This window comes from Lissotriton vulgaris, chromosome 2_1, assembly GCF_964263255.1.
Source record: "Lissotriton vulgaris chromosome 2_1, aLisVul1.2, whole genome shotgun sequence".
NCBI lineage: Eukaryota > Metazoa > Chordata > Amphibia > Caudata > Salamandridae > Lissotriton > Lissotriton vulgaris.
Genome location: NC_141687.1, coordinates 1,367,878,425 through 1,367,950,513, shown reverse-complemented (window position 1 = coordinate 1,367,950,513; position 72,089 = coordinate 1,367,878,425).

Genomic DNA, 72,089 nt, shown 5'->3' with positions numbered 1-72,089 from the left:
TTATGAAAATTGCTGTCGCTTCCAGCATCTGCTGCTACTTATAACATACATGAGGACGTGGGTGTTGGCTATATTCAAGATCAGATTGGTGTGGCCCCATTATTAGGTTGTCTAAGAATTTGGGCACAGCAATCACCTAACCTAAACCAATTGATAATCCAGGACTGTATGTCCCTACACAGAGCCCTTGACATTCCGTGGTTCAGATATATTAAAACACAAATGGATATATTAGGCAGCCCGGACCTGTTTACAAATCTGAGGGTGCTAAGTAAGGTGGCCATTAAAGCCATAAAATCCCAGTTTCTAAACAGGTCAATGTTAATGAGGGAAGAAGGGGAGTTGGTCAAACCTTCAGTCAGGAGCTTTGTAATGCTGAGTACAGGAAGAGGAATTCAGCCATACTTGACTTATATAAACAAGCCATTTCATTTGTTTGTATTGACAAGATTCAAGTATGATATGCTCCCATGGCTATTATCCTTCCCAAAAGGTTTCTCCAAGAAGGGGGTTCTTGGGCCCTGCCCCTGTGATAATTTCTCAGAGCAGAACACCTTACATATGTTTTTTTTCTGCAATTTTTATGTTTTAATACGCAAGAAATTTATATTGCCATTTTTAAAGGGTTGTAACTTTGAACAGGTTAGGCCGGCCTTGGCATATTTGCAATGCCTGAGGTCCCCGTTGGTGTGCTTCGGGGTAGCTAGTTACATCACGGGGGCCATTAGACGATGAAATAAGATGTAGTAACTGCTACACCAATTCCCCACCCTTGTACATATAGTGACTTTATGAAAGAGGAAACTTTATTGATACAAAATTCAATAAATGTTTAGGGAATTTTATAAAGAATACTCAATGGGTGACAACGCTTTTTAAATTATTTATTTGAACTCCAAGTATTGTTTTAACGTGGGGTCAGGCAACTTAAATGTTTTTTTTGCATTAACTATAAAATATGTATATTGGCAAATTGTTAAATATATTCAATGATTGTATGTAGTGTATTTTCATTTTATGAAAATTGTGATGTACTGTGCTTTGATGGTTTTAAATATTTTAACCAAACAAAGCTTGCATTGACTTGACTTGACTTGAGTTTTCTGGAGACAGGTGCAGTGGAAGAAGGCCTCCTCACCATTCTTCTCTCCCTACCCACAGATTTCAGCTTGTGTTGTTTCCCCGGCTGCTGGGCCTATTGCCCTAGATGGTGAAATCCAGGCCTTGGATGCAGAGAGAGTCCTCGATAAAGGACCTCCTCAGAGACCCAGAGGTCCCTGCCTATGAATCCATATGCCATCCCTTGTTACTCACAGAACATCGCCCCGGTGCCTGAATGTGTTGACATGCAAGCCCTAGCCACGAAAAGTGACATTCACCAAATGCTGATTATGGCCTTAAAGGATGATCTGGAGTTTTTGAGCCAGGAATTTGTGAACTCACTCACAGACCTTGACCATACTTTCCAAATATTGGGCACAAGAACGGGTCAGCTGGAAGTGGTGGTGGCAGAGGGTGCCCACGAGAGAGACATACTGGCAATGTGAGTAAATGAGTTGGGAAAGAGATGCCAGTGGCTGACGGGCAAACTGTGGACAGAGAAAATTGAACTACATGGAACAACATACAGATCAGGGGTATCCCTAAGTCCGTCTCTGACTCAAAACTGTCAATATACGTCCAGGACCTGTTTTGCTCATTATTGCCAGAAAACAGCGACTTACTTATTGAATTTGATCTAATGCACAGGATCCTTAATGCGTACCAAGTGTCAGACAAGTTGATCCCAGTTGTCTTCACAAGAGCTCACCTCTTCCGACGAAAGGAGGAAAACTTGAGGGCTGCAGGATAGATGGATCCCCTGGTGTTTAGGGGATTATTCCTGGCACTGATTCAGGATGTATAGGCTATGACTCTGGCCAAGCGCAAACCACGTAAGAAAACAACGGCCAACCTCAGAGAGCATAAAATCACTCACTGTTGGAGGTTCCCGACAAGATAATTTTTCCCGCTACAAAGACAGATCAGTTACTGTGTCTACGTGTGAAAAGACCAGTGGCTGCTGGTGACACTTGAAAGTGGTAGGACGTAAAAGTTGGGGATGCGTGTCACGTGCCAGGGGGGATAGGCGGGTGGTGTTTGATGAGGAAAAATAAGTGGTGATTCCCAAAAATGATTGCCTGTGGACCCCAACTGCAGTCACCGGCTCAAATTAAGCACTGCCAGCAAGGGACAGCAGACCTCCAACCTTGCATTTGCATTAAAAAAAGGCAATTTTTTTTTAAAAGCATCCCACACCTTCAGACTAGAAGACTTAAATGGTCAGATCTCCTTCGAACACACCCACTGGGCTCTAAAGCAGTGCCTAATTAGACCAGGCATTCAGAAGCCACCAGCAGTCTCTAAGCACAGCCCACTTGGCTGCATTCTTCGGCTGTAGCTGTGATCAGCGCACCTGTCCCTAAAGCATACGTTGCACCTGTGCTGAGCACCTCAGCCCCAGTGGCTTCAAGGACGTCATTAATGGCATCCCCAACGATGTGATTTTTGATCTTACCTATGACAAGAAGATCGGTAGCCAGGAGCAAACAGTTATGGCTACCTAGATGACTATAACTGGCGAATTTCGGGGGCAATTTGGATTTGGATCGCAACTAAAAAGTACCCCAGTTTTATAGGGATCTACTATTTTTTATTAATGATGTTATTTTTCTGATGGGAGTGCTGAATGATAAACTCTCTTTAACAACGTTTTTCATTGATGGCGATAGTAATATGTGTGTGTGTATAAGTTGGCAAGTTCATAGGAAAAACATGTTTACGGGATGGTAACTTTGGCCTCGTTCCCCACATATGCAGGAAATGTATTGGAAGATGTAGACATGCATCTAAGACGTAGAAATGTTAGGGGTCAGGCACTAAAAGTTATATTTTCGGTTAACAAACCTATGCCTCTGACACCAAAACCTACTTGAGATGATTAGACCAACTTGGCAGGAAGAAAGCAACTTAGTCCAACCTAGTCCATCCGTTCGGTTTGGTTTATCTCTATTCAGCTGATTTAGTGAACTAAAAAAATTAAAGTAGAAATTGTTAAACTCTCTCATTGACCCTAAAAAACTAAAAGCTAATGACAATTCCAAGTTAAGCTGGTAGCATGCTGAAGGTGCTAAAGGGTGTGCACCACAAAAATAAATAAATCATCTGGATTTATCAAGAGCTGCACCCTGGTAAGGGACTGAAAGTTGGCAACACCCTGCAGTGTAAGAGAATGTGTGCAAATAAAAGAAAACCCTTCAGTAGAGCCCAGCAAATTCGTGGTGCAGCTGACATTCACTTCTGAATGTAGTTCAATAGGCTCTGAAGCGTGGGGCTCAATGTGTACATACAATGCCAATACCCAAAGTCCCCCATTCCCAGACTCTTCACGTAGACCCTGAACCCCGCACCCCATGGCTAACTCAGCATGGTCTTCAAGTGGACTCTGAAGGCAGTGGGGAAATCGCGCTCAGCAGCTGAAGAGTGTGGGCCTTGGCGCTCCTAAGGGACAGTCACGGCTCGCAATTCTCGGGGGCGGGTAAACATAAAAAACGCACCTGATCCCGATGCGGGTTCCACACCGCCTCTGTGTCTAGTCCCTGGACCGGTCCGGACTTCGGAGCAGGAGCAGGTCTGGATCGGTCTAGAGCAGCAACAACTTGAGACTGAGCGGTCGGTGTCTCACTCTGGTGGGCATGGGTAGGTCCCGCCCACTAGGAGACTGGGGGGCTGCGATGGCCTCTCGGGCCACTCCTCCCTCGCTCTCCTGAAGGTATAGTAGTGGCTGACAGTGCGCATGTTCGGGCTGGTCATAAAAATGACCAGCCCAAACCCGAACATGTGCACTACGCGCCGCTGTCAGCGACAGTCTGACTGTCACTCAAACTGCGTTGAGTGCTGCTGCAGCCCCGCTCCCACCCCTTCATCGCCCAATTGCTGTGTGCATGCATGTCCCAGTTATGAATATTACACAACCGAAGTGGAACTTAGTAGCATCTTTTTTCAGCGGCAGCGCGAGAGTGGAGGACTGAGAATTGCTTCATTTGCTTGCACAAATTTAGGGCGATGTAGCTAGTAGGGCAATGCCCCAGCGCCCCAATGGATGCACCGCCACTGGAAAAGACAGTGTCACTATTTGGCCTTGGACGATTCCTGCAGCGCTAACGCACAGCTAGAATGGAAATACCCAGAATGGAAGAGGTGACAAATGAGGAAGGAGAGGCAAGGCAGACTTGGAAAAATCGATCGTTTTTACTCTCTAGTGGGGAGATGAACCACATGTACAGTCAAATTGACTCACCTCAACGGGTTGAGCTACTACCAATATTTGCCTAATTGGACAGGTCCTTGCTGGGCTTTCTTTAACTGTCTGGAATTGGAACATTCATGTAATGATTCAAAGACATAGATGGCCAGGTAGGGCCCACCAGGATGGAGCCGTAGTGAGAAAGGATACACTTGGGCTCTGAGATCTAACTCTACCATTGATGCCAGTAACTGTTTGTTGCCTAGCTCAAACTTTGAATGTTGTTTATGTTAGTTTTATTGTTTGTGTATTTGATTCTACTTTCCCCAGGGTCAGAAAGCAACATTTTAAAAGGTAGTGCAACAATGAATACGCCTTCCCTTACTGTTTCCCAGGTGAATGAGCACCACAGCCCAGCACACAATTTATATTCTTCCTGACAGTATCCCCACCTCCACCTGTAAAGTTGTTGACAGTAGCAACATTGAATATGCAGGTTCTCACCTTGCTGGTCAAGATAAAGTCTGTGTTTCACTGGCTTGTTACAATGGGTGATGATCAGGAGTTCCACCTCTTGCCAGTTGACACGAGAATATGTACATCCCAATACTTTGCCCATTTTTTCTTTTCTTACACATCAACCAAGGTGAAGGAAGTAGGGATCCTAGTTGTCCCTTCCACTTATAAAAATGTGGAGGAGAGGGTTGTTTTAGTTAAGGGATTGATAAGAGATGAGATGATGATGATGACAGTCTCTATCCATTGGCCTAAAGGCCACAAAGACCACATTTATACCTAGCTTTTCCCCTTCTTGGTAGTTCATGCAGATGAAAACCTGATATTGGGGGGGCAACTTTAGGATGTAGTCTTACAGCCAGAGTGGTCGTCCTCTAAGGTAGGGAACTTGGTTCGAGTCTCGGCACTGACGCCAAACATCCTGTGATTCTGGGCAAATCACTTAACCTTCCAGTGCCTGACAAAAAAGTGAATGTGTCCATCTGTAACAAAACTGGTGTTCATGTAAAGCGCTCTGATACTCGATTTCTTGGGTCTAGTTTGCGCTGTATAAAACTCTATGAAAACAATTTGCTGTGGTGCCCAGTAACCCTCCTTGATTCAGGATCCCAACAAATTAAACCACAGATCCCATTCTCAGATCGATTATATCATTGTTTCCACACTGGTTTTCCCTTAGGTTGAGTCCTCAGCCCTAGGGACAAGGGATTTACCAGATCACACTCCACTTACAAGTCACTTGATTGTAACATTTCCATAAGAACCACCCCTTTGATTTTAGAAAATGAATAAGATAGCATTTAGGATCCTGTCTTACAGGAGAACGTGAGAGAGGCTGTTACAAGCAAATGTGGTCCATTGGGTGGGACACCGCAAAGGCGCTCATACTTGATGAATTTATCAGTCACACCTTGTTTTCTTTACTATGGGGCTGGGTGCAGCAGGCTGAGTTGGAGGCTGAGATATCCAGATTAGAAGTTGAGCTTAAAATTAAATCAAGTCAAAACAACCAGCAATCTCTTCATAGAGCAAGAGGAGAGCTGGAGGTGATCCTGGTTTGGGACCCCGGACATAAATTTGTTGATGTGAAACTATCATTTTATGAGAGGGAGACAAGATGGATCGGCTCTTCGTTCATAAGACACGCACCCAAAGGCTATGGAATTGCATCCAGAGGTGCTGTATTCTCAGGGTTCCCCTATAACCAGCAACTGAGTGATCCTGGACACTATCACACAGGATTATACTGAACTATATAGTCATGAGTATCATTCCCCAGAGGTCCAGGATGAATATTTGGCTGTAATTACTCTTCATGAACTGGATGGGGAGACTAGGGAGGAATTGACGAGGGAGATATCAGAGTAGAAAGTTCTGTAATCTATAAAATCCCTTCCCATTAGCAAGACCCCTGGCCTGGATGGATTTACTGATTCCTTTTACTAGTCCTTTGCTGGTCGATTGACACCACACCTCAGAAAAGTTTTCCAATCATATTTGGAGTCCCAAGAGTTGTCACCTTAGGTAATGCAATCCCTTCTCACGTTAATTCCTAAGCAAGGATCCTCTATTGTGTGGGTTTTTCCACCCCATTGCATTGCTAAATGGTGATGCAAAGATGTTCATGAAAATTCTGGCCCATCGACTAGTCGAAGTATGGCCGTGACTGATGTCTCTATAGCAAGTTGGCTTTTTTAGGAACAGACATACAGGTAATAACATCAGATTGGCCCTCAACATGGTCTATGAAGCACAGGTTACTGGAATGGCGGTACTCCTCTCTGTCAGGATCACAAAGTCTCGAGGTCTAAGAAGCCAGACAATCAATGAGCTCACCACTGGAATGATCCAAAGGCACAAGAAAACCTTCTGGGCTATAAAGGTGCATTCTCGATCTACTATCAAAATAGGGGAAGGGGTGGGGATTAGGAGGCCATTAAGGAGTCGGAAGAGGAGGAAACAGCCTCTTCATAACTCCTGAGCACCCAGGGAGGGTCTTGGCAAACTTTGTGGTCGGTAGGCGGGGGTTTTCGGGCAGGGGCCGACTGGTCGGTCGACGGGGAGTGGATTTCGTTTCTTGCTGCGGTTTGGGGGATATATGCGGTGGGGTTTAGGGGTATGGGCTCTGGCACCCTGTTAGGGTTTGCGTCTGCGGTGCGGGCGGTAAGGAGGCTGTTGCCAGCGCTGATCGGGCGGAGGCACCGGTGGGGGGGTCAGCGGAGGGCGTGCCGGGGGGCTGGGGCTCACGATGCGATGAGGGCTGTGTAAGCTGCATGGGCACCCTGTTCTGGCATCCGGCGGGAGTTGAGCGGGGGGTGGCAGGCCTGGTTTTCGCTTCAGCGGCCTGCGTGTTGCTCGGTTTCGTGGCGGGGGGCGACTTTGAGGCACAGGTGAGGCCGGCGCTGGGCGGGAGGTGGCCCGGGGGGGGCCTGTGATGTTCCGCATTGTGAGTGGGATGGCCGCAGGGAGGGAAGTGGTGTCGCCAGCGGGTGCGCCCCGCCCCCCACCTGCCCGGTATTGATGCGAGTTGGGCTGCCTTGGGTGGGGGACCTCGGAGCAGGGCCTCGCCCGTAGATACCCCTTCCCAATTTGCGAGGCTCAGCTGGAACGCACACGGGGTGGGGGGAGGGGCCATGCGCTGCTCGGCTCGCCCTGAGTTGCTTGGGCCCCCCCCATCACGGACCTGCACACGGGGGGGGCCTAGGGGGTTTGTTAATGCAGCCCCTTCTGCATACACTGGATACATAGCCAGTGTGGTTGCGTTAGGCCAGTTATGGCATGTGACACCGTCGGCGTGTGGTGATGCCGGTCATTGTAGGGGCTTGGTTGGGGTGCTGCGTGGGTGGGCCCGGGGGTGGTCGGGGTACGCAGGTGAGGTTTGGGGCACTGGGCATAGTGTTGAGGGACCGCCAGCACGGCGTGAGGCCCGGTGGTGCACGAGCCCCACCTGGTTGGAACGACCTGGTGGGGGGGGAACCAGGACCGGATTGTTCCGGCAGAAGAGGATGCCAGTGGGGCGCACAATGGCCTCCACACGCTGGCGTGAAGCAGTAGGGGGGTCCGCGGTGGCCTGCCCTCCATCGTGGGATCGGGCAGCTCATGCTTTGCGGCATTTTGAATTTATTGAACCAATGACCAGTGTGTGAATGTGGACGTGCGGCATGGTAGCCTGCTGAGGAGTGTAGGGTGCAGACGTGACTGTGGGGAGACATGCTGTGTGAAGTGGGAGTGGGTTAGTGGAGTGCAGAATGCAGTACAGAAGGGTTGCCGGGGGGGAGGGTTCTAGGTGATTTGTTTTTTGTGTTACTGCAGGAGACAAGTGTGGTTCCGGGCGAGTGCGGGGACGGCAAATGCGGGAACATCAGCGACTGGACAGGAGATGGAGGTCCTGGATGGACTCTCAGGTATGGATCAATGGATGGGGGCAAAAGGGGGGCCGCACGGATAAGGTTCTTCGGCTGGTTGGCGGGGGCATTTGGGGGGTGGTGGGGGAACGTGGGAGGCTGGTGTGTGGTTCACGGTCATGTGCCGGGTAGGCATAGGACTGGACGGGGGACTGGCAGGGCACGCCGGGGCTAGTTGGTTTGTTGAGGAAAGGGTTCAGCGTGTTTGAAATTTTATTGCCAAGGGTCACGGTGCATGTCTCGGAGTGGGGGAAGCGCTTGGGGGCTGGGGGGCCGACTGCTGAAACACAGTAATAGGTGGAATAAGCGGCCTGACGGGTGGGGGAATGAAGGGGCTAGGAAGTCCTGCGGTAGGGTCGAGGCCATGGGGCCCATGGCGTTTCACTGTCATTGGGAGGAGGCCGGGAGTCCGGCGCAGAGGCAGGATTGGATCCGGGGACGCTGGGGGCGGGAGTAGATGGCGGCACCGATGTGGATGACTGACACAAATGCTGCAGATACTGAGGTCCGGCGTAGGAGTGGTAGGGCGTAAGGTTTGTGCTAGAAGGAGATGGGTTTTGGCCTGATAGGCTGCCCCGGTTTGTTGTAGTGCTGTTTTCTATGGAACCTGCGCGCAGGGCGGTGGAGGGAAGACTCTGGCGCTGGGCTCTTCTCATGCATTACAGGAGACTTGGACGTGCATTAGTTTCACCCTGGAGGCGGTTTTTGCGGTGGTCAGCGTTGGGCAGCGGATGGAGGGGTGGCCGGCCTTGTGGCTGGTGTGCTTTGAGGTGCGTGCTGTGGGCACCTGATTCTCAAGCAGGGCGAGTTGGTGCTTTAGGCGCTTTGTGCGGATGGTTTGTCTGGGTGCCATGAATCTGGGTGGTTGTTAGGGGTTACGGTTGGGGGGGTGATCTCCGTGTGATCGGAGGCGTGGGACTGGGGGTGTTTGTTTTTCGAAGGACCGTGATTCAGGGTTGCAGGTGTTCGTCACAGTGTTTCTGTGTTGACGTGGCGACTGGGCAGTTGTGGGGCTATGGGGCGGAGGCCGCGCTTCATGCAGGACTAATTGTTCTTTTCTACTACAGGAGTTGGGAGTGGAGCAGGACCGCAGGTGGTCGCCTGGCGGGAGTGGTCCCCCTTTTTCTACTGGGCATGGACCGTCAGAAGAGGCAATTTAGCCAGTTGCCCAAGGGATGTAGGATGATGTAGGAATGTGGGGGACGTATTTGAGGGTCCGGGTTTGGATGCTGACAGTGTGTATGTGAAATGAGGAGTCGCCCATTCCAACGTTTCGATTGGGAGGCGGATGTCTGCTGGGAGAGTTTTGATATGGCTTGCTGTGATGGTGCACAGAGTGGGACATGGTGCGAGGAAGCAGAGGATGGTGACAATCAGATCGCTGTGCTGACGTTGGGCCTCGCAGCGCAATAAGTCGGCAAGGGGAGCTATCGCATGACGAAGGTACAAGTTGGGGTAGTGAATTGCACGGGGGTCACCTGCAGGGGCAGGGCGGCCCATCCAAATGTGTTACTGGAGCAATTGGGAGTGGGCTTCGGTGGTGGATGGTCGTTCACCGAAAGGGGGCTCTGGTCATAAACGAAGTTTGGCCTCCAGAGTTCTGAATGGTCTACACAGGATGGGGGGCGGGATGTGGACTGGTGGATTGAAGCAGGGGGGGGGGCAAGTGACAGGAACCAAGTTTCAGCCTGATCTACTTTTATCTGTCTACAATGGTGGCGAGCAGGAGGGTGGATGGTCGTCCATCCTGAAGGGTACGCTTTGCATTAGTAAGGTTTTGGGGTCCCAGCATCTTATCTATCTACATTGAAAACAAGCTAGAGGGAGGATGGGTACTCACCGATGAGGGGGATCTCGTCAACAGCACAGTTGGGCACGGATTTTTTCCGTTATACTGGTTGCAGGCAAGAAGGTGGATGGTGGTTCACCGCAAAGGGGGAGCTTGGCACAGGTTGAAATGGAGAACAAGAATGCTGTCTGTGTACACGGGAGGCTGCCTTGTGAGGTGGATGGTTGTTCAACTTGGAGGGGGTGCTTCTCGCATGCGGATTTGGTCCCGCATGAATCTTTGATACGCTGAATACAGGCATAGGGTGGACGGTCGTCCACCACGGAGGGGGCGCGCTTCACAAGTAAAGTGTCGGTCACATTGAATCACATAGGGTTACGGTGGAGGTGGACGAGAAGGTGGATGGCCGTTCACCAAAAAGGGGGGACTTGGCACTCACTAGGTTTGGCCTCAGAATCCTATCTGTTTCAATTGGGATGAGTACATGGGTATGGTCATTCGCCGCGGGGGTGCACTGACAAAGCGTACAGTTTCGGTCCCAGTCGTATTTGGTTGTAGTGGTAGACAGGCGATTGGTTGGATGGCTGTTCACTGTTCATGGGGTGCTTGACAGGAGCAAGTTTCGGCCGCGAGAGTCCTGGCGTTGTTCGATTGGAGGCAAGCACAGGGTGAATGGTCGTTCACCGCAAACGGGGCTCTTTTTTCTATGAGCGGGGTTGTGGTCCAAGGATCCTATCTGTTTAATTTGAATGAGCAAATGGGTGGGTGGTCACTCACTGCAGGAGGGGGGGTGCACTTGTGACGCACACAGTTTTGGTTCCTTCAAATTTGTTTCCCGAATGGAGGCACGCAATATGGAGATGGTTGTTCACCAAGAAGGGGAAGCCTGCATGAGCAAGGTTTCCGGCCCGAGAATCCTGGCGGTTCGAATGGGGGGCAAGCAAAGAGGTGGATGGTCGTTCACTGAGGCGGGGGTGTCTTGTTTGGAGACCGTGTTTGGCCTGTGAATTTTTCTCTGTTGCACTGGCGGGAAGCAGGCGATGGATGTCTGGCCTGTGAATTTTTCTCTGTTGCACTGGTGGCAAGCAGGGGGTGGATGTTTGGCCTGTGGATTTTTCTCTGTTGCACTGGCAGCAAGCAAGGGGTGGATGTTTGGCCTGTGAAAATAAAAAAAATTCTCTGTTGGACTGGCGGCAAGCAGGGGGTGGATGTTTGGCCTGTGAATTTTTCTCTGTTGCACTGGCGGCGAGCAGAGGGTGGCAGGCCGTTTTCACCTGGAGGGGTACTTTCGTCGTGCTCAATGTTGGCCAGAATTCCTATTGACTTACTTGAGGTGCAGGAATGGTGGCGGATGGTCAGTCACCTTGGGGGGGCACCTTTAGCAACGAATGGCCCGGAATATGTGCTTTGTAGCGGGACGCAGTAATGATCAGTGGATGGTCGTTCACCTTAACAAAGGCGGGCAGCTTCCTGACAACTGATCAGGAATGTGATTGGTGAATCTGGGGCACGGATACAGGTGGTGGATGGTCGTTCACCGGCGAAGAGGGACTCATGCCACTGACATGGTTTGGCCCGACGAAGGTCGGATTAAACGGATTACAAACAAAAGTGGGCTTGATCCTTTACTGCGAAAGGGGGGCATCTTTCCTGGTCGGGGATTGCCTCGCATCGGTTATTTGTGTGCCCGAGACGCACGGTAAGGTGGTGGCTGGTCAACCATCGGACAACACAGGGTGACGGTTGCATTCGTTGCACATGGGGGTGAGGCAGGGAACCGCCCTCCGGGGGTTCCCTGGTTGGCGGTTCTCTTCAGGGGTGGTGAGTCACATACGGGCGGATCCACCCCTCGGGGGGAGAACGGTACATAGGTGACTGATAGCGGGCGTGGGAGGCAATGAAGGAAATTCAACAGAGGATGCGCGGAGGGCAAGTGAAGGGGAGAACGGGTAGAGGAAGGAGGTCACCGAGTGAATAGGGAAGAGTCAAACAGGTGAGATGGTTTGAGAAAGTGGAATGGAGAGTGATTCGGAAGGAGATGGGGAGAGTATATTTATTGCATTTATGTACTATGTAATAAAGTTGAAAGGATTGCAACCTTGTCCTAATAAAATGGCCTTTTACACTTCAAGTAACAGCGTGGAGTGTGGTTCTTGCGCGATGCGGCCCCCAGGGTAAGTAAAGGTCGCAGACCAGTCTTCCCCTGGGGAATTCGCGCGGGACCGGAAAGACAAGGTGGAGGGTGGTATTAGAAGGGTCAAGGGGAAGTGGTGGGGATTAGGAGGCCATTAAGGAGTCGGAAGAGGAGGAAACAGCCTCTTCATAACTCCTGAGCACCACCGGGAGGGTCTTGGCAAACTTTGTCCGCCCACCCACCCTACAGGTCTTAAGACGTGCCAGTTTAGGGCAGGTTGCAGTGGTCTAACTGTTCTTTGGAGGGGTGGTGAGTCACATACGGGCGGATCCAACCCTCGGGGGGGGAGAACGGTACATAGGTGACTGATAGCGGGCGCGGGAGGCAATGAAGGAAATTCAACAGAGGATGCGCGGAGGGCAAGTGAAGGGGAGAACGGGTAAAGGAAGGAGGTCACCGAGTGAATGGGGAAGAGTCAAACAGGTGAGATGGTTTGAGAAAGAGGAATGGAGAGTGAGTCGGAAGGAGATGGGGAGAGTATATTTATTGCATTTATGTACTATGTAATAAAGTTAAAAGGATTGCAACCTTGTCCTAATAAAACGGCCTTTTACACTTCAAGTAACAGCGTGGAGTGTGGTTCTTGCGCGATGATCCAAAGGCACAAGAAAACCTTCTGGGCTATAAAGGTGCCTTCTCGATCTACTATCAAAATAGCAGTCGGAAGTCATGCACAAGAACAGCAGGTTGGCGTTCTAGCCTCCGAGTCGAATCAGCAAGAAGCAGGTGATGCGCCCGTGGTGTGGCTCACTTCACCTGAGTTACGACAGGATTAAGACGTACCTGAAGGGAGCGCCGTGTAGTGACAGGGAAACTCATGCGTCGCGCTTCAAAACTTTCATGGCATTTTCGGAGTTCAGCTTTCTCAAGAAGAAAAGCGGCAGCATTCAAGTAAGACTGTTTCAGTTTTTTGGCATGCGTGTTTGGTTCTGAAAAGGAAGGACAGTTGTGCACAGTAGCGGGAGTTGTAGTATTCCAAGCTGTGCATGCGCATTGAATTCAGCGCTTGGAAGGCTTCTGAGTCAGCACAAGTAAAAGTTTTATGACGAGATTTAGTTTCATGCTCAAAAGGAGAATGTTAATTTAAATTTGATTCCTGCATGGAAGGCAGCAGTCAGAGGGAGCTTTAGGCTTCAGTTTTTGTTTTTTCTATGAGTTCTTCACAGTGGCAGTAGTTCGAGAGTGCTCTTGGCAAGTGGAAAAGTAAAGTACGCTTATTTTTACTTGGAAGTGTTTTTGAGCTGTAGCATTTATTTTTTGACTAAAGGAAATAATAAGGAAAACTAGGAATAAATATTAACCCCAGGTGAAGCAATCATAAAAGTACTTACCTACATAGAATCCCTCTGGAGCGAGTGTTGAGGCATAATTAGGTGACGATACCTGTAAGAGAAAAAAGATTGTAGTTAAAGAGAGAGAGCAGAGTATAAAAGATTAATAAGGTGATACATGTCAGTTTCAGCATTCAGAAAAGAAGACAAAGATAGAAGAGAAGCATAGGCCACACCCAGGGCAGGTAGGGGTAATACATGTTTAAACATTAAGAACGATAGGAAGTTAATAGAGAAGTCATTGTGTTTCTATTGCAGCGAAATTACAAGCAGCCTGAGAAGAAGAGAATTAGAAGATAGAAGTCAGAAGGAGCAGAAGAACATACTGGCGTGTGTGGCAGTATCTTCTCTGTCCAATCCCCTTTCCACCGTGGAGCTCAATCAGCTTACATGCTAATATTGTGTGTGGCTGGGGGAGCTTCAGGGGAGATTTGGGAACTCGTGGCGTACTGCTCCTGCGTACAGTTTAAGAAGCACTCATCTGATTGAACCGTGAAACTCTCACTTGAAGTGGAAAAGGTCTTCAACCATGTTGAATGGTCATTTCTTGTGGGACTCTTGACAAGATCACTATGGGACCTGGGATCAAAATGTTTACTTTGGCCAGATATACCCACCCCTCGATGAGGCTTCAAATTCACTCTTGCCTCTCTGACTTGATGCCCATGATGAGGGTCTCCCATGTCATCCTGATCTTTTCTCTAACAAAGGATTTGGCTAACCAGTTGATCTCAGGGACTGACAAATCTGGTGCTTTTTCCGGATGATGTATTGTGTTTCTTGAAAAACACTGTGCATTCCCTACTGGCACTCTGATAAGTATTGGCTCATTTTAACCTTGCTGCTGGAGTCTGGGTTAATTTTCAGATGTCTACAGTGATGGGAGTAGAGGTCAGCCATACCCTTAAGAAAAACGTGTTGAAACAGGGACTAAGAATTTAAGAGTTGTGATTCCACCCACAATACAAAACGTTTTCTCTACCAATGTCCAACTACTCTTGGATACATTGTTTAAGTACTTTTACAAATGGGTCAGACTCAGTATCTCCTGGGTGGGTAGGATTAATTGTTTAACAATGAATCTGCTCCCCATTTCATTCCATTCAGTTCCACAGTAGATTCTCCCAGAAACTCTAAAACAGATAACCCAAAAAGTGTCGGCCTTCATATGGGGAGGGAGGGCACCTTGAGTGGTGAGGCCACTGTTGGTGAGGGGTCAAGAGGGGGGGATTGGAAGCCAAGATTAGCAAATGTTGTGGGATTCACCAGATGCGGATAAACCCTGGTGCGGGAGGAAACAGGAGTACAGTCCAATTTCCTACACCACTTGCTTTGGCCACCCCCACAAGTGGAGGGCATGACCTATACCCTGAGATGGACCAAAAGGACAACCCTGCACCAAAGATTGAGGACAAGAAGGACAAAGTCAATAACAACATATCCCTCCCCACTGACCGGGATCAGGAATCTGGATTTTCCACCATGGATTACAGACAAACACTACCAGACATGAGAGGGAGAGGAACCATTGTGCCTGGGGCAGGTAAATACAGAACCTGCCGCTAAGACCCATGAACAGTGTGCCAGTGACTTTATGCTGGGTCCACAACACTAGTATTGGATTAAGTAGTTATGACATTGGGGGCAACAGCTGCATGTCCGAATATTCAGGACATGTGACACCACCAAAGTTGAAGATATGTTCACTATCCACTATGGCTTTTGTACAAGCAAACATTGGCTGATTCCCTTGGCCTAGAACTGACTGAAGGCGAACAAATTCTCATGTGGAGACCTCTGCCTCCAAGATAGGGTAAATCTCTTAAAAATAATGCTCCATTGGTACTTGCCACTGATTTGATTAAAAGTCATGGTGAATGCCCCTGATGCGTGTTGGAGGGGATGTGGTGTGAATGGGTTACACTTGCATATGTGGTGGGTGTCTTCGTATATCGAGCAGTTCTGGGGTCGAGTGAAGGAGGTTGTACAATATATTACTACAGCATCCCTCCCAATGCAGACGGGGCTGGTCTTGTTGGGAATGATGGATGATGTGGGATTGTCACCACTGTCCTACTCTTTGGCCAGGCTCCTTACCCGGCTACTGTTGGTGGCGTGTTTGGTAATAAAATAGTATTAGAGAGTGTCAGTTCCACTCAGTCTGAGCATGTGGTGGACTAAAATCTGGCATCTACCTGCATCAGTACGGGACACCATGCTGAAATATGAAAAGATCTGGACCCCGTTCCATACATATATCAAATAAAACCATGTAACTGAGAAATCTCCTGCACGCAGGACTTGATACTTATGGGGGCTAATGACAAGGGTTGTGATCACCTTCCTTTCCATCACTGATGAAATGAATATTGTTCTTCATTATATAAACATATCAACCACCCATGTAAAGTAGAAAAATATTTTTTGACGCAATCTTTCACACCCTATAAAAATTACCTGACACTAATTCCATGCTGATTACTCTAATCTGTATTGTACTCTATCGTAAAACGATCTAAATTTAACTTATCTACCTAAGACACAAGACATATTACACATCAGCCCCCAGCCTCTTACAATATATGAATAGACAAAAGGCCTGCATGTACAATGTCTTACACATATACTATCTTGATACATAAATCTATAGTTTCATTTTTAAATATTTTTTCTAAACACATTTAACAATATCCACCTCCCACAAACTAACTTCTCTACCTAACTATTCAAGATTAAAAGTATACGACGTACAATGTACTACCGTGCACTATATCTACACTGAATTTACACTACACATAATTGTTAACTAACAACATATAAAAATAAACTTATACAACAAGAGGAAAGAAATGAGGGGAATTAGATAGAGGGAGAGGCAGTAAGTCCACCACGTTTTCCTCAGGGCTTGGGGGCATGCCTGTAGCAATCTATGATTTTTTTCTCATCCACAGATTACATTTCTCACATTGTACAGTGATCAGTCCCAAGCTCCCTTGGTTCATTCTCAGTTACCGCAGCTTTGTCAGTTTAAACCTCTGGACATTTATATTTCGTTCTAAGTCAACAATTTAGCTTTCGCATGGCTCCTTTTCTTTGTGCTTTGATTATGTCCATGTGGTGTGATGGTGCCGATGGATGTTGAAGGCATTGTGGGTGGTTGTGTTTGGTCCATGTGCCTTTTGCCTTCTCAACTTCATAAAACAGCCAATCCTCTGAAAACCTTCAGCCACCTTGCAGATTTTCTCTAACCAGGCTTTAAGTGAAGTACATTTCTTCTTTTCATCTGCATTCATGTCAAATCAAGGGAAACTTTATTCGATTGCTTTTTTAAACAATCATAAAAGCACATTTAAATAAAACACCTTTTGTTACACAAAATTACACATGATAAATATGCTAAAACAACAAACACTCCTTAAGATTTAATATAAAATACATGGTAAATATGATGAAACGCTATTAAAAAATAACAATATGCCTGGACGGTTTCAATCCTTCATTTGCAATGCATTTCCTGTGGTATAATACCTTCTTCAAAAACATAGCTACCCTCCAGGCTATATGTTCCTTCTCCATGAGCTGAAGTTTAGTTAAAGCTGGACGGCATTGCCTCAGCCCCTGGTTTTTTAAAAGAGGAACTATCCACACTTTCCTTAACTCCCAATAAAATGTACAAAATAAAACTAAGTGAATAGTGGATTGGGCCGAGTATTTGTCACAGGTGCATAATTGTAGATCACGAGCCGAGTCATTCCTTCCAGGGAAGGTCACAAGTCTATGAACAGTCCCCAGCCTAAACATGGTTAATAGTAGCCTATCATATCCAGCAGGGACAAATGCTATGTATGGTTGCATACTAAAAGTAGTTATGGTCACCTGGTGCTCCTGGACACCTTGGTTTTTAAAATCTCCCTAGATATTCTTAACACATCTAATAACTGGAGACCTTCCTTTTTAAGTTGCTTTCTTGTAATCAACTGTATGTAACTCGGATCCGTAATATAGTCTAAAGGTCCTAAATCACTCATAAAATCTCGGACAAACCTAATCCATGTTATTTTTAAGGCCCCTTCCAGGTTAAGGGCATCCAATAGGCTTGGTCTGTCCCTTTGACCAAATACTGTGCCAGAGGAGAATAGGTTCCATTTTTATGAGATCAGAAATATATTGGAGAGCTAACTCGGCGTGACAAACATATGAGGAGGTGCCTGATGGGACTGACAACATATATCAATAAAAAGTGTTTTCCACTACTTCTAATGGGTTTATGTCAACAAAACCTCACACCCCTGCCCCATACATTGCAGGAGGAATACATTTGGCTTTATATATTTGAATGAGGGGGTTGTGGCTTGCACCCAAAGAGTATGGCGGTGTCCGTGTAGGACTCCAGAGTCCGGGGAAGAGGAGACACGCTCCAAGTGCCGCCAGCGCCAAACTGAACGAAGAAATGCTTATATGAAGTGTGGCTCACCTTAAGGCGTCCTCGTCTGCTGCTCCTTAAAGCAGCTAAGAAGCGTTTTCAGTGTTAATTGCCCGGCGGCGAGGCTGATTTTACTGTGACCACCATTTTGGAATGCTCTTCGTGCTAGAGTCATTCCTCCTAAACTTACAGATGTATTCAATATATAAACAGTACTTTTTTGACATGGTTGCCTGATCAATGGTTCTCTTTCTGCCCTATGACAACCCTCATCAGCAGAATAGTTTGCAGCGCAATATCTTCATTTTACCTCACTATATGCAGTCTCTGAGGTAATATAGAGCAGACTCCATTTTGTGAGACTTTTATTTTTCAATACTGGATTGCTGATTCCCTCACATACAGAATGAGATCATTCTGGAACTTAACAATATTATTTGCATACGGGCTAACTGATAGTGCTATATATTTATGTGAGGAGAACATCATCTTCAAGAGGATGGATTAATAATTTATTTGTGGATAAGGGCACAGATGATAAATACAGAAAGTACTCCACTTGTTTGCTTCCCAGCTTTTCGTGGAGTGAATATACTGCACTTTTACTATTTTTGAGGGCACATGTCAATGGAAATTATACACCCTTGCAGTGTGAATCTTCTTCATTCGCCATTTTTGTCATTGTTACACACTCTGGGAGGGATAACTTGTGATAGCCTCTCACCTATTCCATAAATTGATGGGAAGGATAAAAGGAAATGTCTGCAGTACCTCTAAGCCTAAACGTTCTTTTATTAACCCCTTGTGTGCTTGTGACGGAACCGCTCCGTCACAAGCCACGGGTGAGCTGTGCTTGTGACGGAACGGTTCCGTCACGGCCCGCTCGGCGCGCCTGCGCGGCGCTGATTTCGCACCTGCGCGGCGCGTTCCATTGAGCGGGCGCGTTCCTGACGGAACCGTTCTGTCACAAGCACAGCTCACCCGCGTGCCATGACGGAGCGGTTCCGTCACAAGCACATGACCACCGCGCGACTGCCCTACCCCCTTAGCGCTGCGGCGGAATAGCCGCCGCAGCGAAGGGGTTAAGAATTCAAAACAATTTTCAAAACTTTCTAGACTTGAGGATTCAGGTGTGCTTCAAACAAAGGATTATTCCATTACAATTGGCTCCATACCAGTTCTCTCAGGTAAATGCAAACTTAAAACGCTTAAAAAAGGACCCTCCCTCACCACCAAACCCACTCTCTCCAGTCTACATGGAAATATTGCTACAGGAGATAAGAGCACTTAGACCTTTTGTAAAAGAAACTAACTCCAAATTACAAATTCTTTCTGACAATTGGTCCCTTCTCAATACCAGGCTGACAACAGTGGAACAAAATGTATCCTCTTTCACGGAAACTTCCAAAAGTGTGTCCTTCATGCAGACCCAAGTATGCTCACTACAGAAGCAGGTCGAGGATCTTAAAAATCGTAACAGGAGAAATAATATACATATTTATGGTCTGGTTGAAGGAGCAGAAGGGGCAGATCCTATCGGTTTCTTTAGGTCCTTCCTTCCCAAGATTCTTCACTTACCAGAGGATGTAGTGTTAAATATACAACGAGCCCATAGACTGGGTCGAGCTTCCATCAACATTCCTTCCTCTCAACGACCAAGAGGAGTCATCCTGGATTTTCTCGAGTACACAGATTTGTTGAAAGTATTGTCTGCCGCTAAAGCTATTCAACCTATTTCATGGTCTGGCTCTACATTGTATTTCGTGCAAGACTATTCCAAGGCTACAGCTGCCAGACGCAAGGCTTTCCTGAATATGAGACCCGACCTCCATTCTATGGGTGCCAGATACGGTCTTTTCCACCCATGCTTATTCAAAGTTACCTATAACAATAAAACTAGTCTTACGAGGATCCAGTTTGTTTACAAAGCTTCATCAATTCATATAAGTTGGCTCATATGGACTCTTCTGGTTCTTCCTCCTCAAGTATCACTTGATTTTTCTGGAATGAACTCCTGATATGCTATCATTCCTTACACTGCAGGTGTTATTTGGATATTTGACTTGCATTTATGCTTTGATAGTTCACTTTTAAAAAGTGTTCAAGTTTATGGTGGTCTGTATATTTATAACCTCTTATTGTTTTGGTCCTTCTATTACTTGTTCTCCGTTCTCTATTTACTATAGCATTAATCATGGTCCTCTTTTTTCTTCCCATAGTCATGTCTACGGTTTGTCGTGATGCTTCCCCTGCTTCCCTGGCTCTGTCCAGTCTATCCGGGATTGTTCGTCTACTCCATGTGGTTCTACCCACCCCCAGATTCGTGTTCCCTTTTTTCAGGTATGTTATTTGTTTTGCTTTGCTTTTGTTGCTTTTTGCTTTGTACTTAACATCTTTATTCTTCTCTGTTTGGATGTCTGTTTTCTCTTTCCTCCTGTATTCTTTTTTACACTTGAAATTCTATTTATCATTATATCTTTGAATCTTTCCTTTTCACTACTCTCTTACCGGTCACTAATAAATTCTCTTCTACTTTGTACTATTCCACCTGCATCTTTCCTTTGGATTTACTTATTTGTTTCTCCTAATATTTTTTGGCTTGGATTTTACTTACCTAATTACTTCTTATTTTTCTATTTATGTACTCTTATATACGATTTTATTGAAACTGACTTTTATCTTCGTTTTCTCTGTCAATTCTTCATTGATCTTTTATGTCATTAAAGTTGGTCTCTTCGAACGTAAGAGGATTAAATTCTCCCATTAAGCGACAGAGAATTTTAAGTCATCTTGCCAAATTAGGTGCTGATATTGTTTTTCTGCAAGAGACTCATCTTACGGTAATTAAAAAAAGGTTGGGTAGGGGAAATGTTTTTCTCTCATGGAAATGGTAAACTAAATGGAGTCATAATATTGTGTCGTTAGTCTCTCCCAGTTACGATTGTATCGCAAGAGTCAGAACCGAATGGCAGATGGGTACTTGTTAAGTTATCATTGAGGGATGTTCCAGTTTCTTTCCTTAATATTTACACCCCTACAGCAGGAGATGCTTCTTTTAGGCCTACATTAGTCGGACAAATTTCTCAAAGCATTAAGGACAATTTTGTACTAGCCAGGGACTGTAATCAAGTGTTTGACCCTTTTATAGATTGAAATTCCAAAACGCCTTTTGTCCCCCACAAGCCCCACAAATCCTTTGTTCATACTATAACCCAACATAAACTTTTAGATGCTTGTCGTCTTTGCAATCCAATCACTAGAGAATAGACCTTATATTCCCTAATGCACCTTTCGTATGTTCATATTGGTTTTATCCTTTTATCTGATCATGCTCCGATTTCAATTGGCATAGATATATTACCTAAGATTAATACTCCTAAAAGATGGCGTTTTAATAATGCACTTCTTTTAGACCCAAAATCACTGCCTCCTTCATTGAATTCCTCAATGATTATTTTGCGATAAATCAGACTGATTCCTTACATTTTTCCACTATTTGGGATGCTTTCAAGACTTCAGCTAGAGATTTCATCATTAGTTTCGTAGCAAGGAAACGGAAAAATGCACGTAAACTTACCAATGACCTCCTTAATGACATTAAGAAACTGGAGCACTCCTATTATGTTTCCCTTTCGCAAGAAACTCTAACAGCCCTGATAAAAGCCAAATTACAATTTAACAAAAACACAACTGATGATGCCTCTTTATACCTTTTAAAATGTAGTGCAACATTTTTTGGTCGTAAGAACAAAGCAGGGAAGATTTTAGCTAACTATCTCAAAGTGAGGCAAAACAAATGTAATATTGATTCTGTATATGGTAATCAATCTACTCTAAAATTCAAAGACACTGAAATTTTAAATGAATTTTCTCTCTTCTATCAGTCCCTATACACATCCGATGCAAAACCCTCCAATCATCTTTTTTCACAGTTTTTTTCAAATATTCAAAAACCTCAATATGACCCATCAGTAATGTCTTCCCTAGAAGCAAAAGTAACACAACAAGAACTCCTATAGGCGCTTCAAGCCCTCAAAAAAGAAAAAGCACCCGGACCAGATGGTTTTACAGTTGAATTTTATCTTTATTTCTCTAAACTCCTCTTGTCCAAATTACATACTTTGCTTCACTTTTTCTCATCAGCGAATGGTTCCATAGGCTCCTTTTCAGAAAAACACATATGTCTTATTCCCAAGGAGGGTAAAGATTCAAAATTGTTAAAAAATTATAGGCCCATTTCACTGGTCAATATTGATTATAACATTTTCTCCAAAGCATTAGCCATACGCTTGTACTCTTACTTACTGACTTTATTAGGGAAAGAACTATCCGGATTTGTTAAAGGCCGGGTTATAACAGACAATACACCATTGTTTTTTAATGTTTTATCCAAATCTGCCCACCTCAAAAATTCTTTAGCAGCAATAGCTTTGGATGCAGAAAAACCTTTTGATAGAGTTGAATGGCAATATCTATTCCATACTCTCGGATGGTTTTGTTTTGGCCCGAATTTTATATCCTTAGACTCTCTCCTTTATTCTAACCCCCAGGCTGTGGTTTGCCCTAATGGCTTGATCTCCCCCTATTTTAACCTCGGTAGAGATGTACTCCAAGGTTGCCCCCTTTCAATTTGGCCATAGAACCTTTCTTGTCTAAAGTACGTCAACATCCAAATATACATGGTTTTCACACCTCCAATGCCAATATTAAACTTGCAGCCTATGCTGACAATATTCTGCTTAAAACTGGATGAATCAATCCCTGTTTTTTTAGAAGTAGTACAGTCATATTCCCTAGTATCTGGTTATAAATTAAATATTGACAAATGTGAAATCCTGCCCCTAACCAAATACACTTTCAAAACAGATTTTGCTACCTCTAACTTCACTTGGAGTTCCACTCATTAAATATCTAGGTCTATATTTCACCTCCTCATTTTCGGATACAATAACATTATGTATGAATAAATATATTCATAAAATCTCAGAGTTAACTGCTAAATGGCATCCCCTATATCAATCATGGTGGGGTCGTTTAGACACTATTAAGATGATGTTAACACCCATAGTCTTATATACGATTTCCAATATCCCAATCCCTGTAACTGCTAAACTATTTGAGAAAGTTAATTCTATCCTCTCCTCTTTCCTATGGAGTAATAAGAAATATCGAATGTCTCTTTTACAATTGTCACGCTCTAAGATGGAGGGGGAGTTAACTACCCTGACTTCCTGGCTTACCAAAAAGCTTTTCTTCTACGACAAGCGTCCCTTTGGCTGCTTGAGTCCACAGACGAATGCCCTCTAGGGACCTTTATTGAACACCTCTTTTTATCTCCCTTTTCTTTTCATGTATACTTATCCTTTTCACGTAAACCATAACACTTCTTTACACATATAATAAAACATACCTCCAAACTCCTCGACTTAGCTTCCCCTTTACCTCACCTCACTATTGATTCTTTACTTTAACACCTTGCCTGCAGTGCCGATTCTCCCCCGGTGCTGAACAATCAATTCTCGGGTGTGGTCGTGACGGAACCATTCCGTCATCCGCACAGCCCAACCGTGAGGCATGATGGAAATGGTTCAGTCACAAGCATCGAAGGGGTTAATCAACAATTTGGCACAACAAAAATGTAACCATACAAGGTAAACCTTTTTATTGGAAAACATGGCGACTCAAGGGAATAATTTGAGTTCATCAGTTATTTTTAGACTCAAATTTTGTTTCCTTTAACTCGCTTAGCCACTCTTTCAGTTTGCCTTCCTCCTTTATTCACAAATGACTTGCTTAAGAAAACAATTATGAATGTGTATATTCAACCTCCAACTACGCACAACACTCCTGCCAGTTTTGATTCTTCATTATGACTGCATACTTTTTAAAAAACATTACCCAAAGCATCTACTATTTATAGATTTTTGCAAGATTCGGTTGTTGATAGACAAAAGTCCAAAACAGACGAGGCATGGTAATGGGATTTCACAACAAACTGGCCCAATATCCTTTTGGGGGAAAATATGGAATACATTACACAGATCATCTAGGGCAGCCAATACAAAACAAACACTGTTCTTTGTCTACAATAGGCTTTTATTTACTCCGGTTACTTTGAACAAAAGATTTCCGAATGTACCGGATTCATGTTGGACATGTAAGAAATCAATGGCTGATTTATTCCACATGCTATTTTCTTGTCCTTCTGTTTATAATTGTTGGCAACAAGTTTGGGCTCAAATTAATTTTATTTTTGGCACCAAGTTTTCTTTCTCCTTTCAACACATTTTCTTGGGTAGTCTCTCTTCCGTTTGTCAGAATGTTACATCTGATGTCAAAGTTATCGATTTATTGTTAGCAATTTCTTTTCAGCAAATCACTATTAATTGGAAAGACTCCAATAAAATTTCATACACGGCTTGGTGGTACGCCGTTTGCTATAATCACAGACTGGATACCACCTCTGTCTACCCTTTACGTATGGCTATGAAAACTCAGACCTATGGTCACCAGTTACATTGTATATCGATGTTTGTGTCAAAAAAATTCTAAACCTCTGCCATCCCAACAGAAAGTCTTGAAACCAACATGATTCCTCTAATATGTTCCAAATATATTTTATATTCTAATGCTATGCACATCATACTTAGTTGTTTCACGTGTTTTTTTTATTGTTAAGTCCGATTCATATGAATTAATTGTAACAAATGTATAATGTAATTGTATCTGAGATGATTTAAATGTTCTGTACTATATGTAGACATCTTATATTTCTTTAATAAAACCTTTTTGGAACTTAATATATTTGAATGAGTTCTCCTGGCGGTTTCCTACCCAGTTTTTTCGAAAAGGTAGTAAGGGCAGTTGTTGTCCTTAGAAACGCCAGCTTTTTAATAGAAACAGCTTGAACCTGTGAGTCATTCCGGCTGAATAAGTTACCAAGATATGAAAAGCTCTTTGTGGGGGCTATCTTCTGCCCCTCCACAAACATATCCCTAGACCACGGACGTATCTCATTATAAGGTCTTAGAGGTATTACTACTAAGACCAAGATCCTTCATAAATTTGAAAAACTATCTAACACCCTCTGTAGACCAATTTGCGTTTGTGACATCAACACTGCATCGTCCGCATAAAGGAGAGCAGGTATAGGACGCCTACCTATTTGGGGGAAGTCACAACCGTCCATAAGCAATGCCTCACACAACTCATTAATATAAAGATTAAAAAGGAAGGGGGCCAAGACACAGCTTTGCCTGACCCCCCTCCTAATAGGGAAAGGAGCAGTGTGCTCAACCCAGGCCAAAACGCACTTGTGCCATTGCACCACTGTAAAGGCATTTAAGAAAGTTTATAATGTGAGGGTCAACCCCCCCAGTCTCAAGAACCTGCTAGAATGTATTATGCCTCACAGAGTCGAAGGCCGCCGCTGTACGGTGCACGGTAAACAGACATAATATCGATTCCAAAATATCGATTGGACAAAATATCGATGAAAAAATATAGACTGGACAAAATATCGACTAGACAAAATATAGACAACAAAAATATCGACTAATATCGACTAGAATAGCAAAAATATCGAATCAAAAATATAGACTAGACATAATATAGACTAGAAAAAATATAGACTACAAAAATATCGAAAATAAGGTAAGTTATTAATATTTAATAATATTTGAGTAATATAAATCTGTAGCGGGTTGTGGGTTTATAGGGGAATAGGGTGGGAAGTAATTTAATTATAATTAATTAATTATGTAAATTTAATCTAATTGATAATTAAATAATAATTTGAAAATAATTAAAATATAATTGGTAATTGATTTAAAATAAATAATTGATATATAATTAATATTTTGTAATTTATTTTCTGTAGCGGGTTGTGTGTTTATAGGGGAAATGGGTGGGAAGTAATTTTATTATAATTAATTAATTATGTAAATTTAATCTAATTGTTAATTAAATAATAATTGGTAAATAATTAAAATATAATTGGTAATTAATTTAAAATAAATAATACGTTTTTGGGTAAAGGGGTATTTTTAGGGTTCAGGGTCAGTTTTCAGTTTTTGGGTAAAGGGGTATTTTTAGGGTTCAGGGTCAGTTTTTGGGTAAAGGGGTATTTTTAGGGTTCAGGGTCAGTTTTCAGTTCTTGGGTAAAGGGGTATTTTTAGGGTTCAGGGTCAGTTTTCAGTTTTTGGGTAAAGGGGTATTTTTAGGGTTCAGGGTCAGTTTTCAGTTTTTGGGTAAAGGGGTATTTTTAGGGTTCAGGGTCAGTTTTCAGTTTTTGGGTAAAGGGGTATTTTTAGGGTTCAGGGTCAGTTTTCAGTTTTTGGGGAAAGGGGTATTTTTAGGGTTCAGGGTCAGTTTTGGGTTTTTGGGGTACAGGGATATTTTTAGGGTTCAGGGTCAGTTTTGGGTTTTTGGGGTACAGGCGTACGCTTTCTCTACTGTAGCACCCACTGGAGTGGTTACATTAAATTTAAACCTTTTGCTATGCCACGGTAAATATATTCTATATGTTTTATTAATAACATGTATTTATATATATATATGTATCATTATTATTAATTTTTAAATTTACATTAATTATGTAATTATGTTACATTTATTTAATAATTTTAACAATGCTTATATTAAATATATGTAATATTATAATAGTTTTAACTTATTTTAAAGACATAAAAAAATCGATATTTTGACAGTCTATATTTTTAACACTCGATATTTTAAACTCAATATTTTTGTACTTACCTGTTTGTAGATAGAAAGTCGATATTTTGTCTGTCGATATTTTGGCAACGATATTTTTGCAGGTCGATATTTTGGCAGTCTATATTATTTCAGTGATCCACGGTGCACATAGGCTAAAAACATTCTGACTAGCTAGGTTAAGACTCTGCTCGGTTGTCCCTAGCCCCTCATGAAAACCATATTGTCTTTCGGATAGGACCTGACTAGCCTCAGCCCAGTCATGTAGGCGTTCCAGGATTATACGTCCAACTACTTTTACCATAGAATCCAGTAAAGAAATAGGCCTACAACATCCTGGATCCTCGCAGTCCCCTTTTTTTGAAAATGGGAACTATGATAGATTCCACTAACATCATTGGAAACTAGCCCTGACAGCTGGTCGTAATTACCTGAGTGATAATTGGCCCCCAAAGATTAGTGTTTGCCTTCAATAGATCAACAAGGACCCCATCTGGACCCGGGGCCTTGCCACCTAGACTGGCTGAGAGTTCTCTGTTCACCTCCTCTAAGGTGAACTCTAGGCCCAAATTGTTGTTGGTTTCCTCATGGGCATTGCTAGTTTGCATACTAAGCTCTACCTGCCCATTGTAAACCATAGAAAAAGGTTAAATCCAATGTTCCTCGGAAATAGCAATTTCTATTGAGGGTCCACCTCCAAGTGATAGAATTGGGGCTTTAAATGCTCTCCAAAAGGTGGCGCTATCTTTCATTTGTGAGGCTTTGTGTAGAGATTCCCAGGCTTCTTTTCTCAGGGCACTCTTTCTTTCATTTAGGGCCATTTTATAATCCCTTCTCGCCTGCCTAATATTATCTGGAATTCTTGGAAATGTATGTTGTTCATACTTAAATTTGAATATGCACGGGTACACTTTGAATCAAACCAACTCTGGGGCTTATCCATTTTTCTGTTTTGAACATACAATACTTCCCTAACCGCACCTGATATTTCTTGGAAGGAGGATAAAATACTGTTTGAGGTGGCTGACTCATTCAGACAAATGTCACAAGCCAATTTACATTTAGTTATCAACTGTTTTTGTGACCGCTGTAGGATCCACCATTGACCAGCTTAGTGAGTATCCATTCATTTTTATCAATTTTGACATCTGTCAATGCCTGTTCAACTTCATCATTCCTTCCAGGTTTACATGTTGGCAAGAAAACCGATATGCACAAAGGGAAATGGTCACTCAATGAGTTGTCATTAACAATGAAAGAATGCAACCTAGATGCATGACTATTTGACAATAATATATAGTCTAATGATGAACTTAAACCTCTACCATTAAAAGTACAGAGCATAGAAACCGGTACAGCACATAGTTCAAATCCCAGATCTGAGCCGAGAATCAATTTAATCAACAGCTCCCCATCTTGGAGTGACAAAAGTGTGTATTGTATATGCCTTCTTCAGCATTGAGACCACAAATGTTACCATCCTCATAGGAACACAAGGCACAGTTGAAATCACCAACCAAAATTAACATCATCTCTTTAGCACTGTCCTTACACAAATATTTAAAATCATTGTCCAATTTTTTTACCACATTATCGCTCTTATCAAATGGGATATTACTGTAAAAATTGGCTAATACAACACAGTGAGAGATGAAATTTAATCGATTGATAGTAACTTTCCCCTAAGTGTGATTCAATCTTTTTTATTACTAACTTATTAGATATGTAAGTACAGAGCCCACCCTTGGCTCTGCCATTTAGACCCCCCACTGCATGTATATTAAGGGTTTTAAACCTATTTAAATGGGTGGTTCATTGAGCCATGTTTCTAGGAAACATATTATATCAACGGGACCCATGTCTGGGCATAGCCTGCCAACTTAGGGCGAACAAAGCAAACACAAGGAGATGATGGACAGAGCGCTGAAACTTTTTAGACACTCACCCCCAGTCACAGATCTGGGTTGAAACCATCATTATTCTTTAGCTCACTTCGCCACCTCAGTTCAGACCCAGCTATATACAAATCAGTCTTGACCCTGTGCCTCAATGGAACAGTCAACTGGGACCCCATTACTTCACTCAAGGGCTAACATTGTTTCGTCCAAGGTAACGTGTAGGTTGCCCCTATATGTATACGGAGGCTGCAGAAGTGAATACTCGTTAAAGGGTGGACCATTATATAAGGCAGAGTAATGGCTTATCCAGTCCTTTTCCGAAATAGCCATTTTAATGGTAGGTCTCCCATCCCCTATCAAGGGTGGAGTTCTTAAGACAGCCCGAACTGCCAAGCCAGGTCTTCCCTGAACCAGAAACAAGCATCCTGGGACCGGTTTAGGGCAAACAAAGCAAACCCAAGGAGATGATGGACGGAGCGCTTAAACTTTTCAGACACTTATCTCCTTGTGTTTGCTTTGTTCGCCCGAAGTTGGCAGGGTATGCCCAGACATGGGTCCCTTGCTCACTTTGCCACTGGGTTCAAGCTAGCCTGGCTGATGAAGGGTGTTACCCAGAAACCGGTCCCAGGACGCTTCTTTCCGATTCAGGGAAGACCTCCTCAATGGCCTCAGTCTCCACTGAGTTTTAAACTTTCAGACTTGTTGTTAGCTATTGCTTTCCACTTAATAACCTCAAATTGGAAACAAGCTGATAAAGTTAATTTTAAATCTTGGTGGAATGCAGTCTGTTTTTATCACCGATTGGATACTAACTATATCTCCGCCATATCCCTTGTAATTAAAAGGGATCTTTTATGGCTCCCTTTAACAAAATATTTATCCATATCGGCCTTCTTTTCCCCTGCTTCTAGAAATAGATCAGACGAGGTACGAAAACCACCCTAATTTTCCCCCTCTGCCTCTTAATATAGATGATTAGTCAGTCTTCCTTCTCCGGTCCCTATGTCTACTACTTTTAACGGAAGAGGTTTATCCTCCATTATTGATTTTATTTTGGTTTCATTCACATTTGCTTCAAGTCTGTTGTCTTTTGATATAGGGACTGTTGTCTTGGGTGACCACTACCAGCTTTGCCTTAAGTTCCACCTGCAAGCTTTTGGGTCTGTGAGGAATAAAAATGTTAAAAGTACGGCAGGCTTATTAGAACTGAATAGAATCAATGGATATGCCATTCGCTGTCGACTGTCGATCCTGAGGTATTGACCAAGCGGCTTATTTCTTCCCATAAAACTGCCTTTGATACCTGCCTCAGTGATTCCTCAATCCCGGAAGAAATAACTTCCTCCTTCAATGAGATAACTAATGAGGGTAAGAAGTTACTGTCCGCCCAGTGTGGTTCTGCCCCTAAAAACACCTGGTTGGTTCAATAGCGCCTGTTCTAAGGTGTATTCCAACCTTAAACTGGAACATCATAAACAACCCAGATCCCAAATGGAGATAAGGAGGGCAAGAGCCATTTATAGGAAGGCAATAGCTGACAGAAAGAGATCATTGAGGGAGGAAGTGTGGGAGGAGTTACACAAGGCCGCCCAAAAATAAGACTCTGTGGCTTTTTGGAAAATCTTAAGAACTCCACCCTTGATAGGAGATGGGAGACCTACCATTAAAATGGCTATTTCAGAAAAGGACTGGATAAGCCATTACTCTGCCTTATATAATGGTCCACCCTTTAACAAGTATTCACTTCCGCAGTCTCCGTGTACATATAAGGGCAACCTACACGTTACCTTGGACGAAACAATGTTAGCCCTTGAGTGAAGTAATAGGGGCAAGGCCCCTGGTCCTGATGGGGTTCCAGTTGACCTGTTTAAGTCAAATGTTTCGTTTGGGCCCCTCTGTTAACACAGGTGATTAATGCTAGCGACTGTTCCAACTTTCCCAAGACGTGGTCTGAATCAATCATTGTGCCAATTTTTAAGAAGGGAGATCGTCAAGACCCTGTATGTTACAGACTAATCTCCCTTCTTGATTCTATGGTAAAGGTGGTAGGTCGAGTCATCTTGCAGCGGCTACAGGATTGGGCAACCGAATCCAATGTTCTATCTGACATGCAGTATGGGTTCCGGGAGGGCCTGGGCACCCTTGAACAAAGTCTTAACCTGGCTATGATCATCGGGAAATATACACAAACAAAAAATGGGAAACTATATTTAGTTTTTGTTGACTTGACTGCAGCCTTCGATTCTGTTGTCCATTTGAGGCTATGGGACTCGTTGATCTTGGAGTGGATCATGGCTTAATCGCTTTCTTGCATCGCTTCTATGAGAGAGCCTCAGCTAGCGTTAGATTTGGGACGAATGGGCAATGTACCTCGGGATTTCATGTTAGAAGAGGGATGTGTCAGGGTTGTGTGTTGGCCCCTTTTCTTTTCAACTTATATATAAATGGTATGGCCGACGAACTTCTTAATGGTGGCTCGGATTTTCCGCAAGTTGGTGAGAGAGGAATTCCTGCTCTCCTTTATGCCGACAATGCGGTTCTTATGGCGCGAATAGGTAATAGTCTACAAAAAGCCCTGACCAGTTTTAGTGCTTTTATGGGTGACCTGGGATTAAAAATAAATCTTTCCAAGACTTTCACAATGAATTGTGTTTCTGGGTCCCGGAGCACCGCTGGTCGAGACATATTTTTGGAGGGAAGCAAGTTAGCTAACACAAGGACCTTTTCTTATCTTGGTGTCCTTTTTAGTTATAATGACACTTGGACCCAAGCAATCGCCCCAAAAAAATTGCCTTTTAATAGGTCCACCAGTGCCTTGGCCACTTTTACAAAGAGATTAGGGAGGAAAGCCCCCAGCAAACTTATATATACTACTGCGGTTGATGGGGCAGGGGTTTGGGGCATTTCTAATACCTCTTCCTTGCAAACAGTAGAAAATTATTTTCTTTGTTATATTCTTAATGTTCCACCTGGTATGTCTTCTTTTGTCTGCCACGAGGAGTTGGGCCGTTCGTATATTACGGATCTTATTAAACTTGAGCCCATACTTCTTTGGCACAGGATTTGGGTTAGTGAACAGATCCAATTAAATTGTGATACCCTATGTGATTGCATGAAGCTATATGGAGCATTGAAAATTCCTTTGCTGTGGTATATTTTTCAGTTTGTCAAAGACCTTGGCCATCCTGAGTATTATTTAAAACCGAATTCAATGACTCAAATATCAAGGAAATATTTGAAGAAAGACTGTTTTGATATATTGGGATGTGCTAGATTAGCTGTTGAAGCCCCCAAACCCACAGTCATTTATCATCAATTAAGGCTTATAACCTTTGCCATGGAACCGTATTTACATTTTGTTTCCAAGGGCCATGATAGAATGTTATTAACAAGATTTCGATTAGGAATAGTCCATAGAATTGTATCTATTCCATTAATGAATGATTGGTCAAGAGAACTCCCTCAGTGTATGTGTGACTTTACATCCGAAAAGGTCTACCATTGATTTACTTTTCTTCCGTAAGTTCTTTGATGAACTAAGGAAATTTTAGATACTTCCCATTTTAAGGTTTTTTGGCCCAAGGAAATGTCGTCCAGCCCTCGTGCGACTGCAATATTTAGAGAATGAACTTGTGGCTTGGAGGGTTTCTGGTTTTCTGAAGAAAGCTGTATGGCTGAAGAAAAGTATGTCTTTCGAACCCTGATGGGTATTTTCCTTTTAAACTTATTTGTATAAATATTTTAAAATGTATTGTTCTATAATCCTTTTTTTACCTGTATTTTTATACTGCGACTTTTTTTTTTTTTGATGTCTGCTTTTATGATTATATGAATAAAGCTTGATTTGATTTGATTGATGTAGTTAGTCTTTCATTACTGAATGTTTCATTACTCTGCTGGTGTTATATTACCATTTGTTATGTTTACTTGGTTGACTATCTTTGTATATTGTGTTTCTGACCCTCCATTGTTGCTTATTTCATAGCATTTCTTTTTAAATAATGTTTTTCCTCCCTTTTTTTCCTATAGTTTTATATGATGCATTTTAATTGGTTCACCATGTGATACAAATATTATTATGCACCCTCACCCTTATCTTTTTCTTTTCATGTTTACATAATGCTTCATTCTCTGTAATATTGTTATATGTCTTTTCTTGTTACTCTTTAATAAACTGCCTTTGATGGTTCATGCATTGTCTCGGCTTGTGCAAGTGCACATTCTGGTAACTAGTGACAACACATATACACTTATGACATGGTTCATGTATGGGCGGTTTACAGGCAGTATTAATAATTTATATCAATGGGACGCATGCCTCTCAGGGTTAATTTGAGCCATGTTTACTAATTCCAATGTGTAACACTCTGTTGGCACTGTGCATGGTGAAAAGTCAAAAGGTGTGGATTTATTAATACACCTATGCGGCGCCCATTTAATGCTTCCCTTAAGCTGAGTTAAGCAAACTATCACATAGGTCAGTATAATGTTGCTCTACATTTCAAAACCTAAGCTGGACCATTGTAGGTGGGCTGGAAGGCCTGGTACATCTCACATGAGCCTTCCTTTGCTTTGCTTGTCATGACACAAGAAAAAAGCAACCCCTGCATAAAAGGCTCACCCTGTGTCACCAGTACAAATGGTGTGAGCTTTGTAGGTGATAGTGCTACATTGCATTTATCCGTTATATAAGTGCACCATTACATTATTGATTTAAAATATCCACATATATGCAATACTGTCTACGTTTGCTCGCACATGCTTACTGCGCTGCCTTGCACCAACATGGCCAACCAATCAACATGTTGTAGGTGTGCCAGAGTCATAGTAATCATAACATTCTCTGACCTTATAGTAGGGGCCTACCAAGAGAAGATACTTAACTTGGTTATGGTATTGACTCATGCATGTGTATTAATCAGTCACCAACACATGTAGCAAGAGGAACATGACTTGAAGGATATGTGATGCTCCCTGAGTTATCCATTCCAACACACATTCTCTGTGTTGAAGCCACCCACAGTAGCACCCTCTTGATGGGGTGTTTGGCTTGACCATCACATCCACTCATTTCAGCTATGTAGTTTGCAGGCATGAATACAGCTTATGTACTCTGATATAGTGCAGTCCTGCACTTGCTCTGTGACAGAACTCCACCCATATATTGGCCTTGATGTGTGGCATTCATTCACTGTGTACTACATCAGGAGCTTATAGTCTAGCAATAGTTCCACACAGGCAGCACTTAACTATTTAGGATACTCATATATTACTGTATACATGGTACACCTTCAACATCAGGGCTGGAGAAACTTCCTACTTACGCATCATCAAATGGATGGTGTCCACCTGAAACATATCATATGTGTAAAATGTTACATATTGTCTGAATATACAAGTTGTACAGTAGGTATATTCATCTCCTGCAACGTGTGACAATGGTAACATGTTTATAGGTATGACATTTTATTTTTTTACTATTTCACACTTTACATTTGCATGTATAGATGAGCATTTGCAACTATGTCATTCAACACTAAGCTCCAAGAGTACCAGGTTTTGGTGACTGCATGAAGGTGGAAGTAATGTCTACAACAAAAACATATATGCGCAATACCTGATCTGTCTATGATTTGAAGGAAAGTTCCTATCTATGAATGCTGTTGATTACCAGGTTATTGGTGGAGTTCTTATTTTAAAATGACCTATTTGTGCCTTTATGGGTTAATAATAATAGTATTTAGCAGTTTGACTGGTTGCATCACGCACGGAACACTTTTGAAAGGTGTGTCTTGCTCTAACAAGGACAGTGTGCCCTATCAAAAAATATATAATTTCCATTGGGTTGACAAAATACTCAAACTGAATTTTTAAAGGCAAACCACATAGAAATATGGTGTACCTGCTTGAATGCCAGACTGCGTTTTAAACTGCAGCCGACAAGATGCCTGTACTTTAAGGTGGGGAGAGAGACCTCCTTGCAACCAGGTGAAGTGATTGCTTCTGTCTGCAGGGTGTTGTTTGTGGGATCCACGGGACACGTTTCAGCTCTCATGAGGCCTGCCTGGGGAACACACTCACACGCAAAGTGCAGTCCATGTTATTATTTTAATTTTTAGTGTGAATCACAAAGTCATATTTGAATGCTAACAGTTACATAATACATATAAGGTGCATAATCATTTCATTTCATAAATCTTTATTTCGGTAATTTATCACCATAAAAGATATACAGAATCCATTTAATAATTATTAAGACGATAAAACATTAAAAACATCACAAATCCATCAGGGTACATAAAAAAGTTTTTCAATGATACAGATTTTCAGATTTATGCTACAGTGAAAATCAATAATCAATAACCAGCCTTAAGGCACTGACTTCTCAGAAACCACATTGCACCTAGATATTTAGCCACAGCAAAGACAATGTGATCAGACAAGTCTGTTTTCAGTACTCTAAACACGGCCAAGCACTCCGCAAACCCCAGGCTCCTGCATATAGGGACGATCCATTTCTTGCGGGAGACATTATAGGCCGGACAGAAAAAGATTATGTGGAGCTCAGATTCATTGGCCACTCTAAAAGCTGGGCATAAACTAGTTGCTGGTTCACTCCACTTACTAGTTAGAGCTCGAAGTGGAAGGGTCCCATGCCTCCATTGCAAGTAGAGTTTCCTGAGTAAAGCAGGATATAGTTTGTCCAGGGCTGGTTCAAACCTGTAAATGTCCTTAATGCGTAAAAATGACTCCGTAAGTGTCCCCAGGGTTTGCTGACGACAGAGTGCCGCTAGTTTACTGTCGTAGTTGACCTTTGCCAGTCTCTTTTTGGGGATTAGTGGGCATGCAGATGAAGGATCAGACCAGAGTGTCGATAGGCCTAGAACCTCCAGCTCAGTTTTAATAAATTTAAGCCATTTAATTTTTCCAGCGTTAGGCATGGCTAGCACCTCCTGTAGACCCTGCCTATAGCTAATCAGTTCTGGGACTGCCCACAGCCTACGCCAATAAACCAAGGGACGCAGTGCCAGTTCTTCACTTAGAGGTCGCAGCTCTAGATCTAACCTTAGTGGAACAAGGGTCATGCTGGGCGGAAGTCGTACCACCCGCCTAATAAACTTGTTCTCCTCTCTCACCAGTTCTGGAGAAGCTATGTGACCCCATACCTCACAACCATACATGGCGGCCCCCCTTGCCTGTGCCCTATAAATTTGGAGGGGTGGGCCGACGGGTTTGATGGATGACCTGTTATTTCCCATGAGCCTCATAACCCCTCCCGAGTACTGGGCCAATTTAAGTAGTGCTTTCTGTTGGTGTGTGCACCAGGTCATATTCTCATTTAACATGACTCCAAGGTACTCAAAGGTGGGCACCCTTTCAAGTCTGCTCTGGCCGATGGTAGGGGTAGATCGTAGTTTTGGTGGGGGATTAAAGACCATAAATTTGGTCTTTAGGGTGTTGATTTCTAAACCGTGTTCCCCACAAAAATCCACAAAGCCATTTAGGACGCGCTGTATCCCCATTGGCGACTTTGAGAGCAGCAGGGTGTCGTCGGCGAACATAATCGACGGCACCCTGCCGCCTGCCAACTTGGGAGCGTCAGAGTTGGCAACCCCATTGAGGTGGGAGATTACCCTGTTGACGTAGAGGCAGAACAGGGTCGGTGCGAGCACACAACCCTACCTTACCCCTTGTCAACGGGGAACCGGTTCGACAGCGCCCCCTCCCTACCACACCTCACCTGAGCAAAGTTGGCAGTATGGAGACGGATAATCATCTCCAGCAAGCCCCTAGGGACCCCCAGTTTGGCCAGCACCTCCCAGAGTTTTCTGCGGGGGATCAGGTCGAAGGCCGCCCTCAGGTCCACAAATACAGTGTAGAGGCTGCCACCCTCCAGCTGTACCGTTTTCCAAAAAATGAGGGCGAGCCGGAAGACCTGGTCTGTGGTGGAGATCTTCCTTCTGAATCCCACCTGGAATGGACTCAGAATATCATAATCCAACATCCATTCCGACAGACGATCCAGAAGTAGCCTAGTGAAGAGTTTCTGGGAAACGTCTATCAGGCTTATTGGCCTATAGTTGGCTGGGAGAAGAGGCGAGCCCTTCTTGAATATAGGGACTATCTCTGCCCCCAGCCAAGTTGGGGGGCTCATCATGCCGTTCAGAATTGCGTTGAACAGCACCCTCAAATACGGGGCCCAGATCTTAACTTCATGCCTATAAAGGTCACCTGGAAGCTTATCCAGGCCTGGCGCCTTTTCAGCAGCGAGACCCAAAATTGCCATATTAAGTTCTTCCAAGGTGAACCCATCCATCTGGGATGCGCTTTCGAGGGGTTGAGCCATTGCTGGTTCGGGTGGGTACCCTGATTGACCCTGGTCGGGCGCGCTATACAAACATTTAAAGTGGTCCTCCCACACAGCGGCTGCAATATTTGCATCTACTGCCGCTATAGGTTCAGCTGAACCGTGCTTGACGATCTGCCAGAATTTACGGGCATCTCGAAGTGCTAGGGCAGCCGTCATTTCAGACCAGTTATTCTGGTCCCATTCTATTTTGGCATTGCGGATGATAGACTTGTAGGCCATCCGCTTATCCCTAATCTTGCTAGGAGTTTCCCGGATTTTAAGAGACTCCAGGAGGTCGGCCTTTGCTCTCCTACAAGAAGCATTGAACCATGAGGCTCTTCTCCCCTTGTCCTTTTTCGTCCTGGCCACCGGGTTCAATACTTCTGCTAAGTTGGAACAAAGCTCGAATGAATATCCCCAAGCACGCTGAACTTATCAGGAGTGGGTGAGTGAGGGAAGAGATCCCCAACTATTTCAAGGGCAGGGACCACTGCCTCATATAGCCTCTGGATATTTTTTTTGGGTTCTGCACTAGTCTTGGCCATCTAATTCTACGTCTGTTGCTAGTTGCAACTAGACCATCCGGAAATGCTAGATTTTTATCTGTGGTTGCCGTAGGCATACCCTGGACAGCGAACCTCAATGACAAAACATTATGGTCACTGTCAGTCCTTTTGAGTATCGTAAAGTCCCTCACTTTGGCCCAATCCTTCGTTGAAACCAGGATATAATCTATCCGTGATTCGTGCCCTGGTCTATTGAAGGTGGGCTGGGGTGGGATGTCTCCCTTGAGCCACCCATTGCAAGCCCTCAATGAGTGGGATAAAGTGAAAGATGTCATTTGAGTGGCTAGGGGTAACCATGATTTTAGTGGTGGGCCCGGCAAGGTGGGTATCTCTCAGAGATCATCCTCTTCGTTAATTACCCCTTCCAAATGATCCGGGAGGGGCTCATACTGAATGTTAAAGTCCCCTCCAATTATAAGTGATGGGCAGAGGGTGGCAGAGTCGAGGAACACAGCTAAGTCCTCAGTTGTCCCCGAGGTGCCCCTAATCCCAACCGGTCTAGAGTATACATTTATTAATGCTACTCTAACATCGGATGGCCACTCCAAAACAACACACTGAAAGTCCGGTGAGTTGGTTTTGAGGTTTCTCGCCCTGCATCCAAGGTGGGAACCTACCCAAATCAACAAACCACCGGACAGTCGACCCTACCCACCCCATTTTGCCACAATCTCAAAGGTAGCGTACCCTGTGCGGGACTGTTGTTCTCTAGCCCACGTTTCCTGGAACAGACATATGTCATATTCCTCAATGAATTCCACCCACTCTGAGGAATCTAATTTGTTAGCCAACCCGGCAACGTTCCAAGAAAGTATTGAAAGTGTTCTGGGAGCCCCCACCTCCTCAATAGATTTAGAAACCAAAGGGCACCTGCTTATCCTACACTGGCTGTAGTTGGGACAAGACAATCCCTCTATTGCCAGTGAGCATGTTGCATTAAGCACCTCAGGGAGGGCATTATCCTTGTTATTATGACCAGCTAGGCCTGGGTTGGTGATATCATCTTCTTCTTTTGTGTGCTCAGTGAGTGTGCCCCCCGCGGGATGGTCAACGGCCTGCTCCTCTATGTGCCTAATCTCACCCGTGATTTGATTGCAGTCTCCAGGGAAATATAGTGATGGTGGTGGGGCAGGGCGCGATAAAGAGTGAGACGGGGAACAATGTGAATATGCCAGGGACAGTGTGTCGGTAATCCTGTGAGGTATTGGTGGAACAGAGCACGGTAAAGGGTTAGACAGAGAACAGTGTGAGTCTGCCAGGGACGATGTATCGATAGCCCTATGGGAAAGTCAGTCCACATCCTCAAGACATCCAAATCTGTTGTGAGTGGGAACCCCATTCCACCCTCCATGTGTGTCTTGCCAGTAGTTGGATGGCCCACCCTGCACTCAGTTTCGCACCGCGATCGTATTCCAATTCCAGTTTCCCCCCGTGTGGGACTGAAAGCGCAGGGGATAAAAGTAAGTTAATGGTCTAGTTGCTATGGGCAAATTAGCTCCGTGATTGCTCCATGAATGAATAAAGTGTGCAGTGTTGGGATCTTCGAATGAGACAATAACACAATCACCTGAGACGGATTTGTGCGAGGTGCCTATCCAAGGGACCCGTCGCACCATGAGAATTTTACTTCTCAGGTGATTGGGTAATGGCCTGTTTACATTGAGCCAGTGGATGACCTTATTTTTTAATGACCCAAAGTCCTCCTGCTGTTGGTATGGAATTTCTGGCACCCCCGTGAGGACTACTACATATGGTCTTACATCTGGGGGAAGATCAAAATAGCCCCTATAGTGGTTTTTAAAAGATTTTTGTCTCTGTGGGGTGGAGTAGTAAGTGTTACGGTCTTTAGCCCTAGGGGCAGCTATTACTTTCGGAGCTGGTACAGAGGGAGCCGGCAACTCGTTTGCGCTTCCCGCTACTCTAATGACGGTGGTGCTTGCAGGGACCTTATGCAGAGGTTTTGGAATGGGTTTAATCACCGGAGGTGCTGGTGGAATGGCAACAGCTACTGATGGGGTGTGGGTCGCAGCTGGTTGGCTAGTTGGTTTATTGCCAGGTATAGTCAGGGTGGCAAGATTTAGAATACTTTTTTCTGTCTCGAGGAGCTGGGTTTCTATTCGAGAGAGTCTAACTTCCAAGGGGAATAGGAGTTTTTTTAACGTTTCCCACACAATCGTTAAAAATTCCACATCCTTTCCTTCAATCGTACAGAGTGGTACCCCACCGTTCTCACTTTCAATTACGAGATTCTCATATTCCCCCATCGACTTCGCTGGACTAGGTTCTGATACTGAGGGGTAACTATTTACCATGGGAAGGAGTGAGTGGGATGGCTGAGCTAGTACTTGGGAGGGTAACTGAGCCTTTGCAACCCTGGCCTTTTTCCTAGAATAGGCGGTGGTGATGTTACGCTTTCGTTTCTGGTTGGAACCCTTTAGGGGGGTAGGGGAGATCCTTGCACTCGAGACCTTACAGTTGGCGGTTGGTAGCGTCTCCAAGGGGGGCCCCTCTACCCCTCCCACCCTACATAATGATGAACTAGGGATGGGGGGGCTACACATGGAGACCCGACCTTCGATACTGGGCCAGGAGGAGGTGAGGCAGGTGGGTGATGGATGACTGCCTGCGTTAGAATCGATGCTGGTCCCATTGTGCGGTCCGGTGTTTTGGCAAGGGCAAAGTGACCCAAAGAGGATTTTTTGGCGAAGGCCAGCTCCTGGGATAGCCTTCTAGCTGCATCAAGTTCAATGGAGACCCTATGCTGCATCTTACTGATCTCCATATCTATGGCGGTATTAGTTCTAGTGATGAAGTCATCAAGTGTTCCATTTTGCAACTTCCCCTTGGCTGCCCTGCTTCTGTACTCATGTGTGAACATTGCGCCTTATCCTCATCGTGCGCCGCTAACAGGTGTATTTCCAACGACAAGAATGGGGCCAAGGGGTATAGCCCGGACCAGACTCTGCCGTACTCGAACGGCCTCAAACGGCCCGCTATTTGCCCGGTCTTTGCCCCAAGCTCCGTCCCGCGCGCGTCCCGCGTCGTGGTGGAGGTTACGTCAATAATGTACGTGGAGGCGGTGGGCGTGGCCGCTGGGGGAAGAGGCACCAGCTGCGCTAACTGAGGAATGCTGGTCCTCGCAGTCCCCCGGTCGGTACCCTTCTCTTGAACTCCCCTGCAGACCTCAACCCACACGGCTTCCAGCTGGGAGCGATGTCAAGTTCTGCTGATTGCAGAACGCGCTCACACCAGCAGAAATGCTTCGGTGGGGAGGCGTGCTGTTCTCCAAGGCAGCTGTGCAGAGGTGCAATCCAATGATAGGCAACAGGAGCAGTCTGTGAGCGGCACCCACGAAGCGGGTGTCGCGAAAGGTTAAGAAGCGGGAGGCGGTGGGCGTGGCCGCCGGGGGAAGAGGCACCAGCTGCGCTAACTGAGGAATGCTGGTCCTCGCAGTCCCCCGGTCGGTACCCTTCTCTTGAACTCCCCTGCAGACCTCAACCCACAAGGCTTCCAGCTGGGAGCGATGTCAAGTTCTGCCAATTGCAGAACGCGCTCGCACCAGCAGAAATACTTCGGTGGGGAGGCGTGCTGTTCTCCAAGGCAGCTGTGCAAAGGTGCAATCCAATGATAGGCTACAGGAGCAGTCTGTGAGCGGCACCCACGAAGCGGATGTTGCGAAAGGTTAAGAAGCGGGAGGCGGTGGGCGTGGCCGCCGGGGGAAGAGGCACCAGCTGCGCTAAATGAGGAATGATGGTCCTCGCAGTTTCCCGGTCGGTACCCTTCTCTTGAACTCCCCTGCAGACCTCAACCCACACGGCTTCCAGCTGGGAGCGATGTCAAGTTCTGCTGATTGCAGAACGCGCTCACACCAGCAGAAACGCTTCGGTGGGGAGGCGTGCTGTTCTCCAAGGCAGCTGTGCAAAGGTGCAATGCAATGATAGGCAACAGGAGCAATCTGTGAGTGGCACCCGCGAAGTGGGTGTCACGGAAGGTTAAGAAGCGGGAGGCGGTGGGCGTGGCCACCGGGGGAAGAGGCACCAGCTGCGCTAATTGAGCAATGCTGGTCCTCGCAGTCCCCCGGTCGGTACACTTCTCTTGAACTCCCCTGCAGACCTCAACCCACACTGCTTCCAGCTGGGAGCGATGTCAAGTTCTGCCAATTTCAGAACGAGCTCACACCAGCAGAAACACTTCGGTGGGGAGGGGTGCTGTTCTCCAAGGCAGCTGTGCAAAGGTGCAATCCAGTGATAGGACACAGGAGCAGTCTGTGAGCGGCACCCGCGAAGCGGGTGTTGCGAAAGGTTAAGAAGCGGGAGGCGGTGGGCGTGGCCGCCGGGGGAAAAGGCACCAGCTGCGCTAAATGAGGAATGATGGTCCTCACAGTCCCCCGGTCGGTACCCTTCTCTTGAACTCCCCTGCAGACCTCAACCCACACGGCTTCCAGCTGGGAGCGATGTCAAGTTCTGCCGATTGCAGAACGCGCTCACACCAGCAGAAACGCTTCGGTGGGGAGGCGTGCTGTTCTCCAAGGCAGCTGTGCAAAGGTGCAATGCAATGATAGGCAACAGGAGCAATCTGTGAGTGGCACCCGCGAAGCGGGTGTCACGAAAGGTTAAGAAGCGGGAGGCGGTGGGCGTGGCCGCCGGGGGAAGAGGCACCAGCTGCGCTAACTGAGCAATGCTGGTCCTCGCAGTCCCCCGGTCGGTACACTTCTCTTGAACTCCCCTGCAGACCTCAACCCACACCGCTTCCAGCTAGGAGCAATGTCAAGTTCTGCCAATTGCAGAACGCGCTCACACCATCAGAAACGCTTCGGTGGGGAGGCGTGCTGTTCTCCAAGGCAGCTGTGCAAATGTGCAATCTAATGATAGGCAACAGGAGCAATCTGTGAGTGGCACCCGCGAAGCGGGTGTCACGAAAGGTTAAGAAGCGGGAGGCGGTGGGCGTGGCCGCCGGGGGAAGAGGCACCAGCTGCGCTAACTGAGGAATGCTGGTCCTCGCAGTCCCCCGGTCGGCACCCTTCTCTTGAACTCCCCTGCAGACCTCAACCCACACGGCTTCCAGCTGGGAGCGATGTCAAGTTCTGCCGATTGCAGAACGTGCTCACACCAGCAGAAACGCTTCGGTGGGGAGGCGTGCTGTTCTCCAAGGCAGCTGTGCAAAGGTGCAATCCAATGATAGGCAACAGGAGCAGTCTGTGAGTGGTTCATAATCAGCATGATTACCTGATTCCCATGGGGTCTGTAGCACACACAGATTTGAGGGAAGGCCTTCTCATTATGGGGATGACACAAATAAGATGATTACATAAGGGGGTTGCACACGCATCAGCTCCACCTTCTGTAACACCCTTATGGCAAGGGGTTTTAACAAGATGACACACCAATGATGTGCACCACCAGGGCACAATATAGTGAATGTCTCCTGGAGGCAATCTCTACCTCACTGTAGCATTTTTACTTGTAAAGTGTTATGTATGATCACATCATATACTTCATCAAACCTAAATTTTGTAACTTACCTAATCTTGTTATAGTACAAAGTCTGCCTCGCTGGCAATCAGTCCATCAGTGTTGCAGCTGGTTGATGCTGCGCTCCATGGACGTGACAAGGGACATGCATTTGTAAACTTGCTCCAACCTCACGCGTCTCGCTTCCAGACTGTAGCCTTGGCTCACTCGGCCTACAGCCCCAAACGGGTGAGGAAAATAGTGGTTTGAGCCAGATTAATGCTCCTACCTCAGTCTCCTCAAAGTTGCTCCCTCTTCCAATCCGAGACATAAGCTTAATACACCCAGTAACTAGGAACAGGAAAAGAAAAACTCTAAAACCCATGCACATACCTACATAATTAATCCCCAAACTCTCACAGACAGACAAATATGAATGGCACACAATGACAAACATATTGCTATACAAATAAGACACAGGCAATACATATAACAGACTAACTGCACACTAGTGACAAGGCACAAACTCCACAAATCTCTCCAAAATCAATAAACACCTCCAGACACAACCAGGAAGTACCAAACACTAAGAGAAAGTGGAAGTAACTTTCAGACTCTTCCTGGTATGCTGCCACACCCACTGCATCATTTCCTGAGTGTATCCACCCTATTTGTGCAGCGTTGAGTCATGGTTCCTAACACAAGTTTCACGCAAAACATGTTTGCGCTCCACACCTTGCCTTTTTTTCCCACACAGGAGCCTCAAAAGCATTTTTTACACAATGCACCGTGCCATTTGTCCACACAAGGGTATTGATAAGCATTTGTGGGATACCCTGCATAACATTTAGCCATACAGAAGTCACATACACCTTTACAATACTTAAACATTTCTATTATTCACACACAAGCAACACTCAAACATTTTTGCCAAGTGCATTGTTATTTGATTGAAGCATGGACAGTCCACAGGCCAGCACAACTACTACAAATACCCCCTAATTATAAGGTGCATTAGGTAGGTCCCTGCTCCTTTGTGTACAGTGTTGTGTCTGAAATTCAATGCAGAACTACAATTTGTGTACAACAAATATTACATTTTAGGGTCGTCATAGTGGGTTACCATTATTTTTTCAATTGCACCAACTGAGGAATTGTTGCACCATGGGGCTAGGGTGCCTGTCTATGAGCCACATTTCGACCTTAGATGGAAGGAACAACTACCATTACAACAGTCATGATTTTACTGAATGACCTCTCCTAATATGTATTGCCCTATTCAACACAGGAGGAAAGTATTCATTAGACATATACCATCAATGTATATTCCACTCTACACTTAATTTGATACAATTTAACATTTGTCCACAAACTCACAATTAGTCATTATTTGTTAAGGTTTTTCAATGTCCACAATTGCAGTCTATTAGGTTGTTATAAGGCTCATTAAGCTTCTTTGCATTGCTCTGCATAACATGCCAAATGGGTAATGGAACAAGTGTGTGCAAATGAAAACCTAACGTTAACTTGCCCTGGGAACGTGTAACATGTGTGGTTTTTGTTGATTCCCACACATGCATCCATGCAATTTTTTCAACTGACATATTGACCTCAACACTTCAGCCTAGAACTTTCTCAGTGACTGATATCTCCCAAGCTCTGTAGTAATATCAGCTGCTACATTTGTTCCGGCAAAGCACTGCCGCTCTTCATGTATGTTAAATTCTGCAATTTTTAAATTGGGTCAGGGACCTACTTAATAGGAATGTGTTCCTTCCAACACTGTGGGCCAGATTGAACACACTTTCATGCAGTGAAGGTCAGCAGGTCAGCTTGTTGAGCTGCACTGCATTGCAAAAAAGAGGGAGGACCACCACTGTGCCAAAGCTTACAGATGCAGCACAGCAGCACGCAAACTCCACAGATGAAGCTCTAACTGCGTTGACACCCTGGCAGCTCCACCAGGGATGGTGTCAGCAGACACTTTGGATGTTATTCTAGGCTCTGTACAAAGGGACGCATCTAGGCATATGCGTGACCTTGTGAACATCTATGCCACAGTCTACCTGCGTCGGGAGGATGTATGCCGGGTGGGCGTTCCCACCAGGAAAAAAGCCTCATAGGAGAGGTGGAGTGAAATCTAGAGATTTCACTGCGACAATTCTAGGATGCCTCTGCGTCAAAACCTTACGTCTGCCTCATGGCGGGCTTGAGGGTGATGCAGTGCCATAGGGATAGGCCTGCCCCATGCAGTGCTGGAATTACGTCATACTTGGGACAAAAGTGCCACAATGCGTGATTTTATCGCCGACAGATACTTGCGACATTGAGCGCCGTACAGTAAATACGGCGCATCCATGGTGTCACAAGGAGGGTACAGTGAAATGTTTACCAATGCTGTTTTGTTTCAGCAATGGAACACTTTTTAGGAATTAGGTCCAGGACTGTGTCCTATCTTATTGTAGGGCGCATTCCTGAGCTTTTGTTTTGGCGCGGGGAAGCGCAGCAATATTCTTTGCTGCGCTGTCCAGCACAAACACTTCTGAAATGAGGCCCCAAGTATTTTCACCAATTTTAAGACCAGCTATTTTCTGGTCTTAACCACTTCCAAGCCCTTGACCGAAGTACTAGGGGCAAGGTCCCTGGTCCTGATGGGGGCCCAGTTGACCTGTTTAAGTCAAATATTTAGTTATGGGCCCCTCTGTTAACACAGCTGATTAATGCTAGCGACTGTTCCAACTTTCCCAAGACGTGGTCTGAATCAATCATTGTGCCAATTTTCAAGAAGGGAGATTGTCAAGACCCTGTATGTTACAGACCAATCTCCCTTCTTGATTCTATGGTAAAGGTGGTAGGTCGAGTCATCTTGCAGCGGCTACAGGATTGGGCAACCAAATCCAATGTTCTGTCTGACCTGCAGTATGGGTTCCGGGAGGGCCTGGGCACCCTTGAACAAAGTCTTAACCTGGCTATGATCGTCGGGAAATATATACGAGCAAAAAATGGGAAACTATATTTAGTTTTCGTTGACTTGACTGCAGCCTTCGATTCTGTTGTCCACGTGAGACTATGGGAGACACTCGTTGATCTTGGAGTGGATCATGGCTTAATCGCTTTCTTGCATCGCTTCTATAAGAGACCCTTAGCTAGCGTTAGATTTGGGATGAATGGGCAATGTACCTAGGGATTTCCTGTTAGAAGAGGGATGCGTCGGGTTGTGTGTTGGCCCCTTTTCTTTTCAACTTATATATAAATGGTATGGCCGACGCACTTCTTAATAGGGGCTCGGATTTTCCGCAAGTTGGTGGGAGAGGAATTCCTGCTCTCCTTTATGCCGACAATGCGGTTCTTATGGCGCGAACAGGTAATGCTCTACAAAAAGCCCTGACCAGTTTTAGTGCTTTTATGGGTGATCTGGGATTAAAAATAAATCTTTCCAAGACTGTCACAATGAATTGTGTTTCTGGGTCCCGGAGCACCACTGGTCGAGACATATTTTGGGAGGGAAGCAAGTTAGCTAACACAAGGACCTTTTCTTATCTTGGTGTCCTTTTTAGTTATAATGACACTTGGACCCAAGCAATCGGCCAGAAAAAATTGTCTTTTAATAGGTCAACCAGTGCCTTGGCCACTTTTACAAAGAGATTAGGGAAGAAACCCCCCAGCAAACTCATATATATATTTATATATACAAGGCTCAGTGTATTTCTACTGCAGTATATGGGTCTGGGGTTTGGGGCATTTCTAATCCCTCTTCCTTGCAAGCAGTAGAAATTTATTTTCTTCATTATATTCTTAATGTTCCACCTGGTAGGTCTTCTTTTGTCTGGCACGAGGAGTTGGGCCTTTTGTATATTAGGGATCTTATTAAACTTGAGCCCATACTTCTTTGGCACATGATTTGGGTTGGTGAACAGACCCAATTAAATCGTGATGTACTTTATGATTGTATGAATCTAGATGGAGCATTGAAAATTCCTTGGCTCAGGTATATTTTTCAGTTTGTCAAAGACCTTGGGCATCCTGAGTATTATTTAAAACCGAATTCAATGACTCTAATATCAAGGAAATCTTTGAAGAAAGACTGTTTAGATATATTGGGATCTGCTAGATTAGCGGTTGAAGCCCCCAAACCCACAGTAATTTATCATCAATTAAGGCTTACAACCTTTGCCATGGAACCGTATTTACATTTTGTTTCCAAGGGCCATGATAGAATGTTATTAACGAGATTTCGATTAGGAATAGTCCATAGAACGTTATCTATTCCGTTAATGAATGATTGGTCAAGAGATCTCCCTCGGTGTATATTTGACTTTACATCGGAACAGTCTACCATTCATTTACTTTTCTTCCGTAAGTTCTTTGATGAACTAAGGAAACTTTGGATACTTCACATTTTAAGTTTTTTTGGCCTAAGGCAATGTCGTCCAGCCCTCGTGCTACTGCAATATTTAGAGAATGAACTTGTGGCTTGGAGGGTTTCTAGTTTTTTGAAGAAAGCTGTGTGGCTGAGGAAAAGTATTTCTTTCGAACCCTGATGGGTATTTTCCTTTTAAACTTATTTGTATAAATATTTTAATACTAGCAGCCCGTCCCACATTGTCCGGGTATGAATTGCTGCCGGCCAGTAGTATATTGTTTTGTAGGAATTTGTTTTGATAGCATTTCTTATCTGTGACAGGCCTGTGAAACGCTCCGATTCACGGTGCACTGCTGATGCACTTAAGAGTGCGCGTTCAGTAGTGTGTGAACTCGAGTTTCCCTACTTTATTTTTTCTTGCAATATTATATAGCGCGAACTCGACAACATGACATGAGCACAATTTACATTACAGAAGAACACATTAATTTGTGGTAGGCACGGGGAGACAAAGTGATTTGCCTGGAATCACAGGATTTTGAGCTGATGGTGAGATATGAACGTAGCTCCCCAGCTCTAAAGTTCGCAATTCTAGAACTTGTCGCAGAAGTTGTGTCTAAAAGTGTATGTAGGTGCTGGCCCATCAATGAGAGAGACCTGTGCATTTTTCAAATCGGTGGTGAAAAAATATGAGAATGTTGCTGGAGATGTGGGCCGCCGTGCCACCAATGTACTTACCGGGGGAGGGTAAACACCCATTATTCCGCAACTTTCTTTCCGCATACCATCACTTCGCATACTTTCATGACGAAAGTACCATGACTCCGCAATGCCATTATAATGCATGGCATTACATTTTATATGCTTTTACCACGCATAAATTTACAACGAAATTCGTTGTAAATGCATGAATGGTAAAAGCATGTTTTTTTTTAATGTTTGGATAAGGTAAGTATGGGTATAGGGGTATATGTTTTGGGGCACTGAGGTATATGTTTTGGGGTGTTTGGGTATTTTAAGGGTTCAGATATAGTTTTGGGATATGGGGTACAGGGGTATTTTTAGGGTTCAGGCTAAGTTTGGGTGTTGGGGTATAGGGGTATTTTTAGGGTACAGGGGTAGGTTTGGGTTTTGGGGTACAAGCGTATTTTAAGGGTTCAGGGCTCGGTTTGGGTTTTGGGGTACAGGGGTATTTTTAGGGTTCAGGGCTAGGTTTGGGATTTGGGGTACATGGGTATTTTAGGGTTCAGGGGTAGGTTTGGGTTTTGGGGTACAGGGTTATTTTTATGGTTTAGGGCTAGGTTTGAGTTTTGGGGTACAGGGGTATTTTTAGGGTTCAGGGGTAGGTTTGAGTTTTGGGGTAAAGGGATATTTTAAGGGTTCAGGGCTAGGTTTAGGTTTTGGGGTACAGGGGTATTTTAGGGTTCAGGGGTAGGTTTGGATTTTGGGGTACAGGAGTATTTTTAGGGTTCAGGGCTAGGTTTGGGTTTTGGGGTACAGGGATATTTTTAGGGGCGCGGGATTACGAAAAAAAAAGCGCACTTTTTTTCCGTAATCCAGCGCCCCGCACACGCCTATGCCCCCAGCACACGTCCACAGCACACGATCTGAGACATGGCATGAAGGGCGGAACGTACCACATGCCCCCAGCGTTTGTCACGCCCCCAGCACACGCCCACAGCACAATGCAGACATGCCCACAAGGGACTACTTTGCTGGCACGGTTCTTTTACCTTTTAAATGTATATGGTGGGCGTCTGCATAGCCTATGTCGTTCTGTTGCAACTGCCCTTTCCACCGCTGTATTGGGTGTTGTGATTGAGGCGGGTAATCTCAGGAACCACAGCACCAAAGGTTTGGGCTCTCTCTTTATTATATTAGTATAGATGTGATTGTTCTTATCGTCCTTTTTTTTACCTGTATTTTTATACTGTGACTTATTTATTTTTTAGAATTTGATGTCTGCTTTTATGATTATATGTATATGATCGAATAAAGCTTGATTTGATTTGATTTGATTGATGTAGTTAGTCTATCATTACTGATCGTTTCATTAGTCTGCTGGCTTTATATTACCTTTTATTGTTATGTTTACTTGGTTGACTATCTTTGTATATTGTGTTTCTGACCCTCAATTGTTGCTAATTTCATAGCATTTCTTTTTAAATAATGTTTTTCCTCCCTGTTATATGATGTATTTTAATTGGTTCACCATGTGATACAAATATTATTATGTACCCTCACCCTTATCTTTTTCTTTTCATGTTTACATAATGCTTCATTCTCTGTAATATTGTTATATCTCTTCTCTTGTTACTCTTTAATAAACTGCCTTTGATGGCTCATGCATTGTCTCCACTTGTGCAAGTGCACATTCTGGTAACAAGTGACAACACATATACACTTATTGCATGGTTCATGTATGAGTGGTTTACAGGCAGTATTATTAATTTATATCAATGGGACGCATGCCTCTCAAGGTTAATTTGTGCCATGTTTACTAATTCCAGTGTGTAATACTCTGTTGGCTCTGTGCATGGTGAAAAGTCAAAAGGTGTGGATTTATTAATATACCTCTGCAGCGCTCATTTAAATCTTCCCTTATGCTGAGTTAAGCAAACTATCACATAGGTCAGTATAATGTTACTCTACATTTTCAAACCTAAGCTGGGTCATTGTAGGTGGGCTGGAAGGCCTGATACATCTCACATGAGCCTTCCTTTGCTTTGCTTGTCATGACACAAGGAAAACGCAACCCCTGCATAAAAGGCTCACCCTGTGTCACCAGTACAAATGGTGTGAGCTTTGTAGGTGATAGTGCTACATTGCATTTATCCGTTATATAAGTGCACCATTACATTATTTATTTTAAATATCCACATATATGCAACACTGTCTACGTCTGCTCGCACATTCTTACTGTGCTGCCTTGCACCAACATGGCCAACCAATCAACATGTTGTAGGTGTGCCAGAGTCATAGTAATCATAACATTCTCTGACCTTATAGTAGGGGCCTACCAAGAGAAGATACTTAACATGGTTATGGTATTGACACATGCATGTGTATTAATCAGTCACCAACACATGTAGCAAGAGGAACATGACTTGAAGGATATGTGATGCTCCCTGAGTTATCCATTCCAACACACATTGTCTGTGTTGAAGCCACCCACAGTAGCACCCTCTTGATGGGGTGTTTGGCTTGACCATCACATCCACTCATTTCAGCTACATAGTTTGCAGGCATAAATGCAACTTATATACTCTGATATAGTGCAGTCCTGCACTTGCTCTGTGACAGAACTACACCCATATATTGGCCTTGATGTGTAGCATTCATTCACTGTGTATTACATCAGGAGCTTATAGTCTAGCAATAGTTCCACAAAGGCAGCACTTAACTATTTAGGATACTCATATATTACTGTATACATGGTACACCTTCAACATCAGGGCTGGAGAAACTTCCTACTTACGCATCATCAAATGGATGGTGTCCACCTGAAACATATCATATGTGTAAAATGTTACATATTGTCTGAATATACAAGTTGTACAGTAGTTATATTCATCTCCTGCAACGTGTGACAATGGTAACATGTCTATAGGTATGACATTTTATTTTTTTACTATTTCACACTTTACATTTGCATGTATAGATGAGCATTTGCAACTATGTCATTCAACACTAAGCTTCAAGAGTACCAGGTTTTGGTGACTGCATGACGGTTGAGGTAATGTCTACAACACAAACATATATGCGCAATACCTGATCTGTCTATGATTTGAAGGAAAGTTCCTATCTATGAATGCTGTTGTTTACCAGGTTATTGGTGGAGTTCTTATTTTAAAATGACCTATTTGTGCCATTATGGGTTAATAATAATAGTATTTAGCAGTTTGACTGGTTGCATCACGCACGGAACACTTTTGAAAGGTGTGTCTTGCTCTAACAAGGACAGTGTACCCTATCAAAAAATATATGATTTCCATTGGGTTGACAAAATACTCAAACTGAATTTTTAAAGGCAAACCACATAGAAATATGGTGTACCTGCTTGAATGCCAGACTGCGTTTTAAACTGCAGCCGACAAGATGCCTGTAATTTAAGGTGGGGAGAGATACCTCCTTGCAACGAGGTGAAGTGATTGCTTCTGTCTGCAGGGTGTTGTTTGTGGGGTCCACGGGACACGTTTCAGCTCTCATGAGGCCTGCCTGGGGAACACACACACACACACGCAAAGTGCAGTCCATGTTATTATTTTAATTTTTAGTGTGAATCACAAAATCATATTTGAATGCTAACAGTTACATAATACATCTAAGGTGCATAATCATTTCATTTCATAAATCTTTTTTTCGGTAATTTATCACCATAAAAGATATACAGAATCCATTTCATAATTATTAAGACGATAAAACATTAAAAACATCAAAAATCCATCAGGGTACATAAAAAAGTTTTTCAATGATACAGAGTTTCAGATTTATGCTACAGTGAAAATCAATAATCAATAACCAGCCTTAAGGCACTGACTTCTCAGAAACCACATTGCACCTAGATATTTAGCCTTAGCAAAGACAATGTGATCAGACAAGTCTGTTTTCAGTACTCTAAACACGGCCAAGCACTCCGCAAACCCCAGGCTCCTGCATATAGGGACGATCCATTTCTTGCGGGAGACATTATAGGCCGGACAGAAAAAGATTATGTGGAGCTCAGATTCATTGGCCACTCTACAAGCTGGGCAGAAACTAGTTGCTGGTTCACTCCACTTACTAGTTAGAGCTCGAAGTGGAAGGGTCCCATGCCTCCATTGCAAGTAGAGTTTCCTGAGTAAAGCAGGATATAGTTTGTCCAGGGCTGGTTCATAACTGTAAATGTCCTTAATGCGTAAAAATGACTCCGTAAGTGTCCCCAGGGTTTGCTGACGACAGAGTGCCGCTAGTTTACTGTCGTAGTTGACCTTTGCCAGTCTCTTTTTGGGGATTAGTGGGCATGCGGATGAAGGATCAGACCAGAGTGTCGATAGGCCTAGAACCTCCAGCTCAGTTTTAATAAATATAAGCCATTTAATTTTCCCAGCGTTAGGCATGGCTAGCACCTCCTGTAGACCCTGCCTATAGCTAATCAGTTCTGGGACTGCCCACAGCCTACGCCAATAAACTAAGGGACGCAGTGCCAGTTCTTCACTTAGAGGTCGCAGCCCTAGATCTAACCTTAGTGGAACAAGGGGCGTGCTGGGCGGAAGTCGTACCACCCGCCTAATAAACTTGTTCTCCTCTCTCACCAGTTCTGGAGAAGCTACGTGACCCCATAGCTCACAACCATACATGGCGGCCCCCCTTGCCTGTGCCCTATAAATTTGGAGGGGTGGGCCGACGGGTTTTATGGATGACCTGTTATTTCCCATGAGCCTCATAACCCCTCCCGAGTACTGGGCCAATTTAAGTAGTGCTTTCTGTTGGTGTGTGCACCAGGTCATATTCTCATTTAACATGACTCCAAGGTACTCAAAGGTGCGCACCCTTTCAAGTCTGCTCTGGCCGATGGTAGGGGTAGATCGTAGTTTTGGTGGGGGATTAAAGACCATAAATTTGGTATTTAGGGTGTTGATTTCTAAACCGTGTTCCCCACAAAAATCCACAAAGCCATTTAGGACGCGCTGTTTCCCCATTGGGGACTTTGAGAGCAGCAGGGTGTCGTCGGCGAACATAATCGCCGGCACCCTGCCGCCTGCCAACTTGGGAGCGTCAGAGTTGGCAACCCCATTGAGGTGGGAGATTACCCTGTTGATGTAGAGGCAGAACAGGGTCGGTGCGAGCACACAACCCTACCTTACCCCCCTGTCAACGGGGAACCGGTTCGACAGCGCCCCCTCCCTACCACACCTCACCTGAGCAAAGCTGGCAGTGTGGAGACGGATAATCATCTCCAGCAAGCCCCTAGGGACCCCCAGTTTGGCCAGCACCTCCCAGAGTTTTCTGCGGGGGACCAGGTCGAAGGCCGCCCCCAGGTCCACGAATACAGTGTAGAGGCTGCCACCCTCCAGCTGTACCGTTTTCCAAAAAATGAGGGCGAGCCGGAAGACCTGGTCTGTGGTGGAGATCTTCCTTCTGAATCCCACCTGGAATGGACTCAGAATATCATAATCCAACATCCATTCCGACAGACGATCCAGAAGTAGCCTAGTGAAGAGTTTCTGGGAAACGTCTATCAGGCTTATTGGCCTATAGTTGGCTGGGAGCAGAGGCGAGCCCTTCTTGAATATAGGGACTATCTCTGCCCCCAGCCAAGTTGGGGGGCTCATCATGCCGTTCAGAATTGCGTTGAACAGCACCCTCAAATACGGGGCCCAGATCTTAACTTCATGCCTATAAAGGTCACCTGGAAGCTTATCCAGGCCTGGCGCCTTTTCAGCAGCGAGGCCCAAAATTGCCATATTAAGTTCTTCCAAGTGAACCCATCCATCTGGGATGCGCTTTCGAGGGGTTGAGCCATTGCTGGTTCGGGTGGGTACCCTGATTGACCCTGGTCGGGTGCGCTATACAAAGATTTGAAGTGGTCCTCCCACACAGCGGCTGCAATATTTGCATCTACTGCCGCTATAGGTTCAGCTGAACCGTGCTTGACGATCTGCCAGAATTTACGGGCATCTCGAAGTGCTAGGGCAGCCATCATTTCAGACCAGTTATCCTGGTCCCATTCTATTTTGGCATTGCGGATGATAGACTTGTAGGCCATCCGCTTATCCCTAATCTTGCTAGGAGTTTCCCGGATTTTAAGAGACTCCAGGAGGTCGGCCTTTGCTCTTCTACAAGAAGCATTGAACCATGAGGCTCTTCTCCCCTTGTCCTTTTTCGTCCTGGCCACCGGGTTCAATACTTCTGCTAAGTTGGAACAAAGCTCTGAATGAATATCCCCAAGCACGCTGAACTTATCAGGAGTGGGTGAGTGAGGGAAGAGATCCCCAACTTTTTCAAGGGCAGGGACCACTGCCTCATATAGCCTCTGGATATTTTTTGTGTTCTGCACTAGTCATGGCCATCTAATTCTACGTCTGTTGCTAGTTGCAACTAGACCATCCGGAAATGCTAGATTTTTATCTGTGGTTGCCCTAGGCATACCCTGGACAGCGACCCTCAATGACAATACATTATGGTCATCGTCACTCCTTTTGAGTATCGTAAAGTCCCTCACTTTGGCCCAAAACTTCGTTGAAACCAGGATATAATCTATCCGTGATTCGTGCCCTGGTCTATTGAAGGTGGGCTGGGGTGGGATGTCTCCCTTGAGCCACCCATTGCAAACCCTCAATGAGTGGGATAAAGTGAAAGATGTCATTTGAGTGGCTAGGGGTAACCATGATTTTTCTGGTGGGCCTGGCAAGGTGGGCATCTCCCAGAGATCATCCTCTTCATTAATTACCCCTTCCAAATGATCCGGGAGGGGCTCATACTGAATGTTAAATTCCCCCCCAATTATAAGTGATGGGCAGAGGGTGGCAGAGTCGAGGAACACAGCTAAGTCCTCAGTTGTCCCCGAGGTGCCCCTAATCCCAACCGGTCTAGAGTATACATTTATTAATGCTACTCTCACACCGGGCGCCCACTCCAAAACAACACACTGAAAGTCCGGTGAGTTGGTTTCGAGGTTTCTCGCCCTGCATCCAAGGTGGGAACCTACCCAAATCAACAAACCACCGGACGGTCAACCCTACCCACCCCATTTTGCCACAATCTCAAAGGTAGCGTACCCTGTGCGGGATTGTTGTTCTCTAGCCCATGTTTCCTGGAACATATTCCTCAATGAATTCCACCCACTCTGAGGAATCTAATTTGTTAGCCAACCCGGCAACGTTCCAAGAAAGTATCGAAAGTGTTCTGGGAGCCCCCACCTCCTCAATAGAATTAGAAACCAAGGGGCACCTGCTTATCCTACACTGGCTGTAGTTGGGACAAGACAATCCCTCTATTGCCAGTGAGCATGTTGCATTAAGCACCTCAGGGAGGGCATTATCCTTGTTATTATGACCAGCTAGGCCTGGGTTGGTGATATCATCTTCTTCTTTTGTGTGCTCAGTGAGTGTGCCCCCCGCGGGATGGTCAACGGCCTGCTCCTCTATGTGCCTAATCTCACCCGTGATTTGATTGCAGTCTCCAGGGAGATATAGTGATGGTGGTGGGGCAGGGCGCGATAAAGAGTGAGACGGGGAACAATGTGAATATGCCAGGGACAGTGTGTCGGTAATCCTGTGAGGTATTGGTGGAACAGAGCACGGTAAAGGATTAGACAGAGAACAGTGTGAGTCTGCCAGGGACGATGTATCGATAGCCCTATGGGAAAGTCAGTCCACATCCTCAAGACATCCAAATCTGTTGTGAGTGGGAACCCCATTCCACCCTCCATGTGTGTCTTGCCAGTAGTTGGATGGCCCACCCTGCACACAGTTTCGCACCGCGATCGTATTCCAATTCCAGTTTCCCCCCCTGTGGGACTGAAAGCGCGGGGGATAAAAGTAAGTTAATGGTCTAGTTGCTATGGGCGAATTAGCTCCGTGATTGCTCCATGAAGGAATAAAGTGTGCAGTGTTGGGATCTTCGAATGAGACAATAACACAATCACCTGAGATGGATTTGTGCGAGGTGCCTATCCAAGGGACCCGTCGCACCATGAGAATATTACTTCTCAGGTGATTGGGTAATGGCCTGTTTACATTGAGCCAGTGGATGACCTTATTTTTTAATGACCCAAAGTCTTCCTGCTGTTGGTATGGAATTTCTGGCACCCCCGTGAGGACTACTACATATGGTCTTACATCTGGGGGAAGATCAACATAGCCCCTATAGTGGTTTTTAAAAGATTTTTGTCTCTGTGGGGTGGAGTAGTAAGTGTTACGGTCTATAGTCCTCGGGGCAGCTATTACTTTCGGAGCTGGTACAGAGGGAGCCGGCTACTCGTTTGCGCTTCCCGCTACTCTAATGACGGTGGTGCTTGCAGGGACCTTATGCAGAGGTTTTGGAATGGGTTTGATCACCGGAGGTGCTGGTGGAATGGCAACAGCTACTGATGGGGTGTGGGTCGCAGCTGGTTGGCTAGTTGGTTTATTGCCAGGTATAGTCAGGGTGGCAAGATTTAGAATACTTTTTTCTGTCTCGAGGAGCTGGGTTTCTATTCCAGAGAGTCTAACTTCCAAGGGGGATAGGAGTTTTTTTAACGTTTCCCACACAATCGTTAAAAATTCCACATCCTTTCCTTCAATCGTACAGAGTGGTACCCCACCGTTCTCACTTTCAATTACGAGATTCTCATATTCCCCCATCGACTTCGCTGGACTAGGTTCTGATACTGAGGGGTAACTATTTACCATGGGAAGGAGTGAGTGGGATGGCTGAGCAGGTACTTGGGAGGGTAACTGAGCCTTTGGGAAACATCACTTACAACGCATTTATGACAACGCACTACCATTACAACGCAACCATTACAACGCAAACCATTACAACGCATTGCGCTGGGGGGCGCTCTAGGATAGGGAATATATTTAATTTACTATCCAACACCTTCCCAACTATCCACGAGGACTGGAGTTGGAATAGTAAATTAAATAAATCACTATCCAGCGCTTAAAAGCACTATGCGTTGTAGTGGTATGCGATGTAAAAACCGCGTTGTAACAGCAGGCGTTGTAATAGCCTGCGTTGTAACGTCACCAATCCGAGCCTTTGCAACCTTGGCCTTTTTCCTAGAGTAGACGGTGGTGATGTTACGCTTTCGTTTCTGGTTGGAACCCTTTAGGGGGGTAGGGGAGATCCTTGCACTCGAGACCTTACGGTTGGCGGTTGGTAGCGTCTCCAAGGGGGGCCCCTCTACTCCTCCCACCCTACATAATGATGAACTATGGATGGGGGGGCTGCACATGGAGACCCGACCTTCGATACTGGGCCAGGAGGAGGTGAGGCAGGTGGGTGATGGATGACTGCCTGTGTTAGAATCGATGCTGGTCCCATTGTGCGGTCCGGTGTTTTGGCAAGGGCAAAGTGACCCAAAGAGGATTTTTTGGCGAAGGCCAGCTCCTGGGATAGCCTTCTAGCTGCATCAAGTTCAATGGAGACCCTATGCTGCATCTTACTGATCTCCATATCTATGGCGGTATTAGTTCTACTGATGAAGTCATCAAGTGTTCCATTTTGCAACTTCCCCTTGGCTGCCCTGCTTCTGTACTCATGTGTGGACATTGCGCCTTATCCTCAGCGTGCGCCGCTAACAGGTGTATTTCCAACGACAAGAATGGGGCCAAGGGGTACAGCCCGGACCAGACTCTGCCGTACTCGAATGGCCTCAAACGGCCCGCTCTTTGCCCGGTCTTTGCCCCAAGCTCCGTCCCGCGCGCGTCCCGCTTCGCGGTGGAGGTTACGTCAATAATGTATGTGGAGGCGGTGGGCGAGGCCGCCGGGGGAAGAGGCACCAGCTGCGCTAACTGAGGAATGCTGGTCCTCGCAGTCCCCCGGTCGGTACCCTTCTCTTGAACTCCCCTGCAGTCCTCAACCCACACGGCTTCCAGCTGGGAGCGATGTCAAGTTCTGCCGATTGCAGAACGCGCTCACACCAGCAGAAACGCTTCGGTGGGGAGGCGTGCTGTTCTCCAAGGCAGCTGTGCAAAGGTGCAATCCAATGATAGGCAACAGGAGCAGTCTGTGAGCGGCACCCGCGAAGCGGGTGTCGCGAAAGGTTAAGAAGCGGGAGGCGGTGGGCGTGGCCGCCGGGGGAAGAGGCACCAGCTGCGCTAACTGAGGAATGCTGGTCCTCGCAGTCCCCCGGTCGGTACCCTTCTCTTGAACTCCCCTGCAGGCCTCAACCCACACGGCTTCCAGCTGGGAGCAATGTCAAGTTCTGCCAATTGCAGAACGCGCTCACACCAGCAGAAACGCTTCGGTGGGGAGGCGTGCTGTTCTCCAAGGCAGCTGTGCAAAGGTGCAATCCAATGATAGGCAACAGGAGCAATCTGTTAGTGGCACCCGCGAAGCGGGTGTCACGAAAGGTTAAGAAGCGGGAGGCGGTGGGCGTGGCCGCCGGGGGAAGAGGCACCAGCTGCGCTAACTGAGGAATGCTGGTCCTCGCAGTCCCCCGGTCGGCACCCTTCTCTTAAACTCCCCTGCAGACCTCAACCCACACGGCTTCCAGCTGGGAGCGATGTCAAGTTCTGCCGATTGCAGAACGCGCTCACACCAGCAGAAACGCTTCGGTGGGGAGGCGTGCTGTTCTCCAAGGCAGCTGTGCAAAGGTGCAATCCAATGATAGGCAACAGGAGCAGTCTGTGAGCGGTGCATAATCAGCATGATTACCTGATTCCCATGGGGTCTGTAGCACACACAGATTTGAGGGAAGGCCTTCTCATTATGGTGATGACACAAATATGATGATTACATAAGGGGGTTGCACACGCATCAGCTCCACCTTCTGTAACACCCTTATGGCAAGGGGTTTTAACAAGATGACACACCAATGATGTGCACCACCAGGGCACAATATAGTGAATGTCTCCTGGAGGCAATCTCTACCTCACTGTAGCATTTTTACTTGTAAAGTGTTATGTATGATCACATCATATACTTCATCAAACCTAAATTTTGTAACTTACCTAATCTTGTTATAGTACAAACTCTGCCTCGCTGGCAATCAGTCCATCAGTGTTGCAGCTGGTTGATGCTGCGCTCCATGGACGTGACAAGGGACATGCATTTGTAAACTTGCTCTAACCTCACGCGTCTCTCTTCCATACTGTAGACTTGGCTCACTCGGCCTACAGCCCCAAACGGGTGAGGAAAATAGTGGTTTGAGCCAGATTAATGCTCCTACCTCACTCTCCTCAAAGTTGCTCCCTCTTCCAATCCGAGACATAAGCTTAATACACCCAGTAACTAGGAACAGGAAAAGAAATACTCTAAAACCCATGCACATACCTACATAATTCATCCCCAAACTCTCACAGACAAATATGAATGGCACACAATGACAAACATATTGCTATACAAATAAGACACAGGCAATACATATAACAGACTAACTGCACACGAGTGACAAGGCACAAACTCTACAAATCTCTCCAAAATCAATAAACACCTTCAGACACAACCAGGAAGTACCAAACACTAAGAGAAAGTGGAAGTAACTTTCAGACTCTTCCTGGTATGCTGCCACACCCACTGCATCATTTCCTGAGTGTATCCACCCTATTTGTGCAGCGTTGAGTCATGGTTCCTAACACAAGTTTCACGCAAAACATGTTTGCGCTCCACACCTTGCCTTTTTTTCACCACACAGGAGCCTCAAAAGCATTTTTTACACCATGCACCGTGCCATTTGTCAACACAAGGGTATTGATAAGCATTTGTGGGATACCCTGCATACCATTTAGCCATACAGAAGTCACATACACCTTTACAATACTTAAACATTTCTATTATTCACACACAAGCAACACTCAAACATTTTTGTCAAGTGCATTGTTATTTGATTGAAGCATGGACAGTCCACAGGCCAGCACAACTACTACAAATACCCCCTAATTATAAGGTGCATTAGGTAGGTCACTGCTCCTTTGTGTACAGTGTTGTGTCTGAAATTCAATGCAAAACTACAATATGTGTACAACAAATATTACATTTTAGGGTCGTCATAATGGGTTACCATTATTTTTTCAATTGCACCAACTGAGGAATTGTTGCACCATGGGGCTAGGGTGCCTATCTATGAGCCACATTTCGACCTTAGATGGAAGGAACAACTACCATTACAACAGTCATGATTTTACTGAATGATCTCTCTTAATATGTATTGCCCTATTCAACACAGGAGGAACGTATTCATTAAACAGATACCATCAATGTATATTCCACTCTACACTTAATTTTATAAAATTTAACATTTGTCCACACACTCACAATTAGTCATTATTTGTTAAGGTTTTTCAATGTCCACAAGCATTTGTCCTTGCATGTTGACATCCATGCTTCACACAACACACATCTCTATATTTAGAAAGCAAAGTGATGCCCCACAACCATCTCCCTTGTCTTACTCAATGCACACGGTTGCAGTCTAGTAGGTTGTTATAAGGCTCATTGAGCTTCTTTGCACTGCTCTGCATAACATGCCAAATGGGTAATGGAACAAGTGTGTGCAAATGAAAACCTAACGTTAACTTGCCCTGGGAACGTGTAACAAGTGTGGTTTTTGTTGATTCCCACACATGCATCCATGCAATTTTTTCAACTGACATATTGACCTCAACACTTCAGCCTAGAACTTTCTCAGTGACTGATATCTCCCAAGCTCTGTAGTAATATCACTTGCTACATTTGTTCCGGCAAAGCACCGCCGCTCTTCATGTATGTTAAATTCTGCAATTTTTAAATTGGGTCAGAGACGTACTTAATAGGAATGTGATCCTTCCAACACTGATGGCCAGATTGAACACACTTTCATGCAGTGAAGGTCAGCAGGTCAGCTTGTTGAGCTACACTGCATTGCATAAAAGAGGGAGGACCACCACTGTGCCAACGCTTACAGATGCAGCACCGCAGCGCGTAAACTCCACCGATGAAGCTCTAACTGCGTTGACACCCTGGCAGCTCCACCAGGGATGGTGTCAGCAGACACTTTGGATGTTATTCTAGGCTCTGTACAAAGGGACGCATCTAGGCATATGCGTGACCTTGTGAACATCTATGCCACAGTCTACCTGCGTCGGGAGGATGTATGCAGGGTGGGCGTTCCCACAGGAAAAAAGCCTCATAGGAGAGGTGCAGTGAAATCTAGAGATTTCACTGCGACAATTCTAGGACACCACTGGGTCAAAACCTTACGTCTGCCTCATGGCGGGCTTGAGGGTGACGCAGTGCCATAGGGATAGGCCTGCCCCATGCAGTGCTGGAATTACATCATGCTTGGGACAAAAGTGCCACAATGCGTGATTTTATCGCCGACAGATACTTGCGACATTGAGAGCCGTACAGTAAATACGGCGCATCCATGTTGTCACAAGGAGGGTTCAGTGAACAGTTTACCAATGCTGTTTTGTTTCAGCAATGGAAAACTTTTTAGGAATGAGGTCCAGGACTGTGCCCTATCTTATTGTAGGGCGCATTTCTGAGCTTTTGTTTTGGCGCGGGGCAGCGCAGCAATATCCTTTGCTGCGCTGTCCAGCACCAACACTTCTGAAATGAGGCCCCAAGTGTTTTCACCAATTTTAAGACCAGCTATTTTCTGGTCTTAATAAACTGCCTCTAAACAAACTCAGAGGCAGTTTTGGGGGTTCTGCTCCATACAAGGAATTCCTTGTAAAAATAGTGAAGTGGGGTTAGCAGCCGTTTTTTCACAGGAACGCCCACCTTGCATCTCTGTCAACACTCGCTAACAGAAGTGGCGATCCTTAAAATTCACGCTTTGGCAGGAGAAGTGCTGCTAACTCCTGCAATAAACAAATAGCTGTTGGGCCAGAAAGAATCCTGAATTCCAAACAAAAACACCTTCAGTTTGTCTGCATTTAGTTTTAAAAAGTTATCCCTCATCCAGCTACTAATTCTGGACACGCACTTCTTGACAAAGGCTATATTTTCTAAGATAGATACAATAAATAATGTGTCTGTCATTTGTGCAGGATAATACTAGGAAACCAGAGACTGCACTGGTTCAGCAAGAGGGGCAACATACAGATTAATAATAGTTGGATGGAGGGACGGGCCCTGGGGTACAATACAGTGGAGGCTAAAAATCATCATCTTGAAACCACCACAGCTGACAATTTGCACTTTTTTAGCTAGAAGAGAGTGGAGAAGATTAACAGCAGTCCCACTGACCACAACTTGATATTTGATATTAGAAAATTGTGACATATGCCCAAAGGTGTCTTGGCGCTAGCGTCTGAATATCGTGAGATTCAGCTGGCATATTAGGTGCCAGGGTAGCTGATTACAAAGCTGGCAGGTGGAGTATACCAAGCTTCTATCACATCATGACGCAATTGGATTCTGGGATCCCTCACTGTTTTCGAAGTACCATCTTTAGTCATGATTTTGTATTTCCGAATAAACTGCTTGTTCTTTATTTTTTCGCCTGTGGAGTAATTACTCCTCCAGACTCTCTCCTGTCTCCGACAGTTCTTTTTCATTTTCATAAGCTTGCCAGAAAACTATGGTGCTGTGGCGCAAATTCTGAAACATTTGACTGTGAAATCGATCCATTCCTTGTAGCTAGTAGTGACTGTATGAGGGTCACCCGTTAAGGATGGTTGAGAGGATTCCAAATTTGCAATGAACTCCCTCCTACTGATATAGTTCCAAGCCCACATCAATTTAGCCTGACTCGTGTTTTTAGTCGTAGGTTTACTAGAAAATACGTTAATGCTGAAAACAACTGCCATATGGTCAGTCCAAGCGACTAGTAGGGTGTCCTCTAGCTGTAAATCTGGATATATTACGAGAAAATACCATCTAGGAGTGTCCGGCTGAATGTTTTTTCAGAGTTAACAAGTTGCTTTAGATTTAGGCCACTCCTATTGTCAATGAGAATTTCCATTGTTTACGTCTTCCAAATAGAAGTTAAATGGGTATATGCATCAAAATTCGGTAAAAAAAGTCCTTATTAGCGAAAAATAAGGAATCGCTAATAAGGAGTTGCATACCGCGATGCATCAACCGATTCGGTATTAAATACCGAATCGCAATAAATTGTTAAATAATTCGGAAAACACGACTGCGAGACTCCAAATCAAAGAATAGTAAATACCAAAGTAGCAAATACCGAATCGGCATTTGCGATTTCGGTATTAGCGAATTCGCTAAAAAACACATTGCATCGGAAGCATGTTGATGACATCACAAGCAGTAAGTAACACAGCCCATGCTTCATTCAGTGCCCTGAGGAGCTCAGAGGAGGAGGCAGAGGACAGGAGCTGAGGAGTGAGACAGTGATAGCACAAACCAGCTATTGCACAGACATCCAGGATGGAGAAGGATGCACCCCAGGACAAGGACACGCCCAGGAAGAGGAAGCAAATGTTTTCTGACAAAGAACTCGAGCTACTCATCGAGGGGGTAAGCAGCAAACATGACAGGCTTTTTGGCAAGCTGTCCCTAAAGGTGCTTGAGCAGAGAAGCGCAAAATCTGGCTGCGCATCAAGGAGAGATTAAATGCAGTAGGAGTCTCCCACCGCAGCATAGACGATCTGAAGAAGAGGTGGTATAACCTCAGGAAGAGGGCAAAGGAGAGGATTGCAGAAAGGGTGAAGGATGCAGCTGGCACAGGAGGCGGAAGATCCAGCGTCACACTAAACAAAGCCCTCGAGGACCTCGTTGAGGCTACCATTGAGCCAGAAGCTGTTGTGGGGGTCACCCAATTGAACACTTCCGGTGCTGCAGCAGGAGGAGAAGGTAAGATGCATGCCCATGCAGATATGCAGCATGTTGTCAACCCCTGCCTATTCCCCCAGGCCAAACACAGTGCATATGTAGCCGTGCCGAACGCATATCCCCTCACCAGAGTGTTGCATCATAGGAGTTGTAGTAATGTCATGAAAAAGTGCATGTCTGACCCCTGATGTGAATGAAATGAAACCAGCAGCACAGGGCCAAAAGTCAGTCCAAATATGTCCTTTATGTAGATGAAAGTATGCAAAACAGATACATCATGACAAAATAATAACAATGCACTGTTTCACACACAGATGCCTCACCCCTTGATTCAGTAGACAGTGGCCGCCTCTTCATCTCTGAAACCCCAGTGGTGACCGATGCTGAGACCCAGCAGGGACATGAACCCACAACACCACCATCACCACCGCCACAACCGTCACCACCAACACCACCACCACCACTGCGGACAACCCCTCCACCATCACCACTGCGGACAACTACACAAAGCCCCAGGGCAAATGTCCCCTCCCTGCAGGTGATGGAGACAGAGCAGAGGCCAGCAGCCACAAATGTTCCACGGCAGACAGTCGTTACTCCGACCGCCCCAACACCAGCACGTGTCCGAGTCCGACAGCGGGCCAGGCCCCTGGGTAGAGCTGCAGAGTGATCTGAGGATCCAACACATGGGTTCGGAGTTGTTGAGACACGGATGCTGCGTGTCCAGCGCCTGCAGGGGAGACACATGGGTGCCATTAACATTAACATGTCCAAATTGGCAAACAAAATTGGCACCATGACTGACGCTGTGCGTGAGATGACCACAGCCGTTGCTGAGGGCAAAAGAGACATTAAACTGTGCCTGCAGGAACTCACACGTGCTGTCATTGCAAGGCAACAGAGCCAGCGCCGGAGGCAGCGGCAGAACATGCTCCGTTCCAATGCCTCCATTAGGGCCATCACTAAGCTGTGCAACAGCACAGCTGTGCTTTCACACAGATCTGTGTCCCTGCAGGTCGACTTGGGCCAGTATTGTGGAGATGAGGCAAAGTCCTTAGAAAGAGTGACCACTGCAGTGGAGCATCTGCAGTCTGGGACTTTTAGTGCCAGCAGTTTGGGAGGGGAGGAGGGGAGTGAGGCTGCTTCAAGCGTGAGCAGCATCTCTGTGCCGGAGGCCAGCGAGAGGAGGCGCTGTGCGTGCAGCTCCACAGCTACTGACACACATCGCAGCGATGTGGAGGAGTCACGAGACAGGAGGCTGGGGGTACGTAGAAAGCGCAAATAGCCATGTTCCATTGGCTCGCTGGCCATGGTGACGTAACCATGGGCCAACTATACTGCCACATGATACACCCGTTATGACAACGGTCATGTATCCCATTATTCTTTTGACTCTGCATCATGTTGGCATCTGATTTATATGAACCTGACAGGTGCTCATGTGCATTAAACATTTGCAAACAAGATCATGTTGTGATGGCTCATTCATACCTGTCTCAGAAGTGATGGCGTGTGATGTATGTCCGCCTCCTTTGGCCTTCAGCTGTGTTAGGCACATGTGCCTGTTGGTGTTGTGGGGGGTTGCTGTGCATGTAAGTTGTCCTCTCCGTCCACCTCTAATGGTATCCCCCTTCTTGTGGCAATGTTGTGCAGCTTGGCGCAGACTGCTATTATCCAGCAGCAAGTCACTGGGTAATACTGCAAGGTACCCCCTGTCTTGTGTAGTATCTGGAAGTGACTCTTGAGGATGCCAAAGGTTCGCTCTACCACATTCCTGGTGCTGATGTGTGCTGTGTTGTAGCGGTGCTCCTGAGGTGTTGCAGGGTTGAGGTAGGGAGTGAGGAGATATTCACGCAAGGCGTAGGAGCTGTCACCTGCAGGGTGGGGAGCAAAGGGTTAGCAGCATGAATACATTTACATATGTGAGGATGGAGTTATTTTGAGGCATTTACATGTACCTAGTAAGTGTCCCTCTCCAAATTCACTGTTGATCAGATGCCTGTGGATGCCACTGTGTCTGAATATATATGCGTTGTGTGTGCTTCCTGGAAATTGGGCTACGGTGTCCGTTATGATGTGCTTGGCATTGCACAACCTGCACGTTAATGGAATGATATGACTTCCGGTTGCAGAAGTTGTTGGCTGAGGGGGGACAGATGGGGACATGCGTGCAGTCAACGCATCCTATCACATGGGGAAATTGTGCCACCTGGTAGAACTCCTGTTTGGTGCGGTTCAACTGCTGTGGGGTTGTGGGGAAGGTGATGTGGTGATGTATCAATGTCAGCATGGCATCTAGGAATTTGTGGAAGAAGCATAAAAGTGCGCATTGCGACACGCCTCTGGCTTCTGCTATCACCCCCTGGAAGCTTCCTGACGCCAGCATGTGCAGGCTGCATAGGACCAGGACATGGGCTGGGATGGCATTGGTCCTACGGGTCTGGTGCTGCAGTAGTGGTTCCAGGTCGGCAATGAGGCGCATGATCATAGCTCGGTTCAGCCTGTACTTGTCGTAGATCAGTTCCTCTGTCTGGCCCAGAAGACCCTGTCTTGGATCATTCTCCTGCGCTGTGCAAGAGCGTTGATTCTCCTCCTCCTAGCAAGCACGTAGGAGGCAGCCATTTTGGTAGACATACAGGGTCTCCATAAGCATATTTGAAGGGTTTCTGATTGTCTGCACCTGTGTATTTTTCTTTATTTTTATTTTTTGTCTTCCTTCCAATAACTTTACCTCCAGTTTGTGATTCCCCTTATTTTGCTCATGCAAAATAGCGATTTTGGGCATTTTTGGTATTTGCGAATTTCGATGTATTTCGTTGCGATTCTTTAATAGCGATTCGGTATTTTCGGAGGTTGATTTCTTTCTCGGTATTACCGATTGGCTAATTTGAAATTCAGTAATTTTCCGCGGGGGTTATTTAGCGATTCTTTGGGCCCGATTCACAGAATGAACTTAAGACTCAATCCTAAACTTACTTCTGTTTTGGTATTCACAGATTGCACTTACTACTTTTGGTATTCACAGAATGAACTTACTCATTTCGGTATTCACAGAAGTTAGGACTCCTAACTTTAGGACTCCTAAATGCCTTCTGTGAATACCGAAAGTCTTAAAATTAGGATTTTTCTCAATTTAGTAGTAGTAAAGTTAGGACTCCTAACTTTAGGACTCCTAAATGCCTTCTGTGAATACCGAAAGTCCTAAAATTACGATTTTTCTCAATTTAGTAGTAGTAAAGTTAGGACTACTAACTTTAGGACTCCTAAATGCCTTCTGTGAATACCGAAAGTCTTAAAATTAGGATTTTTCTCAATATAGTAGTAGTAAAGTTAGGACTACTAACTTTAGGACTCCTAAATGCCTTCTGTGAATACCGAAAGTCCTAAAATTACGATTTTCTCAATTTAGTAGTAGTAAAGTTAGGACTACTAACTTTAGGACTCCTAAATGCCTTCTGTGAATACCGAAAGTCTTAAAATTAGGATTTTTCTCAATTTAGTAGTAGTAAAGTTAGGACTCATTAGCCAGGCGGCCCTGCAGCGGATGTGCGCAAACGTACTCTGCAGTCAGATTTCAAGGTCCACATGTGGCGTGGCCAATGGTCTAGCGCAAGTCAGCACTTGTGGTTTAAAATGATTGAGCAGATAATGATGACAAACACTAGTCCAGCAACCCTTGACTTCTGGATTCAGGCTCCCCAGAACCAGGTGACTACTGAGAAAGAAGGCAGAGTTAAAATAATAGTGCAAAAAGGCAAACCAATAAATGAAAAAATAAGTGCGTCAAGCTTGTTTTGTAATGTAGTTTTCATTAGAGCCCGGCACCTCCATAAAAATAGACACCCTGATGTCTTACCTGGAAAGCAATATGTGGCTGTTTAGCAGGATATTCTCACATGCAGATGCTGCGCAATGTGCTCTACAGTCAGATTTCAAGGCCGGCACCTCCTGGTATCTTACAAGGAAAATAATATATGGCGGTATAGCAGGATATTCTCACATACAGACTTTCTTTAGTTGTTAGACTATACACAGGGGTGAAACAGTATCAAATGCTGCAGACAAGTCAAACTCACTAAGATACCTGCCTACTCTAATCAACCTGGAGATAAATACTATCCACAGCCACAATAAGTGCCGTCTCTGTACTGGGCCACACCTAACCCATTCTGAGATTGGGCAAAGATATAATAACGGTATCAATAAAGTGGACATGTTCTTGATTGATACATTTTCCAGAATCCCGGCAGGGACAGGCAGTAAGGATATAGGGCAATGGTTTTCAACTCATCCAGATCAGCATTAGGTTTCTTCAGAAGGGAAGTGACAATCGCTTCTTTCCAGGAAGTAGGAAAAATTCCTGATTGTAACGTAAGATTGAACACTCAACCAAAAATTGACTGCACTGTCAATGGCCAGCTGTAATAATTGGGTGAACAAGAATCAGAGAGAGATCCCAATTTTATGCTTAGTAATAAGTCTGTACTTTACTAAAGTGAGATGGGGGAAATCACAAAGCAGAGTCAGGCAACGAAAGGTAATTTTCAGAAAGACAATCACTTACCAGAGACGAGTTGAATTCAGAGTAAATGTTGAGAATTTTATCACAAAAGTAGATTGATACTTTATCTCAGAACTCTTGAGATAAGTTAAAATCGCACTAAAGAGTAGGGTTTGACAGTTTCTTCACAACAGTGAAAAGTCAATTAGAAGAATAGTTAGCTGACCTAATTTTCTCAGTGTAGAAGGATGCTTTAGCAGAGCCTGTTTGTAGTGTAGGAGGGCCCTGTGCTTCTCTTTTTCCACAGAGACAAGTTTGTCTGCCATTTCCGCTCTTGTCTGCGCCATTGTTGTCTTAGAGAGTCTAGAGTTTCATGAATCCAGTCTTGAAAGCCTACTGCTGGATAAGCAAAATAAAAGTCAGAACTACCTGTTGAGATACAAAGCACCTGTTCCAGGCCTTCTAAGGTGATCTTACTCAGGTTCTTGCAAGATGTAGATTTGGAAGAAGGAGGACCTGTACCTGCTATAGATTGCAAAAAGTGAACTTTAAATGAGATCACCTGATGATCTAATCAACTAAGAGGGTGAACTTTAACAATAGTCAAATCAAGATAATTTGTGAATATGCCTACCAGGCTATGCCCCCCGAATGGGTTGGAGATTTTACCACCTGGGAAAATTCAAACTTTGCCATGAGTTCAAGTAGGGAGGATGAGTCTTTACAAGTAGAATCAGCAAAATGAAAGTTGAAATCACAAAGAATAGTGCATTTTATGTGCAAAAGAAAAGGTTCCAAAGTCTGATATAAAACAGCTGGGAAATTAGCTTGTGGATATAGAGGAGGATACACCAGGAGAATGGCGAAAGTGGCATTGGTGGATAGTAGCTGTCTGAAAAGAGCTACTTCAGACAAATCCTCTGTGTTTTCTCAAACACTGATTCTAAAGTGCTTTTAGGGCATCATGTGCCATGATCGCAAACCCGCCTCCCCTATGGCCCTGACGATCGAGTCTCAAATAATGTACCCTGAAGGGACCGCTCCAACCAGATCAGGTCCAGAGTCCTCTCTGGCCATGTTTTCATTATACACAAACAATCCAGAGACAGAGATAAAATCAGATCATTAATTTTAGTTTTATGTTTGATAAGTGAGCGAGTACCATGAATCTTTTTGAGCTCATCTTGTAGTGTAGTTCCTACATTCCCAATAGGCTCTGCGCATTGGAATAATATATCCTACAGATGTGAGGTAGGACTTAGGTCCACTAGGTCTCTATCGAATATATAAGACTTAATTGTGAGTGCCAGAGGTCACTAGAAACTTTCTCGAATAAACAAGAAGGTATTAGTTTCTGACAATCGCATAAACATGACAACTTTTTTCCCCCAAGATAAAACGTATTTTTAGAGTTGTGGAAACAATAGATAGATATTTCACTCAGTCAATCGTGCATGCTTCGTTTCATCAGAGGAGCAGAGAAATAGAGGGACAGGCGTTTTCAATAAAAGTATTTATTAAACAGTCTTCTTTCTCATGCAGTAGAAATGAACTGCTACAATTGTAAGACTGGCTGTAAAGTATAATCCGTACAGCAAGAAGAGTATTATAAAATTCTACTGTAAAAGCATGGTATGCTTTCTAAGCCATAAAATACATACATAAATAAATAAATACTAAAAGTACTCAAGTGGTGCTTCTAAAATACGCCTACCCCGATGTACCTAACCTAAGTCTAGTATGAGGGAAGAAGTAAGAAGGGTGTAGCATAAGTTTAGTATTCTTTGCCAATAATCTATCCAAGATTTCTCTTAGGGTCTAATCAGCTCCGTACCTTGGTTTAGAATGAAGGAGGTCTGGCATCTCTCTGTCTCAGGACTCAATTTCCCAACACCCCGCAAGGGGAGCTTGGAAACACTGGAGCTGGATTTCTCGGCAAGAGAAAAGACAACGTCTCTCTCAGTGCGTCAAGCTGGAGGGTCGGCTTCCTTCGGCACTTGCTGTAGCGAGCTGCATTGGGCAAGTAGATAGTCCAACTGCTCCAAACCACAGTGTGTCTGCTAAGGCAAGTGTGGGCATATTTATACCTTGAAGGTGCCGAGTTTGGCGTAAAGTTGGACATAATAACGTCATCAAAGAATTGCAGTTCTTTGAAAACTTCATGAGTTCTTGGACAAATCAATATTAAAGCACGGGGAAGACCCTAACTGCTGAAGCTAACTAGTGGAAATATCCATCCCTGTATTTGGACTGCATGGGCTATGTCTAAATATGGTTATGATTTCTATGTCTATATATGGACAAGGTGATTTATATCTATATAAGGGCATGAATCGGGAAAATTACACTAGGGTCCTAAAATGCTATACAACAATCTTGGTCCTTTTCTATTGCTTCATGCACTCCCCAAGGGATGACATAGGAGCAAAAAGCATTTTGAGATGAAAGTTGCAGTTTGTGAAGTCACTGACTGCTCTACTGTGCAGATTAAGCCTCGCGTACAGACCCCTCCCCCTTAATACTTGTGGGAAAGAGATCAATATGTTGTGCTTGAGCGTAACATCTTCTCTTGGTGGTAGATAGTTTTGGTTCAAACCTAGTAGCATTTCTGGCCCCTGGCGCCTACTGGGTTTGGATGGGAGCAGGTGTGCTAGTATTTGGAAAGCCTTCAGATTGCCAGTGGCATGCCCACTACGTGGATGCCAGGCATGCCAGATTTTAGGCCCAGTCCCGACGGGGCATGGCAAAGGCCAAAGATAGCACCCATAAAAGTGGGGTGAAAAGAAACAAACTCAAGTCAAGCAACTCCTATGCACAAGTGGAGGCTTCTCTTCACTGTGAATATACTAGCAAAATCAATTTTAATTAGAACTTAAAGAGAACACATCAAATAAGTAAAAATGCACTAAAAGTACTTGTGATGGTACCGCAAGTAAGGCGCTGCTAGAAGAAGTCAGGCAACTCCTTCGTTCAGTGCATGCGCCATACAATGAACAGAAATGAAGACTTAGCACCACATTGGGAATAGCAAATGAGGAAAAAACATTGAGACCCATCCAATAGAGCCACTCCAGCATGAGGTATGAGACACCAAATGGTAAGAGGGCAAAGAATGTAAGGCATATTTGGTGCTGGAAGGTGGCCCTTACTGCTCACACATAATCTTGCATTCAACATAGTCACCCTTTCTATGTGGTGCAAGGATGTCTGAATTGGTGCAAGTCCACCAGCACTAAAAGAGGAAAGGAATGCACCATATCTAGATGTTTTGGCACAATCTGTCACTCTTCCTATTAAGCAGCGCAGCACTGCACATTAAGTTGTATTGCTCAGTTGTGTAGCATGAAATACTATCGATCCATGAGCCCCTATCTGCGCATTTTAGTACTTTGTGCAGCACTATTGTTAGGTTAACACATATTTAAGCATACAGAGAGGACAAAGTTGTCTCTTTTGGATAACTTACCAATGAGTAGGCAATTTCCATATCTCCCATTTTGAAAACGCTCATTAATAGCACTGTGTTTTACTATATAGGTTTCAAGGCACTTCCTGGATAATTTGCCCAATCATTTGCAAAAACGCCATTATAATCCAAAATTGTCTGAACATTGATTGAGCAATTGCGATTTCTGGAAATGTGAGCAGTATCTGCCCATGGCACCAGTTGTATATGTGTGAAATCTATAGCACCAAGCACATGAGGAAACATTGCAGTGCCATAAAATCCTTGCTTGGTGTTGACTAGTTTTGTGAAATTCCAGGTACTGTGGTGTTAGTTTGATGATGGCATCCTATACAGATGACAGGAATTTAGACAAATCCCCCTATGAAATGACAGTCAACATTGCTGAGTTACTTTGGAATGAGCCAGAGGACAATACATGTAGG